General features: G+C 40.6%; 3 protein-coding genes across 4 annotated transcripts in view; all 3 read left to right on the top strand.

The window, feature by feature from the left end:
* LOC147903744 (uncharacterized) overlaps positions 1 to 8,509 on the top strand; it is a 10,181-nt gene extending 1,672 nt beyond the window's left edge. For both annotated transcript variants that reach the window (XM_087372875.1, XM_087372874.1), the window contains exons 2-3: positions 1,986 to 2,199; positions 7,363 to 8,509. In XM_087372875.1, coding sequence (XP_087229001.1) covers positions 1,994 to 2,199; positions 7,363 to 7,456 — 300 coding nt within the window. In that variant the 5' untranslated portion in view covers positions 1,986 to 1,993 and the 3' untranslated portion in view covers positions 7,457 to 8,509. The remainder of the gene's footprint in view (positions 1 to 1,985; positions 2,200 to 7,362) is intronic.
* A 10,921-nt stretch (positions 8,510 to 19,430) lies between these two features.
* LOC147903743 (pentatricopeptide repeat-containing protein At5g27110-like) lies at positions 19,431 to 24,312 on the top strand. Its single transcript, XM_087401020.1, has 2 exons — positions 19,431 to 23,398; positions 23,440 to 24,312. The coding sequence occupies exons 1-2, from the start codon at positions 20,332 to 20,334 to the stop codon at positions 23,466 to 23,468; spliced, it is 3,096 nt and encodes a 1,031-aa protein (XP_087257146.1). The 5' UTR covers positions 19,431 to 20,331; the 3' UTR covers positions 23,469 to 24,312.
* Positions 24,313 to 57,165: 32,853 nt separating this feature from the next.
* Positions 57,166 to 58,684, top strand: LOC147903742 (expansin-A4-like). The gene is made up of 3 exons (XM_087401011.1): positions 57,166 to 57,455; positions 57,635 to 57,953; positions 58,067 to 58,684. The coding sequence occupies exons 1-3, from the start codon at positions 57,269 to 57,271 to the stop codon at positions 58,368 to 58,370; spliced, it is 810 nt and encodes a 269-aa protein (XP_087257137.1). The 5' UTR covers positions 57,166 to 57,268; the 3' UTR covers positions 58,371 to 58,684.
* Positions 58,685 to 72,089: the final 13,405 nt, after the last annotated feature.

The raw sequence follows: 72,089 nt of genomic DNA, 5'->3' as shown, positions 1-72,089 counted from the left end.
TAGGTGAGAAAAATAGCACTGGTATGGGACACTACAGATACTATTATGTGGAGGCTGATTGGAGAAATGAGGGAGGAAGGCCTCCTTTTAGGCCCACCCCTGATGACCTGAGTCCGGTTGGCCTGCTGGAGGAACGCTGCTGGGTCTGTGGACCCTCTGATCTGCCTGGAGCAGTTTCTGCCACGTGGCAATCAGGTGCTGCTATACCGCTGTTTGCAGGCCCTGCCTGCTATTGTGATGATGTGGCAGCTCCATATGGCTGCGAGCCTATGTGGATCCCTGGGCGGGTTGTGCTTGCTGTCTGCTGGGTGTAGGGCTGATGTGGCAGCCCCGCAGGTCTGTTGCCGCTGCTGGACACCTACAGCGATGTGGCTGATGGCCATGGGTTGAGAGATTGCGTGACATGGCTGAAGGGCTGAGGGGTAGAGGAGAGGGCAAGGCAAAGAGGAGAGGACTGGAAAGGGGAAGTCTTGGCAAAATGTGTTGAAATGATACAAAGACACTGACAAAACGTATAGATCACTTGTCTTACGTCTCATGTATTTTGAATGTACCGAGCTGAAATGTATGCAGCCAAGTTTGAACTGGGTATGACGACAAAAGTATTTAATAGGATTGGTGGTCATGATCTCAGTAGGCCTGTCAAAAATCCATCACAGACTTTTATTAAAGCTTAGTGTTTTTTAAAAGGATGAGAGTGGGAAAATGCCTTTTATCAAGCAGGGGGCTTTGACAAGTCCAATGCTTACATGTTTTGCCCCTTTGTTGGCCTTAGAGCTGGGCCTTTGAGCACCTGGGCCTTCGTCACACTATTGCAGAACAGCGGTTGTTTAGATCTTACCAGAGTGCCAGAAAAAATTAGATCATACCCTCTGCCAGCAAAATACTTTGGGTAAATAATTGTGAGCAATGTGCGTGGAGAAGGTCACTACATGAGGATGCTGGGCTCTTAGCAGGCTCACCATTCACCCAAACGGGGTGTGTAGCTGGGACCAAAGTAGGCATGGGTGATGGAAGAAGCTCAGGGTCCAAGCTATTCAATGTTTCTTGAGCCTTATGATGATAGAAATAAGTAACATTGTTCCAGGGAGGCTTGTGATCCCATCCTCACTCAAGTCCTGATAGCTTGACTCAGGCTGCAAGAAGGTAGGTCAAGGCTGCAGAGGATGGATGAACACAAGGTGGACACTGGAGGGTGGCTCTGAAGTGCCTAACGACATTCAATGTAAGAACCAAGGATTGGGGTCAATATTGAAAAGATGTAGAGAGATTGTGCAAGGTTCTTGACTTAAGCTTGAGCACTCTTGAGTGTTCAGGTCAGAATCAACAAGACCTGTTATTTTAACTAGCGCTGGTTCTTAAATCTTGTCAATTGGCAGTGGGAAGGTATGGGCATAGTAGACGGTGGCGGGAAGAGACCTTGGAGCAAGCGACAAAGTCGATAATGATGAGCATGTGATAAAGAAGTCTGGGTCATTACATGTCATTCACATGATAGTTGAGATGGTAAGTTAGCATATTTATAAATCCATAAGATATGGTATGATATGCTTAGAATTCTGTACAACTTAAGTTGGGAGAGGATCTGTTATTGCTGTATCTAAAGCTTCCTTTTAAATTTACCATTTAATGCAAAACACAATTAAAAATCAATGTATGACTCCAAAGGAGTGAACCCGTACGAGAATATGGGGTAGAATGCCAAATTGCGGAATCGATTGTTGATGATGTGAAGACCCATTTGCATGGATGATGATATGTATTTGCACAAGGGATTTTTTTAACTAGTCGCACTCAACAATTGCTGTATTGCTACCTTTGTGCTCTTACATTTTTTTAAAATAATTCTTCTCATCTATATCCACTAAAATTTGGACGTGCATAGCATGATATATAGGTCAGCATTCCTACTTGGTGTGTAGTGTCTATTGTTAACTTTACTCTCATAATTCTATTTCTGGGATGTATTACTCTCAATATTGCAGGTAGAAAAATGGAGGCAAGACCAGACTTAGCTGGATTGTTCAGGCTGCCAACTCTTGCCCCTCGTGGTCGTTCAGCACCACACATGCTCTTTTGGGGCACCTTTTTAATTGTCACAGGAGTTGTATCATTCTTTGCGTTCTTTTATGCAGCTGTCTTCTCAAAGCTCATACCATCTTCAAGAATTCCTTTGCTCACAGCAATTGAAAATGATTGGTTAGTATACATCTACTTACTTTTGATACGATGTGTGTGTGTGTGTGAGAGAGAGAGAGAGAGAGAGAGAGATTACTGTCTTCAAAAGGCCTTGCAGCTCTATGAGACAAAAGTACAATCCTCATACAAGCTACAGTGGGCTGAGGCAAAGGGCTCAGTGCTTGAACTCCAAAGTCAAAACTCAAAACTAGTACACAAAGCTAGCACTCAAAATTCTACTCAAAATACATAGCCAGGTGCCATGTTGGCGCTTTTGTGAGCTAGGAAGATGTCTAGTATTTGTGTCTATCGGGTCGTCACTCGTTGTGGCGGGGGGTGTTGTCTCCGTGATCTCTATTCCGGTGGGCCATATCAAGAATGACGCCTCAGCTCAGACGGTCCTCTCTGATAAGGACTGGGATGGGTTGAACCTCCATCGTGTGTGCTCTAGTCAGCCTCTGCATCGTGCATGGTCTCTGCGTCTTTGGCTCCACCACTCTGTGTCATCTCTTCCCATTTATCCATGCTGCCCTCATGTCAGCTATCTCCTCCTCTACTCCACTAAGCCCCGGGGCTGACTCGAATGAGTAGAAGTATGGGACATGTCGCCGATCTCAGTCTATCTCAGTCTCCTGTGGCCCTGTGACTTGCTGTTTGATCTGTCGCAATAGGGACTTTGTGTCACTGCATTCCCAACAAATAGAGACCACCGCAGACCTGGTCATGAAAGTGGATCGGTTGAGAGAGTAGCCTAAACTAATGATGATTACATTCCATTACATCTCTTTAATGGGAATGTCCTTCCTCTGCGTCAAACCAAGAGCTTGTCAGTGATTCTCAAAAAGCTCTTTGCCAAGTGGTTTGGTAAAGATATCTGCAACATTCTCTTTACTGTCACAATGCTACAGTGTGATATTGCTAAGTAACACTCTTTCTCTGATGAAGTGCTCTCTGACATCAATATGCTTTGTCTTGGAGTGATATAATAGATTCTTGGCGAATGCTTGGGCCGATTGATGAGGATGCAACTGCAAGCTCAAGACCTTGGCTAAGATCTTGTATGCGGTGTCAAGAAGGGTGATCGGCCTACATTGGCAAATATCAGATTGTCTCCTCCCTTCGGGATCAAGCAAATCCAACCTTAGCTCAGAGAATGAGGGAGTGAGCCAGAGTCGAAAATCTCCTAACAAGCTTGCCTCAACGGGGTGACAATAACCTCCCAAAAACTCCGAAAGAAGACATGAGTCAGACTGTCCTCCCCAGGGCACTTCTCGGCAGGGAGAGCCTTGGGGGCCTTCCATAGCTCCTCATTCGTGAATGGTGTCTCTAGCTGTCTGCTCACGCTCATTGAGACCACTAATGGAACCTGGTCCTAGATTGCCTCCCTGGCTATAAGAGAACTGAGGGGGTCTCCATCTTTGATTGTAACAACTGTCAGTAGAAGTTCGTGGTCATCTCAAGGATCTCCTGTGGGATCGAGTGCATCTGTCCATGCTCATCCCGCAGTCTTTGGAGCTGGGTCCTTGTTGATCGAGGCCCTGCGGCCTAAAAGAATTTCCTTGTCATCCTATCCCCTTGTGTCACGATCTGTGACGCATTCCTTTCTCTATATCTAGACTTATGGATGGTTTGATGAATGGACACTTGTGGAAGAGTATGCCCTTTCGACGGGACACTTCCTATGAGGCACAACCCTTCACAAGAGACATTCTATTGAAGAGACATTCCTATTGTAATGTACCCTCTCATCAAGGATCACACCCTTCACAAGGGGTACACACCTCTTCATGCACATACACTTTGAAGTACACACCTTTTCATGTGTGACTCTTCACTCTCTATAGAAGAGAGGCCCAATTGTATGGATGACACGACAGCTACACTACAGACACTCGAGCAATACAATTCTTCCTTGTTCTCTGCTATTTCAGTCTCCTTTCTGTTCCTTAGCACATTTCTAAATATAGTAAATCTAGGATTTCTTACAGTGGTATCAGAGCAAATTTCGCTCTTGGTTGTAGGAAATGCCCCCCACCTTCTAGCGCCTATCTGATACATTTCTTTCCACTAGAAGGATATCCGTGCACATTGTGCATGGAAGAGATGGAGAGAATGAGCGTAAAAATTTTTAGCGCCAACCCTGCCTAAAGTCATCAATGGCCTCTCCATCTCCCACACATCACGAGTTGATGTGAATGGACACGACAAAGATCGTGTCTTTTCATGTGCTTGGGCTGTCCCAAAACCAAGGGACGCACCTTTTCCACCATCGGACACACCTTTTGATGAAGAGTCTTGACTCCTCACCCAAGGGACACACCCCATCGTGGCAAAAAGGACACACCTATTCATGTGGGGACACCCCTTTTAAAAATAGGGACACACCCCTTCATGAAAAGGTGCACCTATTCCAAGGGTCACACCCCTTCGAATAGGCACACCTTTTGGAACCAAGCACCTTATATAAAAGGGTACCTAGAGGGGTTAAAAAGGAAAACCCAGCCCCAAACCTTAGGTCTACCCTAGATTACCCAAGGGTCAAATAAACCCACCCTTTAAATTTTTTGGGCAACCACCCAACGTAGGCAGCACAAACGAAAAGACAAAAGGGACGATCCATTTCAACGCCCGTACAGATTTTCGTCAAACAGGTTGGCCTGCCTCCGCAGCCCCTGCCCTCGCCATTTCGCTGCCCTGCTCCCTCGCCATATGCAGCCCCTAGCCTTGCCAGTTTTCGGCCCTGGTTCCCTGCCAGCCTGCAGCGCTAGATCAGCGTCAGCCTGCCATATGTGCCGCAAATCAGCCTTGGAAGCTGCAGCCTGGTTTCGCCAGCCTCCATCGTGATCCAGCCTGCAGCCTTTGACCCCTTTTATCGCGATCCAGCCTGCAGCCTGTTTCGCCATTGACAGCCTGCCCTCCCCCCTTGTTTCGCCACCTTATCTGCCAGTTCAGCAGCGGTTCAGCCCTCCTATCGTGATGAAGACAGCCTGTTAAATGCGCCCTGTTCCTGTTTTCCAATCTGGTCCAGATCTGCTCCTCGCAACCCACTGCAACAAGGACCTCCGGACAGAAATCTGCAGGCCTTTTCTACACAACAAATTGGCAGATTACATCAATGCTAGGTGGATTCTTTCCATTCTACTTTTAAGGATTCTCTTGTCATTATCCAATTACAGCAAATGAAAGACGCTCCCTTAAAGCATATAAACCCCTGGTAATTCACCCGGCCTTTCAAGGACACCTCAGGCATCATCTACCACACAATATCGTGTTCAGATTGCACAACCAGCCCATTTCGGAGCTTTGGCATCGTGGGTCTTCTGTGTCACGTGCCCTCCTAGTGATTTGGACCACATCCTATACCTTCTGCGTGAGGCACCTCAGTTACATTACTTCCTCAGCACAGTCCAGGTTGTGTTCCACGAGACACGAAGATACCCAGAACCCGATATTCCTCAAGAGTTTGCTGTCCATCTTTGGAGAGAATTTTACCCCTTACCTTCGGCATCTCCAGGGTACTCTCCACCTCCTTCAGCTCCCAGATATCCTCCTATACAGGTTGTACCTTCCCCAAGACAGTATTTACACTCTGAAGGCACTGCTTCTCTTGGATATCCTCCACTTCCGACAGCAGCTCCTTATCCCTTCTCAGATCTGTGGACTCTGCAACCTACTCCTGTACTCTCACGAGTGGTAACACCCATTTCGGCATCACCAGTGTTACCTCAGACAGGACCTCCTTTACTTGATTTCCACGGGTGGTTCCATCCTGCCTCGCCTGCCCCCTCCAACATGAGCAACCTCAGGGAGCAGCCCGAATCTTCTTCCAGGAATGGTACAAACTAGAGCGCAGGTTCGTGCTTTTCTCACGGGGACCTCAGATATGTCGCAACGCTCGCGTGCAGCCTCTCCGGAGATAAGCGACTCAAGTCCAAAAAAGACCCCTGAAGTCAACTTACAAGGCGAAGCACTGCTTCAACTTCAAATTTCCCAGCTTCAGGACAGCATCTCTGACTTGGTCCAGAAAGTCAAACAACTCCAAGATTCTCGTAGTACCACACATACAGAGGATGACGTGACGCAACCAGACGACTATGCGGATTCATTCCCACCTGAGGTAGAAAACACTGAACTACGTGCCCTCTACCATTTACTCCAAGCTTCCAAAACTAAAAGACTTGACATCAAACTTCTGGAAGCCTACACTGGTCAACGCAATCGCCGAACAGTTGACCAATGGCTCGCAAAATTGCGCATGTACTTTGATACTGTTGACCTCTGCATGTGATTGAATCAAGGAGGTCACATTTGGGAATGTCTCAGTTTTGAATGGGTTTGCCACAATGATTGCAACAAATTTGTGTCCCAACTTCCAGGATTTCTATGGGCCTTTCAGCCTTTGGTTGCCAAAGGTGTAGGTAATCCTGTTGTAGTGTGGTTTTGGCCACTGCTTCAATATGTGTCTGAGACTTTTCTTTGTGTCAAAGTCTCCAGCCAGAGTATCTATAGCTTTTGGCCATTTTTCTTATGTTTCTGTTTACACTGTTGATTTTTTCCAACGATTTCAAGGTCATACCAACAGACGGGCGTTCTTCACTTGGTTTGTATTTCTTTCCAAAAATGTGCAGCTCCCTGTTGTAATGTACACATACCAGCAGGACCTTCTTCTTCAGACAGGAGTAAGGCATGGTGATGTTGCAAATCTGAAAGCAGTCTGAGAAGGTGTAAAATAACATGGCTGGGAAAGGGAGCATACAGACATTAGGAGATCTAATTATCAACAAAGGATCAGCATGAAAATCTTGAACGTTGAGGCAAGGCACAATGAAAGAAGAAAACGGGACTGATTTTAGCAGTTCATGCGAGTTGACAGGATTGGAAGTTGAAGTCATTTTTACAGTAATTGAGGCCTTGTGATTGTGCATCCTGGAGATATCTAAACAGTGCATCAATCTACTAATTTAGAAATTGCAAAACCTAGGAAGATTGCACATTACAATAGGTTAGAAACTTGAGATGACATTGCTCTGAGCAGATTGATGTTATATGCAAAAATCTCATACTGAGTCGATGGATGTGTTGGTTGTCCATTTTCCCTTTTCCTTGCATCACGCATGTATGAGAGAGAGAGAGAGAGAGAGAGAGAGAGAGAGAGAGAGAGCTCATTTTCCAGGATCCTTGCAGGTACTATTGTTTATTGGTTCCTTTAACTGGTCCGGTCATCATTATTGCAGTTTATTTTCACTGGCTTAGCATGAAGCTCTTCAAGCATGCATAGTGCATGTATATAGCTTCATAGAATGCATTGTGATTCAAATTAATCTTCTGTCAATGGAACAGACAACTTATAATTTCATTGCATTTATATTCTCAGTGCTGCGATAGAGAGAATGTGGTGAAAGTGTATCATTACCCATTTCAGCATCACTGAGTTGCAATCCCCCCCCCCCAAAAAAAAATAAAATAAAATAATAAATAATAAAATTTGCCCACGCTTGCACATACATGCGTGAATGCTACCAAGAGCCAGTTCTCATCATAATCTTATGGCCCTCGGGGATCTCCTAACAAATAGCTTTCCCACTGTTCTGGTGTTCGATTTCGTGATTTTGGTAACAATCTTGGCACTTATCTTCTTTAATGATTCACATGACATAGTTATTCAGGGATATTGTAGGAAAACATTGTGGATGTCTGGTCTTCAAGATGCATATTAATGATGCGTTGGAAAGAGTATTGGGACAGGCAGAAGCTTCCTCAATTCCATTGGTAGACGTTTGTCAAAGCAGTGTCTTGCATGAGACCTCCAGAAGTTTCTTATTGCAGCTTTGCAGGGATTAGTCAGAGGGCGTAAGTTCGAAGCATTTGTCTTGAAGAAGTTTCTGAAATCAGAGGGTGTACGATCAGGGAAAATTTGTGAACCCTTGTTCATTGTTGCTGGGACAAGGATAGATGTCAATTCAGTTTTGATCCTTAGAAGCCTTGCAAACACTTGTTTGTTGTTGCTTGAAGAATGAGTCTTAAGTCATTTGAAGCAAGCAAGGAGGCCACATTGCATAAGTGGAATAAGAGCTCCAGCTGTGGAAGGCAAATAGAAGCTCCAACTGTTAAATGTAAGTTTTGTCCAGGCTCCAGCCCATGAGCATGATTTTATGTAGGATTCAGACGTGGACATGAAGATGGATGAGGAAAAGGTTGGCATCTAACATCTGATATATTTTTTGCAAGAACTTGAGATAGCTTTGCCACTTGGCATTTGTACTCCATCCAAAATGTTCCACAAGAATATGTTTCTAGTTGTACACACTAAAATGCCAAAATAGAACTGGCAGAATTTTAAAAACTAATATCAAATCATCTCTAGGTGCTGTGCAATTGATTCTTAGCTAGCACACGTGTCCACAATAATAATGAGCCATTGTTTGGAGTGGCCATAATGCTTTAATGGGTATCCCCATTTGAGTGCCCACTCTTGAGCCATTGACCAACTTAATTGAGATTGAGGCCTTCTATGGTTGCTTTTACAACTCTTGCATGACCAAGCTTTGGGATGAGTACATCTATTACTTGGTGGTGTTTGAAGGTCAAGTGTGCAATAGTTGGAATTTCTTACCTATCATGTATGGAACTGGCACGTGGTAAAGCTAGGCAATTGGATTGAATAGGAATGCAAAGAGAGGGAGAGTCAAAGTTGAAAGGGGATTTGTACAGTTTTGAGGGGATTTCAAGAGCTTACATACAAAGGTAGGCTCAAAGTAAGATATTTAATTGGTAGAAAAAGCAAGACTTAGAAACTCCTCAAAGTTTTTACATCGAATGAATTTTAAATTTTAAATTAGCTTAATTTTAATAAGACTCAAATTTATGCACAGACTGACTTCGAATTTGTAAATTTTTGTAATTAATCAAGCTAAACCGAACGTCATACATTTCAAGACTGTTAAAGTGTAAAGCTTTGATTGAAGAACATGGGTTTCTTGTAGTTTTTTAAAACATAGCAGTTTTGAGTAGCTCATTAATACACACCATGGGATCTTAACGGCACAACAAGGCTATTCCATGCAAAATATGATGCCAATGCATGAAACAAGGTTATAGTTCTTGGATCAAGTTATGTTTTAGGTTCAACCTTTTATTAATGTCTTCGTAACATATAATGTTAAGGTGTTTCACACTAGTTTGGTAACTCAACAAGACATAAAAGTGTCATTTTTAGGGTTCTAAATTCATTTTTTAATGGTTTGAACCTCTATCAAATGTAAATACATTTCAAGACATACATTGTTGACTTGTTCAAGAACATGGAAAAAATACTTCTATAAATTGAATAAATATATGTATGTCGTTATTGACCATAGTGTACTCAAAGTTATATACCTATAAAACCTACATTTTAGAATCATAGCCAAAGTTTAAACCTTGAACTTTTGTTTTACATGATATAATATAACATTAATTCATGAGTAACCATTTTTGGACCATTAGATTAGGGTTAAAAAGCTCATAATCAGATTCAAAGGAGCTTATGCATTGTCCAAACTTTCCATATCTCATCAAATGCTCTTATATTACTATTAAAGTGTGGGAATATGTCTTATATAACCCATCTTATCATGTATAACCTTGCATGACTTGGAACTTCTCTTGAGGAGTATATTACCTTTGCCTTTACCCTACGTTACTTTCTAGGTAAACTTATGATAATTGATCGTTTTGATAGACCCCAAAAAAGATGATAAAACCCTCACATTTAGCCAATTTAAGGACTTGAAAAAACTAACATTGCCTTTGATATAAAAATAGCTTTTCTTATCCATATATGGGAGCTTTAAAATAAGAATACCTATCTTGAGAAAAATTTCTTTGATTACAAGTCATTTTTAGTTAGTTTTGACAACAAAAATAAGAGAATATTAATTAAAGCCTAAATTTTGGACTGTGTTATTTAGATAAGATTGTTTTGACCATATACCAATGATTATAATTTTATAGATCTAAAAATTATGCCTTTTGACCTTGTGAGGCTCACTTTTACAAGACTTGAAGCTGGTTTTAAGTGCTATCATGACCACCAATAATTTCGGGTGCAAATTTTTAATAAATTTTAATCCTAGGATACATAATTATACCATATAATGTTTTTTGGATAAAATGTTGGATCATAAGAAAGGACATGGTGAAGATAGGATATGAAAATTCACTACATATAGCTCGTGAAAATTCTTCAAACATGGACACCAAGCAGGACATTTTTATGTTTTAGGACAACTTTATGTCCTGTTACCAATCTAGTGTTAAAGTTCTAGATACTTTAGAATACTTATCTTGTTAGGATCTTCAATTTGAAAACCATGATTGCATTCAACTGGAAGTGTTGCTAGTGAAGTTTCTAACATCTCAAGCTCGACCTTAAAAAGCACTTTCGTGAGACAATAAAAGAGCTTATGAATGATCACTATATCTCTATCTCTTGATCTTCACAAGATAGTTTTCAGTTATACATTGAGGTCACCTCAAGCTACGAGTGTCTTTTCTCATTGGACTAGAGAAATTTGGAATCATCCTTTGATTTCTTGGAAAGACATAAATATAAATACAAAACCTTCAATTATGTGGGCATTGGTAGAAATCTTCCAAAACATAGAAAGTTACGCATCCTTAGTAGCCCTTGTTGCATGTCTACTCCTTTTCTAAGGGGGCTTTTCTTAAAAAGGCACAAAACTTTTACTAAAATTTTCCAAGGATTGATGTCTATTGAATGCCCCAGAGAAAGGACTTTCAAACTTTTGTATTCAAGTATAGGAGTCTTTAGGAGTCCAAGGTCCCTAATCACATTGGAAATCAATAGTTTTGGATCTAGCTACAATCAAGCTTTTGTATTCAAGTATAGGAGTCTTTAGGAGTCCAAGGTCCCTAATCACATTGGAAATCAATAGTTTTGGATCTAGCTACTTTTGTACTCAAGTACAGGAGTCTTTAGAAGTCCAAGGTCCCTAATCAAGGGTTGGCAAGAATTGACACTCTGACAGAGATTGACGGTCTGACACTTGACAGGATCTTCCAACTGGCATAATTAATAAACAAAATCTTGGCCAAAATAGAGGTCAACCCTAACCCAACGCACACCGGGTTAGTAAGCCAATGAATACATTGCACTAATAGGCGAGCAAACCCGTTGCATTAATAACACAACGCACACTGCATTAGCCTCAACCCAACATACACTAGGTTAGCAAAGTCAATGTTGGGTTACAAAATTCAATGCTACATTAATAACCCAATGCAAATTGCATTAATAATGTAGCGTACATTGCATTTACTTTGACCACGTTGGGTTACCTTTGACCATGCTACATTTGTCCTGAAAATTAAAGGTTGGATAGCTTGGGCTGCTGTCCCTTTGACCTGCGAAATCAACTTAGAATTGGGGGTCTAAACTGCACTGATGATCAACACATGCACTTAAGATCAAGAAGAGTCCTAAAAGCTTGAGCCTGAGGATAGTGCCTCAAATACCCTGTCAACCTACACACCTAGCTTTGCATCCTTAGGGTCAACAAACTTAAAAGACAATTCTTACGGTGTGCACGAACCACCGTAAGGTGACATATCTAGCTTGAAAGACTCCAACAGCCTGAATGGAGACATGGGAGAACCCTCCAAATTTAGAGCCTCAGTGGCTCCAAACTCTAGCACTAATGATCCCCAATCTCCTACCGCATCTACAACAACTAGATTAAGGGAAACCTTTTCCAATTTTATGGGTAGACTTGGACTGTTCTGTGCCAACATGGACTTAGGTAGCACAGAATGTGTGTAGAGTAGCGACAAAGCTCCGCTTGTACTTGCATAACGGTAGGAATAATCCCTCTTAGGAATCCAACTCTTGCATGTTCTACATGCAAGTTCTACATACGATTCCTACATGCAAGTCCTACATGCAACATGCAACTCCTACATGCATGTTCTACATGCAACTCCTACATGTAACATGCAACTCGTACATGCAACTTGCAACTCCTACATGCAACGTCTATATGCAAGTTCTACATGTAGAGAGAGAATGTCTTACAATTCCTAGATGCAGAGAGAGAAGCTCTCCAACTTGTATAAATATCCCATAATGGAATGAAGCCCACACTCTTTCGGGCATTGTGTTGAGTTCTACTTTAGTATTCCAAGCAATTGTCTCCAAGTGTCCATGCTTCCTTGCACTCCACGTCCAAAAGCATGTCCTAACCTTGCAACTCCTCCTCCCCTCTCCCCCAATGGTAAATGCTTAATGCAACAAAGTCAACAATAACGCAACATAGTCAACAATAATGCAACGGTAGATTTTTAACCCGTCGTGTGTTGGGTTAGTAAATCAACACGTTTGCTGTGTTATAGTGCAGGGTATTCGACTGTGTTAAGGTTAATGCATTGCATCTCTCCTAGATTTTGGTGTCAATAAAACTTTCGGAGACTTTCGAGTCCTTGGAGCATTTGTGCAATGTTTGGAGTGCTTGGGGACTACTTTCCTAACTACTCTACCTACTAAATGACATGAAACCATTAAAAAATAGTAAGAAATGATAATTTTTAATGGAAAAATGGAGTATTTTGCAAAAAGTAACACTTTTCTCCTTTTAACCACTTTAAAAATCACTCCTAGCATCATTTCTTAGTGTTTTTGTAGGTATTTTCTATCACACATCCTTAGCAATGACCTTAGCTACCTTTCTACAAACTTTGAACACTAAAAAACACCAAAATTAGTTCAAAATCACTCCAAAGGACTTTCAACACTTCTCTTTCACTCACATCTTCCGATTCAGCATTGGGCAATGGGTGGGTAACAAGGGAAGCAAATGCAATGCAAAAGCGCACCTAGAACTCCCTGGTAATGGCACAAAAAATGTGTAGTCTGGCAGTGACTCATGAGTCATGCGGATCTTGAAGGAATGCCGATGGAGTACTCCTCCAAGCTACTTTGGGTTGAGAGCAATGCATGCAAATTCCATCCACAAGTGTCACTCTAACAGCTCCCGACTTGTTGCGATCATGAATCCATCTTGAATCCATAAGGAGTAGAAGAGGGAATGGAGAGGGGAGTGGAGAATGGAGAGGGGGAGTAGAAGAATGGGAAGAGAAGAACATGGCATTCATGAAATGCACTATGAGGGAACAAGAGACAACTCCAAAGAGGAGGAGGAGAGCTTGTATTCCAATGTGTACAACCAACAAGTAAAGACCAAAGTCAACCATTTGTGCTTTTATACAGAAGGGAGGGCCAACCTGCTTCCCTTTTTACCACTCTCTTTCCTTATCCTTTACAATCAACTTGGGCCTATTTGGCTCCAAGGCACAATCCTAGCTCTACAAACTTGCCACTATATATTAAATGACATTTCCAACTAATGTAGTTAACAGAGGTAATGCATCAAATGGATGGTACAAGTTTGGACAAGGAAGAGTTTATTTATGTCTCAAGGAGCCGAAAAACAAATAAGTTTACACCTCCAATCTAAGCATAGAGAATAGCTATGTGGAATTGAATAGAAAAGGTTACCAAATTTATGTTTTGAGTGAAAGAAACTATCCCATGTCTAGATTTTGTGCTAGAAAGATCAAATCATCACGTTTCAATATCTGCTCAAAGTTTCCAAAATAATGATAAAAGGCACTCATTTGATGAATTTTTTTGGCATCAAAATGAGATATTCCCAAAGTACCAACATCCAAGATTGTTTCTCGGTATTAGTGGGTCCTTTTTCAATTGAAAGGAATCTATGGGGTCCCCTTTTACTTTTATGGGGAGAATGAGAGATGTGTTATTTCATGTGCTAACCACCAAGCTAGTTTAGGATAATCACTTTCAGTCCAAGCCAGCCTAGTTTAGAAATTAACTGGTATATGATTCGAACTAGAGCCAAAAATCAAACTTAAGTAATATTGAACTATTAGGAAACATAGCAATTTCAACCACCGAGCTGGTCATCAATCAAACAAATTTCTATTTCTATATTGCTATTCAACTACACTAGTTTATGTGACGATTACATAACTAATGTTTGACCTGAACCGGCATGGTGATATATTGCATGATGTTCCAATCATTGGGCTAGTTTAGGATAATCACATCAAGTCCAAGCCATCCCAATTTAGAAATTAAACAATTAAACTATTCCAAAACTCAATCATAGATAACAACTAAGGTAGTTTAGGCAACCACTGACCTGTATTGTATCAACCATGTGTATGATGTGCTCATCCCAGTGCTTGCATCCCAATCGCTTTTTGCAAATGTCATTATTTTGAGAAACTCTCATATTCTCATGCCAGAACATTGTCACTCGATTAATAACTTCCGCACTTAGGCTGTCTCTTCTTTTTTGGCTTCTTTTTGAAGCCCATAAACTTCTTAAATCGGTCTCATCCTGCATTGCTTTAGCTCTGCGTCCAATTGTTGGAGCCATGTTGGTCCTTCTAATTGACAACACCTTTGACATTGTGTGCCTAAGCCATTTCTCCTTTATTTCAGAGAATACCAACATAGTTAATGTCGCCCTCTTTGTAGCTAGTTGATTTAAGCTTTGCACCACTTTTACTTTCTATAGGCCAACTGTCAGGTTAGAGAGCATATTCTCTTGGGCGTGCATCTCCTAAGGTGTTGGTAGGGTTGCCACTCTAAGATTTTAGGGTGCATGATAAAGCTTATGAAGATTCAAGACTAGTATTCATGTGAACGGCCTGATGTTATTGCTCCCACTAATTGTGAGACCACAACTCGTGTTCTTTGCTTTGATGGCAATGATCGGATGCATGCATCTGCAACCGCTACTTGCTGTTGCTACTCTGCAAGGAGTCTTCTGTCTTCTCATTGTTTCTCCCTTTGCAAAAATTGCAAAGTGTTTACCATTGTCATTTGATACCATTCCATTTATTTCCTCGCTCCGCAATTTGTTCCTTGTGTCTTGACCACCTTTTTCAGCTTTCCTATCTCACAATGTCTATCTACTTCTCTTGCAAGCCATGGCAAGCTGCATCTTGCCCATTGATACCATGGATAAGATTAAGTAGTGATTGCCACTAGAATATAGACTAGCCAGCTTATGAGGTGAGTAAAGAATAGAAGAAGACTTACTGCTGTGTGATGCATGCATCTAAGTTATTTCCACCACCTTGAGATGCCATCTCAAGTATCTAACCTTATTGGATTGACATGACCATTGTAGTCTAGGAGATAAAAAATGTTGGTTCACCATAGGTGCCTCTTCACAACAAGTATAGATTGCATTGCTACTTTTTGTTATAGTTAAAATACCTATAGGTTCAACTTTACCGACTCGCAATGTTGTTGGATATTTCCTCCATGAATAAGAATACTTCTCTCTTGAATGCATCTCACAACTTTGAAATAAAGATTGCTCACCCTTGTACCAAACCACAAGTTCATAAACCTTAGATCCCGCTAGATGGACATCGTGACTACATGCAAAAGTCTAGTTCATGTCAACATTGGACTGATATAATCTTATTGACCAAGATTCTATTTACAATCTCTCCTAGTTAGGTTGTTTGTGCTTTTGGTACTAGGCCTTTTTAAAAAGCAAGTGGAATAGTGAATTAACAAAAGTGAATTTGACATGCAAATATCTTTCTTCTCATGAGTAAAGTTGCTATTCACACTAGAAAGATGCTATGCGACCACGAATTCACATACCAATTAGGCTTGTCAAGTTTGAGACCTTCACAAGGCAATTTACACCAGAGGTTCTTGGAGATGTATGGACAAGGTGGAACAAATACTTCTACAGAGTGCAAAGAAGTCTTCAAATCTCTAATGACAAACTGGTGTGAACCCAGAAACCAACTTTTTTACTTGTTATCTTGTGAATTTGATGTTTTCCCATATGGGTTTCACCAATTTTATATCTTACTAGTGCTCTTAGCGTAACTCAATGCAACTCTCGAAAAGGTTGTAGGAGGACTTGCAAGTCCTTCCTTAGGAATAAAGGCAATAGTGTTACCTCTACCTACTTTTACTACCGATTGTAGATGTAAATTGCAAAATGAGAGAATGTCCTAATTGTTGTATGTGGAGCCTGATCTTTTTTCAAAGATTATTTTTGGCCCTAGGCATGCTTATACCCATTCTATGAAGGGGGGTAGGGGGGGGCAATGGCCTCCCTTGGACATCATCGGGGGGTTCCAAGGGGGGCGTGGTGCTTACATAGTAGGAGAGCAGTGCATTTATTGCTTGTATCTAGTATCTTTTCACTTGCGGGATAAGAAAAATGCAAGATTGGATGTTTCTCCATGGACGTAACCCACATTGGGTGAACACGTATATTGGTGTCTCTTTGTCTCTTCATTCTGTGCGCTTTTTGTATTGTGTATTTTATGCATTTCGATTCTTGCATTGTTGCTTGGTTATTGCATTGCTTCTTCTAACAATCAGTATCAAAGCATTTGTTTGAGCAACGTCTATTGAATCATTAGGAAGGAGGTTCCTGGTTTGAGTGGGAGCAATGGCAAAAGAAGGCAAGTTAAAAATTGAAAAGTTCAATGGCAAGAACTACTAGCCTTGGAAGATGCAGATTGAGGCTTATCTATACCAGAGGGACCTTTTCTTGCCGTTAGGTGGGATTGCAAAGAAGCCTGCGAGTATGTTAGCCAAAGACAAGGAGGTTCTTGATGTAAAGGCACTAGGAATTATACGACTGTGTTTGGGAGCGTCAGTGGGTGGCTTTCAATGTTCTTGAACAAAAGACAGCAAAGGACTTAATGAGCACACTTGATACATTGTACAAAAAACCATAAGCTTCTAACAAGGTATTTCTTATGAAGTGTTTATTTAATCTGAAGATATTAGAACGTGGGTTGATAGCTAATCATTTGAATCAGTTCAGTACAAATACAAGCCAATTAAGGTCTGTAGGAGTAAAATTTGATGAGGGGGTTCGAGCTCTCTTAACTTTGTGCTCATTGCCAGAAAGTTGGGATAGCTTGGTCATGGCTATGAGTAACTCTGTTTTTGGGTCAAACACTTTAGAGTTTGATGATGTTGTTGATGTCCTCCTTAGCAAGGAAATGTGACAGAAAAGCATAGGTGAAACATCATGTAATGCTTTGACTCTTGAGAATAGGGGAAGACATAGAGAGAGGAAAGAGCCCAAGACATCCCAACAAGTCAAGATTTTGAAGCATATCCAAATCCAAAGGTAACCTGAAGTACTAGCATTGTGGGAAGAAAGGACACCTGAAGAAAGACTGTCAGTCATGAAACTTCAAATCTCATGTTCTCAACTAAGTCAAAGATTATTACTTGGCTACCATCATAAATAAGGTTGAAGGAATAAAGGTTAAAAGACATTTGACAGCACGCTAGTTTCACTCTTGTACAAGAGAAGGTCCTATTGAATTCCAAATATGAGCAATTTTAGAATGGAGCCCATACGGGACACAAGGCCAAATGATTACCCTAATCACATGGACAAGTATGTCATTGATGAAATGCAACAACTAGAGACAATAATAGAAGGTCCCAACCTTGGAGTTGATCCATATGCATCCATGCCAATGTTCTTATGCAAATGTGACCTTGAAGAATTCTTTTAGTTTTTCAAGGAAAAATGGGTACAAATACATCAACGCAAGAGAAAGGTTATTGGAATTTTTTCTCTCAAGCTCTAAGAGGGGAGCTAGTCCATTGGTTCCTCAACATGGATGAGGGGACTTAGAGTTCATGGCCCATGGTCTAATGTTACATTGTGATATAATTTCCATTATTGAATTGAGCCTAAATCAAAGTATGCCAGTAAGTACTTCTCATAGCCATGAAGGTCCAAACATATTGAAAGAGGAACTTGCAATGCCAAGACTAAGCAAGGACAAAGTGAGTGAATATCTCAAGAGGCTACAAAATCTTATTATGGGTGAAGAATTTGACACTAATGGAACAATGATCCATTAAATGTGTTGCCAAGTTTTGTATGAAGATTTAAAGAGCAATTTGGAACATTACAATTGCAAAAATAGTGGAGGATGTATGCAATATTGCAATGATGATCGAAGAAGTAGTTGAAACGCATCGGGGAAAGTTCGAGGTAGAATTGCAAAGTCAAATTTCCAAAAACACAAGTAACACTACTAGGCTCCAATGCACTTTTGATAGCTCCTAAACAATCTCTAGATGTATCAGTATAAAGTAGAGAATCAAGTATCAATACCCTATCCAATTGTGACATGTATTGTGACAAAATATGGCAAATAGGTAACCTAAGGGCAAGAGGAAAAGGAAGAGATAGAAAGTAACCAACAAAAAGATTTGGTCAATTAGAGCCACACGATGACACCAAACGGGGCCTATCAAGAGATATAAAAATCTTTTCAATTGGGGACACAAATTATTGCACCTACGAAAATATTTCCAAATAAGTTTGTGGCGGTACCCCTTAAAAACTCCCTCCACTACATGAAAATGTAATGCAAAGGTGTTCCCCAGTCGCATAAAATATATTTAATTAATACACTTCACAGTTCTTAAGAGATATAAAAACCTCTAAGCTGAAAATTTTAACGGTCTTTACTGACAATTTTCACGTTTTAAGCAAAATTTATAAATGAAGTGACTTGAAATTTTTAGGTTTTAAAGCCTCCTAATTTCAAATTTAAAGGTTAATTTTTAAAATTTGCCATTCAAGTGACATTAAACCTCAGTCTTTTGTAAACACTCTTTCCCATGTCAAGAGAATTCTAATTGTGATTGGGCTTGGGCAGCTAGAATAACAAGTACTTTTCAGCACTCTTGCACCAAGGCTAGGAATTCTAAGACTGGGTTCACACCACCCAACGGCCATCCTCCAAAAAATGGTGTGAAGGGTTGTCATCCTAGTTGGCCTAATAAGACAGATGGGTTGGACACTGACATAAAAGATTTGTGTTGGTCCATGGAGGATGCTTGCTCCATGGCCAACTCCTCCAATTGCTACATGATTGGCCCATTCCATCTCCTCCGGCCACCACACCAATCACACATTGGTGACATAAAGTAGCAACCTGATGACCGCCAGCAGCAGCTGGTGTGAACCACCACACGCAGCGGCCATCCTCCAATTCTATTTCCTTCTCCAATGGGCGGGAGGGTGGTCTGAACCCAAGGCTAAGAGTGGGCGGGAGGGTTGTCTGAACCCAGGGATAAGAGAGAGCAAGAGTATAATTGACGAATTTTTCCTTTTAATAGTACACCATATATGGGGTCACCAAGATAGAATCGTGAGCTGATGCCAAGGACCCGTTTTAACCGCTTGGTTTAAACCCTCTGGCAGTTGGATGGAAGTTGTTCTTGATCAGCAAAACATGAGACCGTTGGATACATTCTTATCAGTTTTCGAATGGTATTGCGAAAGTGGCACAAGGTGCTTATGCCTGCTACACTACGAACGTTCTAGGGAAGTCACCTAAATAATGAGGATTTCCTTGATCAAAACAAGAATGGGACCGATCGATACATTTTTCTCAGTGTACGAGTACAAATTGAGATGGCCCTTGGAAGGTTTTGGCGGTCGGCTGGAGCCACCGAATTTGTTGCAAGGGTCGATCGACGTAACGCGGTGGGTATTTTACACCATTTCTTTGGGCATATTCTTGGATCTTTACACAAATCTATTGACCAACATAGTGCTCAGTGCAAATTTTTTGACCTATGGGAATAAATTGGTCAAAGCTAAGAGGTTTGCGAAGGATGCTAAGATAAAGGAGCATCCAACACGGACTTCAACCCAAGTCGAAGAATAATGACCGTATCCATAAAGGAAAGGAGATTGAAAACAAATCAAAATACTTCACTTCACTAAAACGTGCTAGAACTGCATGATGCTGCATGCATAAACGTCTATACTTCTAGAAAGTGGGGGAATACCTCTCATAGTCAATGTGACAAGTGATTTATATACTAGTATTGTTTCTGCTGTTGCTTAATCTGGCAACGATAACTGCATAATGGCAATTATTAATAGTCGAACCGCCTTGGAGTACAACGTGCCACTCGATAAGACTCATCATTGGGGACACAACTTGTTAAAAGCCATATCTTTCCTTCCTGCCAATCTTCAATTTGTTTGTCTGCAAAGCATGACTGTAACGTTCTACCTGCATTGAGAGAAGTTTATGGATCCTTTGCACAAAACGTGCAAGGAGGGACACATGCTCAATGTGCTGCATGCCATGGATCAAATGGTCAAACAAGGAAGGCAAATTTCCATGGGCAGCTTGATTTGTATTCTGCAGGGATGCATCAGAAATAAGGACCTTGTAGCAGGTAGGCGAGTGTATTCCATGATCATTGAAAAGAAATTACAGTTGGACACAAAGCTGGGATGCCAACTCATCCGCATGTTCGCAAGTTGTGGAAGCTTGATTGAAGCACAGCAAGCTTTTAGCAGTTTGCACAAACAAAACGTGTACACATGGACTATGATCATTTCTGCGTATGTGCAGCATGGCCAATGTAAGCAGGCTTTGTTGCTTTATAAGCAAATGCAAATGTCTTCTCTCAAACCAAGCTCGTACACTTATGTCGCAGTCCTGAAAGCATGTGCTGATACAGCAGCTTTGCCTCATGGTAGGCTGATTCATGCTGAGATTATAAAAAAAGAGCTTCAGACAGACCTTCATGTTGGAAACACTTTAGTGGACATGTATGCAAAATGTGGCAGCCTAGAGTGCGCTTGCAATATATTTGACAATTTGCTGTTACAAGATGTAGTGTCATGGAATGCGATGATCTCAGGATATGCCAATCATGGCCATGGTTGGGAAGCCCTACAACTATTTCAAAAAATGCAACAGCATGACACAGAACCAAATGAGATCACATTTGTATGCGTACTGAAAGCATGTGCTAGCGTGCATGCTCTAAATCAGGGCAGAACGATCCATGTTCACATCAGTAAAAGAGGGCTATTGGAGTCAAATTTGTTTGTTGGAAACAGTCTGGTTGACATGTATGCCAAATGTGGTAGCCTAATAGATGCACGCAACGTGTTCAACATGTTACAAGAGAGGAACATGGTATCATGGTGCTCAATGATTGCAGCATATGTAGAACACGGGCATGGTGAAAAAGCACTTCAACTGTTTCAAAAAATGGAGGAGGGTGGTACAGAGCCAAATAAGGTCACATATGTTCGCATCCTTAAAGCATGCTCCAGCACAGCAGCCCTAGATGAGGGCAAGCTCATCCATGCTGACATAATGAAACGAGGGCTCCAGTCAGATCCTTATATTGGAAGCACCCTAATTGACATGTATGCTAAATGTGGCAGTCTAGAGGGGGCATGCAAGGTCTTCGATGATTTGCCTATACGAGTTACTGTGTCATGGAATGCAATCATTGCAGGATATGCAGGGCATGGGCAAGGGGAGAAAGCTTTTGAGCTATATGAAAAAATGCAACAGGAGGGAAAAGAGCCAAATGAGATCACATTTGTTTGTGTTCTCAAGGCATGTGCCAGCATAGGAGCACTGGGTTGGGGCAAGTTGGTCCATGCTGACATCAAGGAGAAAGGGTTTGAGTCAATCCTATCTGTTGGAAACACCCTGGTTGATATGTATGCCAAATGCAACAGCGTAAACGACGCACATGATGCCTTTGACAAGTTGCTGCAGCGGGATGTGGTTTCTTGGAATTCATTGATTGCAGGATATGTCCAAAGTGGGCATGGGAAAGACGCTCTCCAGCTCTGTAACAAGATGCAACAGGATGGGATAGAGCCTGACAAGGTAACATTTTTGTGCATTCTCAAAGCATGTGTCAGTGCAGTATCCTTAGTTCAGGGAAAAATTATCCATGCTAAGATTATTCAACAAGAACTTGAGTCAGATTTATCAGTTGGAACTGCTCTTATTGACATGTATGCCAAATGTAACAGCCTCAAAGATGCACACAAGGTATTTGACAGGTTGCCAGTTCGAAATTTGGTGTCATGGTGTGTGCTAATCGGAGGATATGGTGACTATGGGCTTGGTCAGGAGGCCCTCCAGCTCTTCTCTGAAATGGAACAGGAGGGCATTGAGCCTGACAAGGTTACATTTGTCTGCATTGTCAAAGCTTGTGCCAGTATAGCAGCCCTATATCGTGGCCGGCTAATCCATGCTGACATTGTTAAACGAGGGCTTGAGTTGGATACAATTGTTGGAAGCACACTAATTGACTTGTATATTAAGTGCAGCGGCCTAGAAGATGCATGCGTGATTTTTGATAGGCTCCTGGTACGAAATGTTGTGACATGGTCCACGATGATTACAGGTTATATTGAAAATGGACAGGCTCAAAAAGCCATCCAATTGTTTGAAACTATGCAGCAGGAAGGCATGGAGCCAAATGAGATCACCTTTGGGTGCATCCTAAATGCTTGCGCTGGCATGGCATGTCTTGAGCAGGGTAAGCAAATCCACACTATTATTGTGGAAAGTGGGCCAGAGCAGGATCTGTTTATTGAAAATTCCCTTATTGACATGTATGCCAAATGTGGCAGTCTTGAGGATGCATGTCAGGTGTTTGAGAGGTTGCCAGTACGAGATGTAGTATCTTGGAACTCATTGATTGCAGGATATGCCAACCACGGGAACTGCAAGAGAGCAGAGCAATACTTTGAGAGCATGCGAGGACAAGGAGTTGCGCCAAATCATGTGACATTTGTAAGTCTTCTCACGGCATGTAGCCATGCAGGGCTTGTACAGGAGGGCCAGCATTACTTCAGGGTGATGAATGAAGATTATGGACTTACACCAGACATCCAGCATTATATCTGTGTGATGGACCTGCTTGGTCGTGCAGCTCGTTTAGATGAGGCGGAGGACTTGGTTCTGAAGATGCCACTTCCCCCCGACTCTACAGCATGGATGGCTTTGTTAGGTTCTTGTGCTAAATTTGGTGATTCCAAACTAGGAAGACGAGCGTTTGATTTCCTTGTTAAGTCTGATTGGAGCAGAGTTGCTGGTTATGTGCTGATGTCAAACATTTATGCAGCTGATCACATGTGGGACAATGCACAGAAAGAGCACCTGATGAGAATGTGCGAGGTGCACAAACCACATTCGAGCTGGAATACATCCAACAAGAAAGGTAAACAAATGGCTTCCAGTAAATTGTCTCGCAAAGGGTTAATGATAGAGGAATGGAGGGAATGGCTGTCAGGAGTGCTAGGACACCCCAATCCTGGAGGGAATGGCTGTCAGGAGTGCTAGGACACCCCAATCCTGCGTGCCAAGCAGCAGTACTTGGAATACCTGCCAATGCTTGATGTATTCTGGTGGAGGAAGAAAAGTAAACGAGCCTGCTTAGTTCAACAACCTAAAGTTTGACTATCCTGAGATGTTCAATTCATTGGATACCATCTTGGCCAGAGGCTACTTAGTTCAGCAACCTAGATTTTTCCTATCCTCGGAATGCCACTTCATTGAATACCATCTTCGCCAAGGGCCTGCTAGTTCAACAACCTAAAATTTTGTCTATCTTCAAATGTTCACTTCAGCAAATAGCATCTTGGCCAAAGGAGATTTTGAATAGCATGAATAATTTGGAATGAGAGATTTGCAGGTATTTCTTGCCTTTCTAGAACGTTGGCCTACACTTTGATACATGAGTAAGCTCCTGTCTGCCTTGAACTTTGGATGTGAGCTCGTTCTGGGTCCAGTTTCTGTTCGTTATTACAATAATGGGGACATGGTCTTCATACTGCACTGCTCACTGAGCAAGTTTTTTAAAATGTTCATGATGGACACTGCACAGCTAATTGTTGCCGAACATGGGCTTATGGTGGGGATACCCTGTATGACAGCATCTCCAAGTTTCGGTCGTTTCTGAAGGACTCTATTGTCATATTGCAAGGATCCCATTTCCACAGGGGAGCTTTGTAGATTGCCCTCACTGTCCAGAGGCATGAATTTATGGGAGCATTTGTTAAGCTCTTGTAAATCTATCACCAAAACTGTAAGAATGTATGGGTAGTAGTAGCCTCCTGGGTCCACCTACTAATACTTATGGTTGAAAGGTGAAGCCCATGTATGAATGAAGGATAAGGGGAAAATAAGCAATAGGATTAGGACTACGGCACGGTGATGTGAATATTTCACAGTTGTATGGAAAAGAGGGGAACAGTTGCATGTACATGCCTTTTGTCATTGAAACAAGGCATTCCCCTGGCTTTTTGAAGATAGCCCATGTGTTAGGAGTTTACTCATAGTCTTCAGTTTATGTTCACCCAGACGTCCACAGTTCCCTCTCCACGTTCACAATTTGCTGTGATGTGTACATTTGGTAATGATTATGCCATGCTCACACTCTATGCCGTTAAAATTATTCCTGCATGTTCCCTAACCTTTCCAACAGACCTGCATAGCCAAAAATCCACACCTTGGATACCTACTCTCACCATACTCTTCATTCCTAATCCTCAAGATTTAGCGAGATTCCTGAAGTAATATTTCCTTACAATAATTGCTGCAACCAACAACACATCCCATGCCATCAGGTCAGCACCTTTCTCTTCTTGCACCAGTATAGCTTTACGGTTGAACTCCAATGCTGATAACCGAGCAACAATGCGAGAAGAGGAATGCGTGAAATACACAATACAGAAAGCACAGAATGAAGAGACAAAGAGACACCGATATACGTGGTTCACCCAGTATGGGCTACGTCCACAGAGAAACAAGCAAGCGAAAAGATACAAGCAGTATATATATTGCCCAAGAGACTCCGCGGGTCTTTAGAAACCCAGTATAGCTGCTTATGCTTGGGCATTGATAATAACATAAGTGTTGCTTTGCTTGCTAAATATGTGTTCCTTTTGTTTTTCTTAAAAGTTTTTGTTTACCTCTTTTTTCTTCTCTTTCATATTCTCTTTTATTTTCTGTGTAGATTTTTTATCTTTAAAATTTGTATGATTGGACTTATTCTAGTCTTACAAAGGTATATACATATTGCTCTCCTGCTATGTGAGCCACACCCTTATCTTACAATTTTTGATCACACAACTCATAAGCAACTTGTGCACCAATTTTCATGTATTTTTGGCTTCAGGAGCGTCGTTCTTGAACCCTCGCCAAGAGGGACTGCATGTCGTTAGTCCCCCTTGGAATCCCCCGGCGACGTCTTAAGAGGGGGCGTTGCCCGTTCCTACCTCCCTTCATAGAATGGGCATAAGCACGTATGGGTCCAGAGCACGGCAAAAAACAATCTCTGAAAAAAGATCAAGCTCCACATACAATAATCTCCCACTTGGAGACTGATCATAGTAACTCCACTGTCACTACACTCACTAAAATTCTTTGGATCTGGTTGTCCCTCATATTGTTCCTCATTCTTGAAGACCAATTGAAATCGAGCAAGAGCTCAACTTCTTCCGGGTTATCACCTTAGTTAACATATCTGCAAGATTCTAGCTAGTGTGTATCTTTTCCAACTTCAACTACCCATCCTCCAAAACAGATTGGATGAAATGATATTTGAGCTGTATATGTTTGGTTCTTGAATAGAAGGCTGAATTCTTTGCGAGATGAATAGAACTCTGGCTATCACTATACAAGATGCAATTTTCTTGCTTCTTCCCAAGCTCCGCTGCAACCAAATCATCTCTTTAGTAGTCTCTGTAACTGCAACATATTTTGCTTCTATTGTAGACAGTGCAACAACCTTTTGCAACTTTGAAACCCAGCTTACTACTACTGTTCCACCTACAGTGAAAACATACACAGTAGTACTCCTTCCTTTATCACCTACCATATTTGAATCAACATATCCTTGTAAAGAAATGTTTGAACCTCTAAAACCCTCCATCTTCTTCCTTCACCCTGTAAACCCTTTTATTTTGCAATGCTATTTTTCCCATAATCCCAAGTTTGGTTTTGTAGAGCAAAGAGTCCATTTCCTCTTCCATGTCTCGCTCCCACTCCTTTTTGGATTCTACTTGCATTGCTTCTTCATGCAATTCTGGTTCACCATAATCAGTTAATAAAACATAATTGAAAGAAGGAGAAAGTTGCTCAGGTGGTCTACTTATCCTCGTAGACCTTCTAAGTGCACCTGGAGAAATTTGAAGTTCATGCTGCTTTTGCTACTACACATTCTCATTTTCTGCAACCTATGGAATTTCATCTCCTGTGATTTCATCAAGGGTTGTGTTGTGTATTCTGTGTATGCATTTTCTTTCTTCCTTTTCTGCAAATGATCTTTATACATAATAATATCATTGAATACAACATCTTTGCTCCTAATGATTTTGTTACTTTGATAATCCCACAAATGGTAGCCAAACTCACTACCTCCATATCCAATAAAGATGCACTTCTTGGATTTTGCCCCAAGCTTTGTTCTCAATTGCTTATTAACATGGACAAATGCTTCACAACCAAATGTCCATGCCTCTTCTAGAATGCCACCATCTAAGGAACTTGAAGGTGGCCTATTTATCAAGTAAACAGTTGTATTCACTGCTTTAGCCCAAAGTTGTAAAGTCCCTGCATGCCTTCCTCAAATTTCTTGCAAATGTGATTGTGTAGCCTTCATCATCCAATTATCCTGCTGAAATTAAGTTTCTTTTAAAATCAAGAACATGGTTTACCTCCTTCGGCAACCATTGGTTTCCATTCTGTAACTTTATCAACACCTTGCCCTTTCCAACAACCTTCATCGCTTCATCATCACCTAAATGAATAACTCCAAAATCACTTTGAACATAGTCTTGAAAATATTTCCTATGAGGTGTAGCATGAAATAAAGCCCTTGAGTCCACTACCCATGTATCAGTGATAGTATCCAATGAAATAATTAAGGAATCTTGCAACACACTACCTACTACATTTGCTTCCTACATATTCTCTTATTGTCCATCTCCTTCCTTTTTCTTTCATGACCAACAAGACACTCCCATGCTTCGAATTATTTCAGTTGGGAACAGCTTGCAACTAATTCCTCCTCAATCTATTGAAGTTATAGACCTGCGAGAGCTATGAGAGACAAGACCTTGAGCTATTTCTCTCCGTCCCTATCCTTTTTTGTGCCGAGACCTTGAGCTTGCTAGAGCTATGAGGGACGAGACCTGCAGCAGCTGTGAGAGAGGCTAGAGTCGTGAGAGATGAGAGGTACGAGAGCTATCACGTTCCAATGAGAAGTGAGTAGGCAGTTACAACTGAAGGACTGGTTTCATCATGTTTTACAAGTGTCAGTCCAACTGGACATTTGAAACATGCAAGGTATCCAATCTGTTACATTATGTAAATCCCACCTCTAAGCACTCTCGCAAATGTGCTAAGAGAGTGCTTATTTAGCACATGCTTTTAAGCCCAAAGTTCATACTACCCAAACATGAATACACCCAAAAGACCCTAATCAAGTCCATAATATTGAGACATTAATGAAGAGTGAAATAACCAATAGTGTGAAGATTTAAATTTATGTGATTCCTGGAGTCATCTATGGGGGTTGTACCTAGGAGATTTTGTCATACTGCTCAAGACTTTCATGAGTTTTATGGCCTCAGCATTACTAGAGTAAAAACCCCCGAAGGTTAATAGATGTGGACCTTCTTGAATGGGAGTGGCTCACTGTTTCAATGAGCCAAGAAAGGCTTATAGAATAAAGTCCAAAAGCATTCGTGACCCCAACCTTCTACAAGAAGCTAATGATTTGTATTTTTTGGTCTACAACATTGAGCAACAGGGCAAGCTTCAACGTAAAATCGATCGATTTCAAAAAAAGCTGAGTCTTTCTACTAACCCCTTCGAAGCCACAGTAGTGGTTGAAGATATGCGAGGTTCCCCCAAGATCAAGAAGTTTCCATCATCGACCAAGTTCTCAAGTGCTTGTGGCACATTGTCTGTAACATACACAATGGACAAGGTGGAAAACTCTCATAAAATGTTGCATGCTGTGAAGTTGAGACTTGACAAGGTAAGCCTAGATGTTGACATGGCCATCAATGTACTAGACAAGTCTAAGAAGGACATGTTAACACGAAAGAATTCGATGCTGTGTGTATGTTTGCATGTTGACATCCATACCACCAGTTTTGCTTTGCAATCTTGTATTTAGAAGAATCACATTATAGGTCGGTTGGCTGCTCAGGAAAAATCCTCGCTATAGTAAAATCTATGGTATTGGGGTCATCAACTGGTATGTATGCCTCACTCCTTGTTTTACTCTGTTGTTAAGAATTATACAATAAGCTTTCACAGCTGACTTTGCATGTCTGCTTTGGGACTGCATTTGTCACTGCATGACCACTTTGTTGCTTTGACTCTGCCTGAGACTGCTATAGCACCGCTTTCTACCTACATTGTGGCATGCCATTGCATTGTGCCTACTTTGTATGTGCTTTGTGACTCACCAGTGTGTGGAATGTGACTACTTTGTCAATGCTTGGGCACTTCTACTTTTTCAATGCTTTAGTACTGCTTTCATTTGTGACTGCTTTGTTTGTACTTTGCATGTGCTTTGGCACTGCATGCTTTGTCAATGCTTGATCATGACGACTCTACATGAGACTGATATAGCACTACTTTCCACCTACTTTGTGACATGCCATTGCATTGTTCGTGCTTTATATGTGCTCTATGATTCCCTAGTGTGTGGAATGTGACTGCTTTGTTTGTTCTTTGCATGTGCTTTGGCACTGCTTTGTCAATGATTTGTCAATGCTTTGGCACTGTTTGTGAATGCTTTAGCACTACTTTCTTTTTGTGACTGCTTTGCTTGTGCTTTAGATGTGCTTTCACACTACTTTGTTAAATCTTTGTCAATGCTTCGGCACTACATTCACAATGCTTTGGCACTTCATGCACAATGCTTTAGCATTACTTTGTCAATGCTTTGGCACTTCATGCACAATGCTTTGGCACTGCATTCACATGCTTTTGGCACTTTTTGTGTTTGCTTTGTTTGTGCTTTACATGTGCTTTGAAAGCTCTCTAGATGTGCTTTGTAATTTCTTTGGGAGTGCTTTGCATGTGTTTTGGCAGTGCTTTGTGACTACATTGTTATTGCATGGTTCTATATTTGACTACTTTATCACTTCTTTCTACTTGCTTTGTGATATGCCCCTGCATTGTGATTGCTTTACCTACTTTATTTATGCTTTATGACTCATTTTCATGTGCTTTGTGTCTGGTCTCTCATCTGTGTTTTTTGTAGATGCTTAAATATCCATTTGAAAATTTACATGTTTCTTTAGATGTAGTCTTTGTCTCGATAATTCGTAGGCTAGGTCATCTGACAAGCCTAGAAGACATGGACCTATGCACACATTTATTGCTTAACCTTCACCTCCAGGTAGCACACAACATGAGAAGAATGACAAACTAAGCCCATGGTGTGGGCTCCTTGGATCAAATGCAATCATCCATGATAATTTACAGGTGGGGTCATTAGACAAGCTTGGAAGACATGCACCTGCACATATGTTTAGTGATGGACCTGCAACTGTGTTGGATAGCACACCACAAGACGAGACCATCAAGCTAAGCCTAGGGCCTACACTCCAACCTACAGAAGAGAAAGTAATTCACGTGGAAGATGAAGCAAAGATGGTCCAGAGGGGTAGATTGTTGGATACTGGTGGTTAAAGGGACGTTCAAAGAACCGTCATACATAGAACATTAAAGAGGAGGCGAGTGCATCAAGTGCACAACTGCCTAACACCAGGGGGAAAAGGCTTGAAACCCCAAGTGACATTGAAAGGTTGCGAACCCTGTAGCAAAGCAAGAGGTAAGTATGGCATCTACCCATGGGCCACGAGCTTGCAAGAGACTGTAACCTGTACATTAGAAGTGTGGGTTGTACCCTTATGTAATGAATGGCATATTACAAAAATTTTGGTTTTACCCTCATGTAAGAAGTTGTGATAGCCAACCCACTATATTTTGGAATCTCTAATTGCCATGTATGTTCTCCATGTTCTGTTTGAACTTCTTGAGAGAGTGCCTTGTACTGGCATATGCATTAAAAATATTTGATCAGCATAGGCTTGCATCTTTGAAAATTTTATGTTGTATCTTTTAAAAATATTTGATCCTTATGAACAAGAACATAATCATGTCTTGGTTTGTTTAGGTGACAAATTTACACTAATCACATATGTAAAAGGTCCTTTATAACTTCGGCATAATATGAGTGCTGCACAAGCCTATGGTTCTTCTCTAGATCAAAGAAGGAGGGCGCACATGGTTTATGAAGCGAAGCTCACAGTAGATTCTCATAGTGGTGATATTTCCATACCACTCTTGAAGAGTAGTTATGCACTACCTCCCCCTCCACTTGACTACTACTACATCCCCGAGATCAAGAACGTGGACTGTTGCACTCTTATTCTTGACATGAATGGTGTGTTGGTTCATCCACACAATCATAAAAAAGAGTTCTAGCCACAATGGCATGTTTATGCACGGTAGGTACGAGACTTCAGCACAAGACCTGATCTCGATGTCACATTTCTTGTTCTAGAGGATGCAAAGTGTTTTTTGCATTGGGCAACTCGATGGTTTGATATGTATATATTGAGATCACAATGTATGCACAACCTAAGAAGGCATTTTGAACTATGCTTTCTTGGCTTGGAGTCTCTTATCTTAGGGTGGATGGATCATGCATATTGTGACCCTGTACATTTCACCCTTTTGGATGGGAAGCCTATGTTTTGTATTTCTAGGTGAAATACCCTTTGTACGATGAGTCATGTATGTACTTATTGATGATAGCTTTTACAAGTGTACATGAAATATGTCTGGGGCATTCAACATACTTCCAAATATGACAATAGTACTTGCACACATGCACTGCAATTTTTTTATTAGACACTTGGCACCATGGTTATGGCAGTGGTTACTATCATAGGATCGTTCGACTGTAGTTTTCTCATGGAGCCTATTTTGGGGCTTGGTCAGACTAGGAAAGCCTGCAAGTCACATAAATTCTTGTTGTACATCCAGAATGGGTGCAAGTTGACGAGATGGTTGATCTTGAGAGGCCCTGGACATATGTCAGACCCCAAAACCTTGGCAGGGTGTAGTACCTTGGCACTAAATGTATTGTCATGTATGAATTGTTAACTAAATGATGCTATCTGTGTACTTTGAGAATCGATTTAGAAAGTAGTCTCAAAGCATGCTCAAAGCAGTTGATCATGACTCCAAACAATAAAAAAGCAATCTGAAAACATTCTCAATGCAGTTCATTATGGATCCAATCAGCCACAAAGTAGTTTATCATGGCTCCAGCCACAAAGCATTTTCAAATGAGCCTCAAAGAGTCTCAAATCAGTTTATCATGGTTCCAACCACAAAGCATTCTCAAAGAAATCTCAAACAACCTCAATTTATCATGGCTCGAGCCACAAAGCATTTTGAAAGCACTCTCAGACAATCCCAAAAGTAGGTTTAGTTGGTCTTTGGGGGAGTCTATGTGGCCCCCAACTTGGGGGGGTCCACATGACCCTGAGTAGTTCCAAAGCAGTGAAAAAACATCAAGAATTAGTAGCATTATTGCATGTGATCTTCATTATGGCCCCTAGTACCCACACATCATTTTCAAAGCAGTCAAAAAAGACATTTGTAAAAACAACGGCTTCCTCCCCCATAGAATCGAAAAAATTATTCATGACTACATTGCCTCAAACTCCTTTCCACATCTTAAACTAAATTTGCACACACTTCTTTCCCTTTTCAGGTAAACAATAGGTCATCATACTCGATGATGACCTACTGCCTCACCTTGCGTGATGTACTCTACTGGGCAAAGGTGGCTACACACACACACACACTTCCTATCCCTTTCCCCCTTTACTTTCACTTTTCCCTATTTCCCCTTCCCCCCCCCCCCCCAACCTCCTCTCCCCTTCTTCATTTAACATTTTCCTAATATTTCACCTAATTTTTTTAACCTCCTTTTCCTAACTACATTTTATTCTAACTCTCTAGAATGGAGGCTCTCTTTGTCTCTTGTATGACACCACTCTTGCCAAAATAGCCATTTCCCCACTTTTATTTAATGCTCCATCCCACTTTTATTTAATGGTCCATCTACCACCACACACACACACACATACCTCTTTCACCTCTTTTCTCTAGTCTGTTTCACTCATCTACCTAGAGTACAAGATCAAAATCATATTTTTCTAGTACACATGTCATCGATCCATTGACTCAATCTACTCTACCAATCACATAATTTCTCTTAGTATTCTATGGCACCACATTTCTCAACACCCCCAAGCGACTTTACACTTAAACTTATAATGACATTCCAAAAGGCAGGACCTTAGTGGTATCCCTACCTTATTTTAGGATGCATACAAGGTTCGCACCTACTAAATCAAGTCTATTATGCATAACATTGATTTTAGGTAGTCTTTTATGATTGTCTCATGGAATGTAAGAGGATGTTGCAGCAAGTCTAAACAGATAGGTTGTGTGTCCACCATTCAGAAAGTGAAACCAAGTATTGTTCTTCTACAAGAGATGAAGTGTGGCTATGAAGATTACTGGTGGTTTGCATTCAAACAAATGGGATATCAGGTGTTCATGGTGAATGCGTGGTCCAGGGCAAAGGTGGCTCAACAGTGCCAACCCTAAAGTCTTTGATTCCTCATGAGGTTTGTAGAGATAAGGGTGGTTTGTTCATCGGAATAGTGGTCTCCTTGGAAGGTTTTGAGTTTAGGGTGGCTAGTGTGTATGCCCCTCATTCATCCCAAGAGAGAGGAATTGCTGGTGTTCCTTGAGTGCTTGTGTTGAGGAGGCTCCGTGGATTCTAAGTGGGGATTGGAATTGCATTGAGAATTTAGGTGATAGATCGCATGGGGGAGCCCCTGATTATTGGCGCTAAACGTGACTCATGGGAGGAGTTTTGCATGGATAGAGGAGTAATTGAGGCAAAGGAATTAGATCCAGAGGGGTTCTTTGAGTTCACTTGGAATAACCAAAAAAGGGGGGGTGAATTTAGAGTAGGCAAAGTAGATCAGTTCTATTGAAGGATGGAGGATGTGGGGCCCTCTCAATGGGGGTTGTGTAGCAATTACTACTCTCATGTCCTAATTGGTTTGGTGCTTCTTAGTGCCAGGTATGGTTGCAAGATCCAAAGACAACCCATTCAAATTTAACAAGAAGATGCTTAATTCCAAGCCATTCAACCGCTCCATTAGGAAATGTGGGTGGGAAACGACCTCAGAGATAAGTGATCCGTGCTTATGGTGGGATGGAGTGATCAAGAAGATGGTCCTAGTCACAAAGGAGGTTGATGTGAACTTTTGGGTGGATCATAAGGGGCAGATTTAGTCGGCTATGATGGCATATGTAGCCTTGAGAGCCACCATTGCAGAGGCTTCAAAGGATCCTATCCTTGTATCTTTATTGGTGGAGCCGATTTTGGCTATGCAAGAGAGTGAGATTCTTGGAGTCGAGCAGGCTCGAATCAAGAGCCGGCAAATATGGTTGGCAGTTGGTGACTGCTCATTAAAGACATTCTTCTTGTCAATAAAGAAAAACCATCAGAGAGATCTAACAGACTGGTTTAGGATGCCCAAGGTACCATCTCTACAGGGTTCTGGCATATAGATGCATTTCATAACGAGTTGAGTGTGATTGTGTGAGAGCAGGATAAAGAGTGGCAGCCAAATCTAGCCAGGGTTCTTGATGGCATTTCACCAAGGGTGTCATACTATCAAAGATCCCTACTAGCTAAATCTTTTAGCAAGGAGGAGATGGAAAACGCCTTAAATGCACTAGCAAATGATAAAGCCCCAAATCCAAATGGACTTAATGCCAATTTTTTAAGAGATTTTTGGGATGTGTTGGGACATGATCTAGTCAACATGGCTAATGATGCAGTTAAGAAAGGAACCCTCTCCAAAGATGTAAACTTAGGCCTGATGAAACTATTCCCAAAAAAGCAGAGTAGGATCAAGGTTGGTGATGACTGGAGGCCCATAACCACGCTTAACACCTCCTATGAAATCATTGCAAAGTCCCTCGCAATCCGAATCAGAGAACTTTGTAGCTCCATTGTGGACATGGAACAGAATGGCTTTATGAACAGAATGTCTTTGTGAGAGCCAAATTTTTTTGAAAATGTGCTGAAAGTGGTGCTGACCTTGGACCATGCTTGTACCATAGGGCAACGAATATTAATGTTTGGCCTAGATCTTGATAAGGCATACAATAGGGTCATATAGGACTATATATTAACAGTTTTGGAATGCTTGGGGCTTGGTCCAGAATTCCTCAACAAAGTCAAGTGTCTGTTTGGCAATGCGGCTGCAGTGTTGTGCCTTAACAGTGGCACAGTAGTAGGAAGATTCAAACTAAAGAGTTCTATCCAACAAGGGTGCCCATTGGCACCCTTGTTTCTCACACTATGCACAATCCCATTTATTCACATGCTCAAAAAGAAGCTGGCATCAAGAGAAATCAAGAGGGCACTTCTACTATCGGGCAATCAATTCTTTACCCAGCTGTTTGTGGACAATGCAATCTCTGTTGTCCACGAAGATGTTGATATTATCAAGAATCTATTCAAGGTCACTGAATGCTTTTGCAAGGCCTCTGGCTGAAAATGCAATCCCTTGTGTAGAGGTCAACGAGATAAACCCCCCCCCTCGAGCTTGGGTCCAAGATTTGGGTGTCGATATAATTCTGCTTGGGGAAATTGTGAGGTACCTCAAAGCCCCCATGGGATTAGGTGTCACACTACTCCAGAAGCTTGAGTGGTTCAAAGGTAAGTTGAAGGCAAAGTTGAGGGCCTGGCATGGGCTAAGTCTAGGCTAGAATGCTCGTGGACTAGTCATACTGCACATTCTCTCAGCATCCATCACATATGTCACCTCAATCTGGCATTTTAAGAAAACACATTGGTAAGAAATGGAGGCTCTCTTTAGAGGTTTCCTATGGGCAGAAGAAGCAAGAAAAAGAAGGATGCACTATATTCCTTGGGATCTATTGAAAACGCCAAAGCTAAAAGGGGGGATTGGCATGTCAGACATGAGACTCAAAAACATTGTCCTTGATGGCAAGTGGTTCTCACACATGTTCACCAAGCAATCTCATGGATTGAAATCACTAAAAATTTCATTATGAATGGGAAAGCTAAGGGGGTGGGAAAGTGGTGTGGACCAGGGTGATGCGAGAGGTTGATTTCGCAATTTCCTTGCAGGGTGAGTGGCTCAGACCTAGCTGCTTGGCTGCGGGTTTGGTCTAGGCATGGAAAGAGTGTATAAAGCTGCTCACTTGGAAAGGAAAAAATGGCCTATGGGGTGATGGGAGCCTCCTTGAATCCATTCAGTGGAGTATGGAACCTGGTAGGAAGGGAGAGGCCTTCGATCTTCACAACATTGTCAAGGCAAGGAACCTTTACAAGAAAGGAGTTTGACTTGGAGGGACATCTAGAATGAGAACAAGGCGGTTCGAAATCCATGGAAGAAATTTGGAGGGAGGTTGTTATTTTGGAGGGGGAAGTAGGTGTTTGAAAGGATTCCTGAAGCCTAGCTGACAAACTATATTTCGGCTAAGGATGGGGGAAGGAGACACAATTGTGTTTGGGTAGGATGCCTTTATGGAAACTGTCAGCCATGCTAATCTATAGGTGGCTCCTTGCGGTCAAAGGGGTTGCTGCAAGGCTTGATAAGATTTTCGCGTCTAAGGCGTAGCACTCCATGGTGGAAGGGAAGGCTAAGGGATTTCTAGAGAGGTTGTGTGGTTGGGAATACAAATTTTTTATTGTGGAAGATCATTAATACTTAAGTGGATTCTGATGAAGAGCAAGCTAGTGAGGAGAATTGAGATGAATCTAGGATATTTTTTGTGTAGGAAAGGGATGCAAGACATCATGCACCTATGCTAGAAGTGTCTCATGGTATGTGAGGCATGGAGCAACCTCGAATCAGTAGACAAACGGTCTAGCCTCATGAGCCGCTTCACAATTGGCAGGAATTGGAGAGCCCCTTTACTAGGGGATGCCTCGAACTTACCCTCCACACTACGGCAAGTTGGCCCTACCTCAAGGCCGCAGTCCTTTTAGGTGTTTGGGAGTTTAGGAATAAAGTAGTCTTTAAACATAAAGTGCAATTTGGATTTAGGGTGCCCACACTCCTTGCCATGGTTCAGTATTTATTGCAGGTCTACGCGAAGGCCTAGACCATGTGGTGAGTCATGCAGTCTTGTCTGTGGAAGAAAATTTCCTAATAGGCTAAGTCCATTTCTAGCTACTTCAGCGCTGGGCCCTAGGTTTAGCCCCTAGTCATGGAGAAATTTTGTATCAGGTCTTTTTTCTTTTGGGATGACCATCCCTTTAATCAAATCGGCATTTTAACCCCAATAAAAAAATAGCCAAGGCACATAGTGACCCATTGCTTCCCAACAATGAGGCCTTTTTTCCCAAGCTCAACCAAAATCTTGCCTCCTTATATCTCTTAATGAAATCCATGCAAGATTGTTGGAAATACCCATGTCAATGGATGTGTTGCATGGAAAGAAAACACATGCTTGAGGGTGATATTAGCATAACCCAATATTTACCCAAAGAAGTAAGGGTTAAATTTCATGACATTGTGAATAGAATTATTATAAATTCCGCTAGTTTGGTGCATATTACCTATGATCCAGGCAATTCCTTGGACAAGAGAAAGCCTACCAACAAAATGAAGCATTCTAAAAAATAAAGCATTTTGTCAAAACCTAAGTGGCCAAATTTCCTTAAAGCTAAGGTGTTTTCCTCCTACATAGCCATTCTTCTCTTTTATATAAGATTCTAATAAGAGAGTGCAATTGAATAATAACTAGTAAAGGTAGGAGTTAAGAGAAGGTAGGGAGACACTGAGGAGTAGGAGGAGAGGCTATAGGAATCTGATAACGATTACAATGTGTAGTATGGAGAGGTTGAAGGGCACATGAATGTTAAGAGAGGCTTGATGTCAGAGGGCCAGTCCATGTAGCTCCTAACCTATGAGTTCACTACTACTAGCACTCCCAATAGGGTAAGCAAGGCATCCCCATGCTTATCCCTTCGATGCCTCCTGGTTTAATGATTCCCTCTTGGAATCCAAGATTGGGAGCTTACTAGCAACCCCTAACCAAGAGGTACACCTCTCAAGCATTTTAATAGCCAACATTGAAGGCTAGCCGTGGATCAAGCTTTAAATGGCTACCTAGATTGCTCATTGTTAACATTGCTATAGCAAAGATAGGTGACTCAAGTGAGAGAATCTCTAAAGTTATGCAGCAATTGTTTAGCCCCATGCTAATGCTAGGTCTGATAAGGATCCACCCCATTAATGTTTTTAGTGTTACCAAGGATCAACCCCATCAAAATTGCTAGCACTCAATGGAGAGGTCCTCTTACAATGTGCAAATCTCTAGATGAGAGCCATTGGATCAAGATTTTGATTGGTTTCCTAGAGTACTCATTGTTGACATTTTAGCAGCAACAACTAGATCACTCAGGTGACTCAATTGAAGAGTTGTACAGCCCCATGATATGCCTAGTGCTACTAAGGATCCACTCTACGTATGCTATTGTGCTAACCAAGGATTCACCAAATCAATGTTGTTAGCACTCATGTGGAGAGGTCCTCCTACAATGCTCAAACTCCATAGATAAGAGCAGTTGGATCATTTTACAATTAAGAAAGCATAATGTGGATAAAAGAAAAGATAGATTCATTAAAAAACCTTTATAAGCTACTTCAATAATAAACACATGTTGTCTAATATGAAAGGCTTAGTGCATGATATCTTGATAAAACACTCTAAATTTTTTTTTTTTTAAAGGGAAGGTAAAAGATTATCTTAAGGGTGTGAGCTTGAGAGTTTTATAGCCACTTCTTTGTCCATCATACACATTCATGTAAGCAATTGGCTATGTTTGATGCAACTATTTACAATTTGGTCTAGCGCTTGAACCATCTAAACAAAAGCTTATAGAGGCATCCTATCTTTGGGAGTGCCATATCTTAGTGTATATGGATGATCAGGAGTTGCAATTGGGGTTGAAGGTAGAGACGCTTATTGTATAAATTGTGCAAAAGAATAATCCTTCTTTGTGCATCGTACACATTCATGTTAGCTAAGTACATTTTCGGTTTGGCTATGTTCAATGCAATGTTTTATGAAACAAAATTCTTGAAATTTTTACATAGGATTTATGTATTCTTGAATTTTTATACTATTCTTGTCAATAGAATATAGACCATACCATGATTTCACCCAAATTCATTTTTTGGTATTAAATCTAGATTATTGTTGGGGCATCCTCGTTACAAATAAGGAATTATGACCATAAGGGCAAAGATTGAGGCAATTGCAAGAATGCTCAAGCCAATTAATATATATCAACTATGCTCCTTTATTAGCTCTCTAAGCCATCGGACATTCAGAAGGTGGTGAGATTAGCCATGATCTTGTAGGCCATCTATACTCACATAGGCTACATTCATTCCTTCCTATTTTCATTCGCTATCTTTGTGAGAATAGATGTCAACACCTTGTTTGTGGATTGTAGTCTACCCATTGCATCACAAGTAATATGTTGTTACCACTTGGTGCATTATCATGAAGTATTGCACTAGGATATTGAACACTTGGTCCATGAAATGGGTTCCTTGGTCATTGAAGACCTTGATTGGGCACCTGTACCTACAAATGATACAATCATATATGAATTTGGTTGTGCTCCAAGATGAGTTTTCCATTAGCATTTTGGCTTCCACCCGTTTAGTTTGTGCACTATGCTACTTCCTTGAAGGCCCTATAAATTCTAGTCCCCATATATAAAATGCCTACCAAGGCAAGCTCTATTGTAGTGTCATGTGCTCTTGAAGAAAAGGTCTTCTTGCTCTCAACATATATTGCATATGATGCAAAGCTGGTAAGCATATTGAAAATGGGTACTCCCCCATAGTTCATCTTTCAAGATGTGTCTACTATCACATTTGCACCAAAGTGGCAGCTTTAGTGTGCTCTATCAAGACTATTGCTCACTTTATCATTCTCAAGGAATTCTTTTAGGGAATGTGGCTGTGGATTAGAAATAAAGTTGTTCATCATACTTGGACTTGGAAACATCTGCTAGAATGCACATCAAGTAGCTTGGTGGTGCCTCCTTAGTTCTCTTTAGGTGTTGATAACCAAGACACATAATCTACCCCTACATGGAACTTTTTAGACTTATGAATGCTTTGAAAGTTGAAATCCTATAAAGAAGCATCTAAATGCATGAGGCATTCATGATGAGAGTTTTATGATAAGATGTAACAAATCTTGGTGGCCAACATATAAAATAATTGGGTTTCCAAGAATGTAGTATTATAGGTATATACCATCCCTAGAGCTCCATGCTTTGTAGTGTTGCAATTGCACTCTATGGCATGTCATCATCTAGCTTGTAAGATATACCTTGCGCAACCAAGTTGTCTATTTGGATGAACTTAGATGATACTGATTCCATAACCAAAGGCATCCTACATGGGATTTTCCAAAATTATGCATGCTTTGAAAGTTGAACTCCTATAAAAGAAGCATCTAAATGCACGAGGCATACTTGATGATAGCTTTATGATAATATGTAACAAATCTTGGTGGCCAACATAGAAAATAATTGGGTTTCCAAGAAAGTAGTATTATAAGTATACTCCATCCCTAGACTCCATGCTTTGTAGTGTTGTAATCACACTCTCGTGGCATCATCTAGCTTGTAAAATATACTAGGGGTAATCAAGTTGCCTATTTAGCTGAGCTCAAATGACACCAATTCCATAACCAAAAGGCATCAACATGAACGTGGAAAATCGCATCACACCTTGGTTTTTGGCAGATGGATGTCATTGTTGCTCATTCTTCTAACTCCTTAAAGATTGTTGTGTGATATTCATCCAAGTGGAACCTCACTTTGTTCTTGTTAAGTTCATGCAAGAAGGTAGCAACTTAGGCAAAATCCTTAATAATAATGTGATGAAATTTTTTGAAGCTAATGAACAAGAAGAGCTATGTAAGGCTGCTTGGCTTAAGCATTCTTTTTATAGCTTCAATTTAAGTGTTCTCAATCATGACCTCATCTCAGAATACTACCCTTATAATACATGATTGATATTTTAAATAAAATGAACATTTTTCCAGATTAATGGATATTCCTACTTCTTGTCATTTTTTGAAAACTTTCTTGAGGCAAGGCAAGTGGTTATCTTCATGGTGTATGCAAAAAATGAAGGTGTCCACCATGAATCTTTGAAATGTTGATAGAACATTCCATATCCAAATGGCATGAATTTGCATGCATCTGCTCCCAAATCAGTTGTAAATGTTGTTTTCTCTTTGTCCTCCTTGCTGATGGATATTTGAGCATAGGTGCTATAGCCATCCATAAATGAGTAAAGTTTGTAACTTCAGGAAGCGTCTAAGGTAGGGGTCTAATAGGGTTTGAGAATTGACTTTACAATATTTGACACACTTATGGCTTATTATCTTCCTAGAAACCAATGATTGAGAATGACCACTCACTTTTGTTGATTGCCTAGATGAACCTCAATTTATTGGTAGGTTAGGTTTGGCCTTCACTTGCTTGGCATAGTTTCAGTTCATCCTATAAGCATTATTGGCATATTAGCTTTATGTCAAGGAATAGGGGGAGTTTGTGCTGAAAGATTGTAGGGATTTTTGTAATTCCATGCAAACAAGTCCTTGGCTCTTTGATGTCCTACAATTGAGAATGGGTCAATGCTTGACTAATCTTGACTGTTCAAGATGTACCTTTGTTTCCAAGTTAAGTTCTTGTACAAGCTCAAGGACTAACATGTCAATAATGAGTCTTTGATGGTGTTTATGGTTTCTATGATCTCCTAATCACCTTCTTTGTCCTCCATAAAGTGGTCAAGTTAAAGTGTCTATTGCTAGGAAATTTGCTTGGATTTTTGCATTTGTTTGAGCTTTAGCACCACTAAGAAGAGGTTGATCTCTTTGAAAAGATGTTCATCTCCATCAATAAGTCCCCACATCTTGAGGAAATTGATCATCCACCTCTAGATCTTGTGGTTGGTAGCCTCTTAGCACACTTAGCTTGGGTTGATGTATCTACACAATAATGTCTTCAGTTCTAATCATCATCTTCTTTGTGCCCTAGTCTTGCAAGGATTTAGCTCTCTTAACTCAGGGGATTATGAGTAGAAATGGATAAGAATTCTCCTCCATAGAAATTATGACCAAGCTAACCATGTGATGACCACGTCTAAGAGCATTCCTTGGGATATGGGCTTTTTGTTTGCCATTTGCATTTGAAAAGGAGATGCCTTAAAGTTCTTCCCCTTTAGCTTCTTCACAAGACTTTAAGATGATGTTGACACCAAGCCCAATGACACCTTGAACATTATGAGTTTTTATCTTTATTGTGATGACATGCATTGCCTCATCCACCATGGGTGTCTCAATGATTGGGTTGGCAGCCATTGAATCCATGCTTGTGTCATGTGGCCCTCATTTTTAAAGTTGGCTCATGAGAAACTCATGATAATATGGAGCTAGCATAGTAGTTTCTTGATGCTAATGTTGATATTCAAATCATGAGAGGTCTCCCATGCTCAAGTTTCTTTGTCTTTGCTTGTCTCTTCACCTTTCTTTGGACCTACATCTTAGCTCGACTCCTATTACTGCTTTCTTGGAATAGAGGATGGGTTGTGCATCGTTCTCTTCATAATTTCTTAGTTGTTAGGCTAGGTTGTCTTTTGAGTCCCGCTTAGGTTGCTAGCTCTAGGTTCTTCCTTGGATGCTCTTGGCATCTTCCAAGGTTGCATCTCAACTTTTCTTGCGGCATCTCAGTAACTTGGCCCTTACCCTTGAGCTCCAAGGAACATTTCACCATTATTTTATTGTTCTTTCCAATCAAAATCCTTATCTTAGGCTATCCATGTTTGAGTCAAATACTACAATACTTGGTGTGACAATAAAATTCTATGTGTCCACCTCGGATGCAGTAATGCACCACTTCTCATTGGCTCTATGTCTACAACCACAAACTCATCGCTCTAATAGAGCTTTGCTACCAAGTCCTCTTTCTTGATTTTTTGGGACAAGCTCACTTCTTCTTCATCACTCTCCTCCAATCTTCTTGTTGGCATTTATGTTGGTCATGTTCCTTTTCTCTATGGAGATCCCTTGATTAAGTAACTCAACGTAGGTCCTAGGTGGTGGATCTAGAATTTCCATGGAACTGAGGTCCATTACCATTCTGTGAGTAGCCAATTCACATTGCTTTGTTGAAAGGCTACTCAAATTCGTTCACACAAGCTCATATGTGAAGTCTTGGATCGACTCATTTCTCTTGTGAAAGAGAACATCCAATGCCATTTGTTAATGTTGAGGAATAACAAAAATGTCAAAGTTGAGGCATTGAGTGTTTCTTCAAAATTTCAAAAATATGCTCATGCAACATGAGGATATCATACTTATGAACTCCCAAAGGATCTAGTACCTCATGGAGAGATTGAGGAGGAGGTAAAATTCATTTCTAAGAGTACTTTGCCAAATAAGACAAGATATAGAGATTCTCCATTAGGGCATGATGAGATAAAAAGGAAAGTATAAGCATTACTTCTCATGTATTCATGTCCAATATCGCTTGCTCTAAGGACAACATGTGGAAAATGTGTGTGGGTAGCAAAGCTAAAAATAAGATCTCTACTAAGTGCAAATATTCCTCACCTTGAATAACTGACACTTGGATTTATAATATCCAAGGAAGGGTTGTAAATGGACTTGGTGAAGGTTGGGGCTACATTTACATGGTTCATACCCCACATATTGATGGCTACTAGGTATGGAAAATTTGTGAGGGACTTCTGAGAGATAGTTGCCCCATTGATGAGCATAATGAAGGAGGAAACTGGATTTAATTGGAGTCCTTAAGTAGCCTATACTTTCAAAAAAGAAAGGGATGATAAGGAATTAGTTTTTGGTTTTTCCAAACTTCTCGAAGACCTTTCATGTTGATTGTGATGCATTAGGTGCATAATTGGGGCAGAAAATTATGAAAAAGCGAGCGAGCAAAAAAAAGTGAGCGAGACAAAATAATGAAATATTTAAAATTCCCATATTTGAGTAGCAATTTTTTTTTCAAAATTCCATATGTTTCCTCAATGCTAAAAGGTTAAATATGCATATAACTTTAAAGCCATTAATGCTAGTTTCACATCCCCTATAAGAGAGTTGCGATGTTTCATTGCCAAGCCATCATTAGTATCAAAGAAAAACCCCACTGCAATCAAGCTCTCTCTTTCCACCATAGTAATTGTAATCATCAATGCAACCTTCCAGAGAAGTGGGGCATTTCCAAGGATTCCATGAATGGATTAGTCTGCATTCCATGCATATGTAAATGCTTAGCTTTTTTAACTCTATTCACTCTTGGAATAAAACCCATGTTTCTTTGTTATTGAAAAACATCCCTCCCTAATTATTCACTCTTACATTCCACTAATCCAACTAGTGCAACAAATTAATGACAAATTCATATGAAATTTTATTAAATGGTGCAAAAAGGAATGATAACCATCTAAATCATGCCTTGCCATTTGATTTGATATGTAACATGGCCCCATTTGAACATGTAAATCAAAAGATATGGGGATGTGAAAATGTCATCTTATGGGCCAAAACCCTGTTTTGGCTCAAAAAGGACATTTTCACATCCCTATATCTTTGCAAGTTGTCAAAATTTGGTTGTTTTGGCCCAAAAGATGAGTTTTTGACATTCCTACATCTTTTGATTGTCAAATCCAAATGGCGTAACGTTACATTTCAAATCAAATGACAAGGCATGATTTAGATGGATATCATTCCTTTTTGCACCATCTTAAAAAACTAGGTGCATCAAAACATGAATTTTATGAAATTTTGGCCGATTTGTTGCACCAAATTTAAAGCAAGGTTTCCCATAATAGGGAGGAAGAAGACATTGTCTATTTTGGCAAAAAAAAAGAGCCAAAATTTAACATCCTCTACTATTTATTTGTGTTCAAGTAGTCACTCTTCATAAACCATAAATCATGTGTGAGAAAGCTTGTGTAAAAAATTATCCCTATTCTTGCATTTTACATGTTCTCATGTAATTGGTTAAACCCCTATATGTGTTTACATTTTCAATCTTCAAATTGTGACACCCCTTCATAAATCTACATATATTAATTACGTTAAGTTGCTATTTTATAAATCCCTTCATGCACATAAATGGCATGTAAGTCCCCCTATGAAAGTAATACCCCTCAGTGCACTAAAGTACTATGTTACATGTTTATGAGTGACCCCCACGGGTATTTGCAAACCCATATGGGGCCACGTTAAAATAGTCCTTAACTTTGGACTACTCGATTTCAAGAAATGTGACACATAACCCCCATTTTGAATACTTTCTACTTCAAGTAATTATTTTATGGGACACTTAGATTCTTCTTTACTTTCTTGATTTTCCTACCGCTTCAACAAACTCTCGCTTGCCTTTTTGGTCTCACTTGCTCTATTAACTACCTAACTGGGGTTGGCTTTTACAAGAAGCAAGACCTATTGCACATTAGAGTGAGAATTTTAATGAAACCAAGCAAAGGTATTGCACATATATTCAAATTTTACATGCAACTTATGTTGGAATTATACTAGTGTCATGAAAGTTATGATCAAAAGTTACATGCAACTTATGTAAGCATTATATTAGTGGCAACATTGTTTGCTGACTGAAGAGTTTGTGGTGCACACAAATCATCAAGAACTCAAGTACTAGCAAATCCAAGAAAAGATATAGCCAAGGCATGCAAAGTGAATAATCTTTTTGTAGGTATACGCTTTTATGGTCAAGCACAAACCTAGAGTTGCAAAAACAAAGGGGTGCATGCTACCTCGTTGCATCATCATCTTCAAAGGGACCCCAGTTCGAGAAAACTACCCCAACCAAATGCTATCCCTCCCACCAAGACTCAAGGATGACTAGGTCAATCTCTCTCATCCACTGCCCTCCTCCTCGCAGATGTGCTACGGCACCAAGCCTCACCTCTACCTCCATGGGTAATCTGCTCCACCTGCCAAAAGACTCGATCGGACCAGTGTCCCACTGTGCCCAACCAATGTGCATTTGCTGTCCGAGCATATGCCCCTCTTGATCCTAGATCTCTGGGTGCCACATAAGGGGTTGACACTCAAACTCCTCTCTGCATTTGGGTGGAGCACAAACGAGACCCCTTGCTAGTCTCTGCCAGATCCTATGAATGCTCCTCATCAAGGGGGAATGCTTCCCGTAAGGGGGGCCTCTGAGAAGATCCACTTGTGTGAGGACTGCCAATGTCCTCCAGTACATGGGGTGTTCTTGAGAAGCTCTCGCTATTGTAAGAGGAGCTTCCAAGGCTTTGCACCTGGGATGAGGCTGCAAACAACTAGCTTGCCCAAGGCTCTGCTCTGCATCTCCAGATCTATGATACCCGAGCCTCCCAGTGCATGCAGCATGATCACCGTCTGCCAAGCAACCCAGGTTCTAATATTCCATGTGTCGTCCAATCCTGCCAACCGTCGGAGCTACCCAATTCATCATCTGTGAAAGCATCAGCAGGAGGTGATATACTAGGCCTGGCAAGAAAGGCCTAGTTTGCCACTAAGGTGTACCCTGCTAGGGAGACTAGTAGAGAAGTTTGTGTCGAACACTCTCAAGGACCGGGGCAATCTGCTGCTCTGCTATAATGTCAATACCAACTTGGCAACCATGGTATCTCACTGTCTGGTCCCACGGTATCCATCTGAAGCCAAAGTCACTCCCCCACTCATGAATCTCCTATGTCTCCTCATAGCCCATGAAAAAACCTATAGACTTTGTCCAGTTGATCTATGCACCCGAGGCCTCATAGTAGATAGCCAAGGTTCCCTTGACTCTCTCCAAACTCATTGTGGTGCCCTCAACATACAAGGTCGTGTCATCTGCAAACTCAGAGTCAAGCAATTCCTCTGATTGGGAGCCTCAAACCTGTGAGGCCCACCACCTGTGATCTCAAGTAGTAGCCCAAAGCCTCTGCCACCACGAACAAGAAAAGGAAGGGAGTGAGTGGGCAGCTTTGGTAGACCGAGCAAGTGGGTAGCCTTGGTGGACTGAGCGAGAGAGAGGAAACGCCTCGCCCGTGTGTCCTCCAATAAGCATCTGACTATAGCTCCCTGCATAAAGCGCAAAAACTCCTTTGACCCATCTATTTAAGAAATCCAATCTCCGCATAGTGCCCTCCAAGAAGGACCACTCCACTTTGTCGTAGGCCTTCTCAAAATCCCAGAGAAGGATGGCTAATGGTTGTGACTCCTCCTTGGACCAATCCATTGCCTCCCAAAATGTGAAGATGTTGTCCAAGATACTGTGCTCCTGGACGAACCCCATTTTTGTATCGTGGATGATGTTAGTAAGATGGGGCCATAATCGCAAGATCAAGACCTTGGTGAGGATCTTGTAAGCGTTATCAAGTAGAGTGATCGGTATCCACTGCTGGATGTCTGACCTATCTCCCCCTTTCAAGATCAAACAAATCCACCCCCTGCAGCTCAAGGACTGAGGGAGGGAGCCCATGTTGAAATTCTCTTGACATACTAGTCAAAAAGGGGTGGAGATAATCTCCCAAAAGTTCCAAAATAAGGCCAAAGTCAAGACATCCTCTCCAGGGCACTTTTGGGTCAGGAGAGCCTTGAGGGATTCCCAAAGCTCCTCGTCTATGAAAGGCTCCTCTAGCCTGCTGCATAAATCCTACGAGACTACTGTCAGAACATGATCCCAAACTACCTTTCAGGCCTTAATACCAACTAGAGTCATCCTCTCTATTTGAAAGAGCTGGTTGTAAAAACTTGTGGTCAGGTCTAATATCTCATGCAGGTTAGTGTGCATGATGCCATGTGGATCCCAGAGATGCTACAATTGTGTGCTTATCGATCGGGGCCTAGTGGTCTGGAAGAACTACTTCGTCATCCTATCCCCCTGCTGCACCCATCAAGCCTGAGAAGAGCAATAGGAGACTCAGCCCGCCAAATTTCCGTGTCCTGAAGCTCAAGGCAAGTGCTCTCGAACCTGTAGCTAAGCCACTCAAAACCTGGGTCCTGCTCCCTGAGCCTCTCTATGGAGGTGAGGGTTCTCCTCAAAGCCTGCTCACGCTCTGAAAGTGTCCTCCTCCATCGAAGGGTGTGAGCTTGTAACTCCTCATTGCTCCTCTGGATTGCATCAACCACCCACGAGGCCCAGCCCAGTGTCATCTCTGACTGCTCCCAAATCCCTACCATGACCTACTGGATCTCCTCGTCCTATAGGACGTCCTCTAAAATGTAGACCCCCTTCTAAGGGAGACCTCGATGGGGCTGATCTAAGTGAAGTACTACAGGAGAGTGTTCCGACATCATGGTACCTGCCAAAATCCTGGTAGAGTCGCCTCTGTGCACTGCCCAATCCCCAACATAGAAACGGTATAGAAGGAAGGAGAGGGCAAGAGATCAGAGAGGAGGTGAGGGAGGGGAGCCAGTGGGGGAGAGGAGGAGGAAGGCAAAAGAGGCAGAGGTGGCGAGGGGCAAAGGTGGAGGTGACGGGAGGCAAAGGCGGTGGGAGACGGAGGTGATGGGAGGTGAAGGGACAGGAGCAGAGTGGGCGGGTCTGGCAGGGGTGCAGCTAGCAGATGGGGGAGGCAACAGAGGCAGAGTATAGTGGGGAGGGTGAGGGGGCTACAGAGTAGGTAGAAGGGGTGGACGGGGCGAGGCAGTGGGGCAGCCAGGGGGGGCACGGCGGTGGCTCAGTAATAGCTCACACTTTTTGGTCTTCTTTTCTTGAGAAACCTATAAAGGGCTTGTCCCAAATAGTTGGTGACAACTTTCTAGGATGGATTCTTAGTCAAGGGGAATATTTTATGCATTTAGAGAGACTAGATCATTTCAATATCATCACCTAAAAGGAATGGTAGAATATTTTGTAAGAGATAAGACCTTGTATATTGTTTAAGGCAAGTTTTTGGCCCAGAATGGCTACTCAAAATAGTTGTTTGTGGAGAGGTGCATTCAATGCTAGATCCAATGCTAGACTATATCAGCACCTAACTATGTCATTAAAGTTGTAGGAAGATGTGCATAGATTTCATGTTGGCATCACAAAGGACATGAGGGATAATGATAGCATCAGGTTTGTCATGGATAGGGTTCAACAAGATGGCCCATTCATTGCATGTAAGGAGATTGTTAATGCTAAAAAGGGTACTTAACTATTTTTGAGAAAAGTGGTGAGATGCTCAAGATACCATAGTGTATTACAAGAAATCATCCCAAGTATTGGATAGCTATCTGGTACATGTAGAGTTTACATACACTAGTATTCATAATTTAGGTTTATCACCATTCTATATGGTGTATGGGACAAACCACAAGTACAATATGGGCATACATGGTGAGATGTGCAAAGTAGAGTGCAACTCAATACCCATTCATAGAAGGCATGCTAGGAATCCAAATGGGAGTACAATAAGTTGAACAAAAGAAAAGTAAAACATGTAGGATCTTGAATCAGCCCCAATGCCTATTTGGTACAAGTAGAGTTTGCATACAATAGTAGTTAGAATACGTTTATAGGGTTATCACCGTTCTATAGTAGTTTGCATACAATTGTAGTTAGAATAGGTTTATAGGGCTATCACCGTTCTATATAGTGTATGGGGAAAACCCCAAGTACCCTATGGGATGAGATGTGATAAGTAGAGTGCAATTATTAACCAATTCATAGAAGGCTTGATAGATATCCCAAAGGGGAGTACAATAAGTTGAAGAGAAGAAAATTGGATCGTGTGGCATCCTAAATTAGCCCTGATACCTACGAGGCAGAGCTACCGATAGGATAAAAAATTATTTCCCTATAGTATAGTTTTTAAATAATCATGGGGAGAATGAACTAGATAATGACTTGCAATGTGGTGAATCAGAAGAATAAGAGAACCAACACAGTGATTCTTTGACAAAGATGAATAGCACTTGATGTCAATAAACAAGCTTGAAGAGGGTCAAGACCTAGAGTTTATTTAGGATGAACAAATTGTGGAGATGAGGAGGAAAGACCACATAACGTAATTAGTCAAGTGGATAGATAAAGACATTAGTGATGGCACATAGATGTCCAAGGGGAGCTCAAGGATAATATGGGAGAAATGTCAAAGGAGTAAAAAAGAAGTTATGCAAAAGAAACATCAAAGGAGAAAGGAAGAAGCTAGGCTAAAAGAAATCGGCTAGCTTATTTGTAGTAGTCCATCCCCAATAAAGACCTAATAATATTTCAAACAAGGAGATTTTGATGCAGGAGCATAAATGTTCAAACAAGATCCATGGGGTGTTATTGTAAAGTAGAGTTCAATGAAGCCACTAACCTCAACGAAGAGGCAAAGACATGTAGCATCAACAATTATGACATAGGGTAAAAAGGGGGAATTAGTGGGGATTAACTCCAGGTTTAAGATTCATTTTGGAAAATGTTAAGATGCAATCCCAGATAAGATTTAGGATTTCTTGGGCTATAAAAAGTCTTTTGCATGCAAGTTGACGTGTTTGGTTTTAGTTGGTTGGTTATAGCCATTGTGTCTAAACTGGTTGAAAAGCCCCATATTTATACAATTTTAAACAAAATTTAAGATACAATATTGGTTAAGCTTTAGGATTTTTTGGGCTGCAAAAAAACTTTGTGTGTGGGTTGCTATCTCTAGTTTAAGTTGGTTGGTTACAATCGTGGTGGTGATGGGTGTGGCTAGTTTTGACCATTGTAGCTAATTTAGGATTGCCCTTCGGGTTGATGTGTCTGGTTTACATTGGCTAGTTTCAACCATCGCAGTGGTGGGTGTGGCTAAACCATCATGGTTAAGCTTTAGGATTGCCCTTAATTTAAAATATACTTCTTGTATGTTGATGTGTCTGGTTTCTCAATTGGCTAGTTATAACATCTGCAATGGTTTTGAAGATTGTAGTGATTGAAATGGGCCACTACACTTACACTATAATCTTAGCAATTGTGGTTGTACATGCACGAGTTGATGTGGCCATGGCCATGGTCCAACAAGCTCAATAGTTGGCATGGCCATATTTCCTCCATGAAGAATCCTGTCCATGGCTTAAAAGATGAATAAGCAATGCCACATGCAGGAAATGTCGAATGCCATAGTTGCACAATAGATCTGATGACGCTTACAAGATTGCTACAATAAATATGGTGAGAAATAGAAATTTTGTTGTGGTTAGAATTGGGGTCATCTATTTCACACCAGGAAAAAAACCCTGCAAGCATGTGCGCTAGTCAATTTCATCATGTCTCACCCATCAAGTTTGTAATTTGCCCACCCGTACATGTTGTGGCACAGCACAAAAGTGGTTCCGTGATTGGCTACACCTAATCATGCATTGACCCTATGCTTAAGAGAAATTCACCTCTCGTAATTGCCAAACAGACCCCCTTAATCTAGCTAGCATGTAAAACCTACTTCTTCAATCAACCATTGCCTTTTCCACTATATTAGTCCAAGGAGATTCAATTGAAACATTTAGAATGTATTTAGTTGAAGAATCCTTAATGTACACATAAGTTTTCTTCAAATTTTGGAATAGTCCTTTTGGGTAGACTTTAATTTCACATGCACATCCATTCTTCAAATATCTTTTTGTCCAAAATATTTTCCTAGGGCAAGAAAAACATGTATCTTGTGATGCTTTTTCCTTTCAGTATAAATCACATCCAATTATGGTGTGCAAAATTTATAGGTATGATGGAAAAAAATATTGTAGAAACATCACATGGAAGGGATAAGTTTCAAATCAATAACTCAAAATGTATCTTAAGTGTCACAATACATGCCGCAAAGGGTATCTAAACGTTAAAAACACAAAGATCGTATCATGGATCTCATTTTGAATTGATAAAATATTGCAATCACATGCAAAGATTAGAATGAAGCAATTCGATAAGCTCTACATCAAGACTCAGAGGACATTCAGACACTATTGCAACATTCCATTGGATACATTTGAAAAGCTTTTATCATTGCTTCCAAGACTCATGCTAAACACACTTAAAGTAGACTTGAGTGTAACAGTATATACTAAAATGTTTTACTATGACAAATAGGATTTTGAAAGAAGGAGGTTATGCAAGATAGAGAATGATGTCACAACCTCATTACATGTCCAACGAAGAAGATACATTTTGTAAAAGGAAGTACTTGAACAAAGAATGAATCTTTAAGGAAAGCCCCCACTGAGGCAAGTTAATGAGACTTCCCTCTCAATCCCAAATGTTGTCCTATAGAGCCAAAAGAGTAACCTTGATGTCATGCATGCCCACTGTAGATTATGTAGAGACATAGGTACCCTTCATGATCTGGCAAGGTTGGCTTACAATCTTCTTGTAAACTTCATTCCCCAACCCTCCCATTTCATAGTTGAACCTTCATTAGCATTCGATATTAATCATTGACAAATATCTAGCTCTCTCTCTCTCTCTCTCTCTCTCTCTCTCTCTCTCTCTCTCTCTCTCTCTCTTTCCCTCTCTTGCTCCCCCTCTCTCTCTCTCTCTCTCTCTCTCTCTCATCATGTCTCTTTCTTTTCCCTTCCATGAAGCATGAGGTGTGCCACATCACAATAATTCTCCCTATCTCTTTTTATAGGATTTGGTTGTCGGAATCTTGATCTTTGATTATGAAAAAGGCTTCTTAGTCAACAAACACCATTGTCCCACCTAGCAACAATCGAGTTTTAAAAATGTTCCCTTGAATTCTCCTTGAGTATTTGAAATCCTACCTTGAATTCTCAATTATTGACTAGCATAGAAGCCCTTGCATCCTTTGAATGCTCCACGCCCCCCTTTCGTCATGCTCCACATCATGTGTTCCCATTGCAAATTAAATGCATCATTATGTTCCCATCCCAAATTGAGCCCAAATTAAATACAACAAACTAGTAGCATTGGAACTTGATGAGTAATTATAACTAAGTAAACAATGGCATTAGACATGGTTTTTCATTTCCCATTCATAAAAAAGATCCCTTCATAGATCAATGTTACATCCATTAGAAAATATAACACATTCTTATATGATATAAAAAAAGAAGATGTTATTTTATTCTTTTAATATTAGAGATTTCTAATATGTTTGCACATGCATTAAGAGAAAGAGCTTCTATGTTTGCACGTGCATTAAGAGAAATAGTTTGAACTTTAAAGGAAGCACCCCAAAATTCAGTAGTTATACCCATAAAATCCATTTATGAATTTGCATGAGTAACCGGCCAAAAATATATATGATGAAACTTTTAAATAATTCTTTTTAATAAATACACAAAGCATGCAAATATTTTGGTAGCATTTCTTTGAAAGTTTATGTAACAAGGAGAGACACAAAGAGGACATAAAGAAAGAGACAAAAATTGGTGGCTCCTTCTTTTTCTAATATAAGGAGAAAGTAATTTATTAAAATCTTAAGTTTTCGAAAGACAAGATCTCCAAAAAGGTAATGAATCTTTGATGATCACATTTGGAAGTGTTCATAAATGAATGCTTATATGTTGATAGACCATGATTCATGTGCCCTTTTAGAATTTAATGAAGGAAAATGAAATACATCAAAAGATATATTTCATGGCAAGCCATCATTTATGTCTCCATTTATAAAGGTATCTTATGTACAGTCCAAAGGACCAAAAAAGATCTCTCAAGATGAAAGTTGAGACCAATGGAGACAAGTATTGGATGTGCTGATAAGACATGCACATGTGTGTAAAATTTTTATAGTAAGATGAGGTTTCTATAATCTTTTAAATATTGGTGGTTGCATCATGCATATATCATGTAGTTGCACCGCAACTACATCGTGTTGTGTGACATCTCCTATGAAGATAATTTCCTATTATAGGTCTAAAGTAAGGTACAAACGGCAATAATTTGGTCATGAAAGGACTATTGATTTGAAGAAAAGGAATTGATGAATCACAAGGCTTTACCTTATTAAAATCACAAGAATGGAGGAGATAAGTCACCTCAAGATATGTCTCTATTTCAAAATTTGAATATAAACTATAAATTTCCCTATTGTCACTTGCTCTTTTTTAGAAGAATAGCATGAATTGCTCCAGCTTTTTGGTTTCATGTCTATCTAGTGGTAAGAATGTGGATGTGGATGTGGATGTAGATGTGCATGTGACTACTGTGAGTGTGAGTGTGGGCATGGACATGTGAAAGTATGTGAGATTAATTTTTCTTAACCCTTGATTATACTAAGTAATCATAATTGATGATAACAAGATAGTGGAGTTCAATAAATGAGGTCAAGATCATCTCTAGGGAATTTGGGAAAAAAATATGAGTTATTGATGGAATATATCAATATGTACCAAAGATCCTCTTTCCAAATGAGCCCAAGGAAATTATACACATAAGAAGTAAGGTTCTCTATTAGCAATGGAAGCTAACTACAATGACTATTTAAATAGCTTTGTAAGTCCCCATGTGCACATCATTTGTACCAAAAACAAATGGGCCTCTAGATTGGGAAAGTAATAAAAAGAAATAGTTGAATAGGTTTTGGAGATTTTGAACATTTATTTAAAAGCCTTGTTGATTTTGAAGAGGCTTTTGAGAAATTTACAAATCCTTATTGGTGTGCCTTTTAATCTACGTAAAGTGTAGTATTTGACAACCTTGAAAAATAAAAGAGGCTTTCATCCCAAGGCTTACATAAATTCCTTGCTAAAGAAAATCATACACCATGAACATTCCTCTCACCTTCCTATATAGTCTAGCTTCTATGTAAGCATTTTTCTTGGCCACTCATTGCTTTTGTATATAGTATTATACTAAAATAAAGAAAACTACGAAATTGGTTTAAATTGGTAGTCCTTTTAAAATCAAAACTTGTACCTACTCAAGACCAAACATGGAAAAGCTCAAGCTCTTCAAACCTAAAGTGTGACTAGTATTTTTTAAATATTTAACAAGGTTATGTGTGCACATAAGTTTTGTGTAATGTCAAGTGGAAAGACATGACTTTGTAGGATGTACAATCTAGATAATAGCAACACAATCACTACCCATTTGTGCGCTTTTTACATATTATCCATTGTTTAAATGCCTTATTAGATTTACTATTTTTAAATCCCTTATTATATAAGATTTACTATTTTTTAAATGCCTTTTTTAAGAAGATCCAAAAAAGTCTTTTTGCTTTTTACAAGCTTGCACTTATCTCACCAATCAACGATGAGTTAGTGCCCAAACCATTCATGCTATCTTGTTAGTCGTGAGATGAGAGGTGTTGAAAACATTATTTTGTCTATTTTATAAGAAATCCAATCTATTGAAAATGATGTACCAATGTTATCAAAACACTTGGGTTAACGTTGGCAAATGGAAAAGTTTTTTATTTTCTACTTGGCAAATTGATATTGAGACACATCACAATCTCAAAACTATTTGCCATCCCATTTATATATCCTGCTACAAAAAACATGCAAATTTAATAAATATATATTGCTTTAAGATTCCCAAATATCATGTTTATGACATTTTAAAATGAAACTTTGAGGTAGGATAAGATACAGATAGGAAGCTTTCTTAAAAAGCATCATTTTGTCGACTATCCTTTAAAGAGACGAAATTAGTCATTAGATGAAAGGTGCCACTCTTAATTGTGGAACCACCCTATATTCTAGGCTAGATTTTTTGAACTTGTTGAAAAAATTGATGAGTAATGAATTTTTAAGACTATCTAATTTAATAAAGTGGTATAATCAATAGAGTCCTAACTAGGGGGATACTTGAAAAGCCTTGAAAAGTGAATGTGGAGGGAGGGTGGGGCTAGTGGTGGTAACTACGAAGAAAGGATAACTAAAGTTGGAAGTAACTAGTAATTTGGCCAAAAAAGATGGACATGCCAAATTGGGAGATTAATGGACTTAGCACTCATCCATTATAAGAGGTAGTTCCCACGACATGTGAGGCAATATGTTGCAGAATCTAGCATACACAAGCACATGCATGTGGATGCCCCACTTTCTTTTAAACGAGTACCTAGAGCCAAACCCATCGTCAAGGAAAGGAATGGGTCCTATAGTGACCAAATGTAACCAAACCCCAGGGTATTCACTATGTAAAACCCCTTACATCAAGTGTGTTCAACAAAAGGGGGATTTGAGGACCCCTTATGTATACCCCTTATGTATAAGGGGTTTTGAGGACCCCTTATATATACCCCTTATGTATGGATATTATTTGTAACTCCATAAGAAAATAAGACCCATTTTGTTAAAGTCATTCTAATAGCAGCTTGAGAAACCCCAAATTAGAGCATATTCCCACATTAACAATGGCATGCAAAACTCTTAAGCCATTTAAGTCTCAACACGCGTCAACGTAATTGCTAGACTTCTATCGGGGAAAAATGGAGACCTTGAGAAAACCAAGTCATTGATTGGTGATATCCATGCTTCATTGATGTCTAGGGACGCTTCTACAAGTTTATTCCATTGTGTCTAGTCCGAGTGTTGCTCTTGTTTACTGGCTTATGGCTTTGGTCGGTTTGCGACATTGTAACTACCAAACTTGCTTAGATTTTTTTTTTGATCCTTTGACACACATGCATACATGGGCAATTACAAGAGGCGCACCGGCTATGGCCTATGGTGATAATAAGTTTCTTTCTCCGATCGAAATCGTATGCGGGTGGGCAAATGTCCAAATCCTTTGAGGACCGGCCGCGCTACTCCCTAATTGATATCCACATGGGTCTACTAATTGTTCAGAACTTAAAACACAAGATTGAAGAAACTAAATAGAAGATTAGGTAGGAGGATAACTTTTGATATTCACGTGGGTCTACTAATTGTTACACAAGATTGAAGAAAACTAAATAGAAGAGGACAACTTTTGTAGTAGTATAACTTTGCATGTTTATCGAACTTCGGAAGATCTTCAGCGACGGTGAATCTCTCACAGTCGAATTGCCAACTTTAGAGAGTGATTTCGGTGGAGAATATATATATATATATTCTCACGACACAACATGATTTAGTGATTAAAGTTATCACACGGCCAGGCGTAGAGATTTGCTTGATAAGTTATGATACGGCCACGGTCAAAGATGTGCATGAAGCGAACAGCAGCTGTGCATGCACAGGTTGAGCTCCAGTTGCCGCTTTCAATCCACGTTTGCGACATCGGGATGCTTTTGATTTATGCTGCCTACGACTGCCTGCTGTTGAACTGCTTGATGTTGAATTTATCCATCGCTAGACCGCAGAGAATTTTTGTATTGTTCCATACATTTTGCTTTTGGTGATGCTGAAACGCGAGAAAATGGAACGGCTGAATACATTTTTGCTGGTGGAAATCGGGAGCTGCTGCAGATGAGTGGGAGGTTCAATGAGTATGATTCGCTTCAGGGAATCGAACTTTTCAATCCGGCAGGGGGTAGATGCGACGATATATCGTCACTGATCATCACGTGGTGCTGCGTCGATATCGTCGAGAATGCGTGATTAGGGAAAGAAAATCGGCAGAAGAAGTATGCGACGACAGAGAAGTGGAGCGTGCGGATGATCCTCAGTGGTCGCCGAATGATCGGAGAGTGGCCGACCACCCACGAGCAGCAGCCTCAGCCCACTATCATGTTTGAAGTTTGAAGTTTGAACGCGCTCAGGCTATTCATGATGGCCCAGAATCGTTGGTGGTTGACAGTTGCAAGCGATCAATCGAACTCGATAAATAGCTGCTTCCCCAATCCGATCTTCCAAACCAGGCGCTGCATGCAATCAATCACTCAGCAGTATCGAGCTTGCGAGCTTAAAATCTTCGTGAGCAAGTTATCCATTTCCCTGAGTTGCTGGTGGTATGCAACATTGCCCTCAGCAGCACAAGCGATATTTCTTGCATTTACCTACGAAAATTCCTCCATTGCCGCGTGACACTCGGCCATCTTCTAGTGACAAAAAGTAAGATCAGCTCCTTACTTCAACTAAAGTCCGATAAGGTCGTTACTACTTATTCTGTACTCACGCTTCTCATCTCCAAAGACCAATGTTGATCATGCCTAGCCATTTCCCGCCACAATTGCCTTCCTCGATGGCCACTTCGACATCTGCACAATGTCTTCTCTTTGCTGCAATCCTCCTCTCGCTCGTCAACGCCATTCTGGCGCAATATTCCGGCTGGTCCCTAGCTTCTGCAACATTCTATGGAGGCGGGGACGCTTCTGGCACCATGGGTAATATTTCTTATCTTACCCAGGGCACCGTGAGCTATGGTTTGCTTGCTGGTTGTATTTGGCGAATCACGTCTTCGTTTGTACCCGTTGTTCCCTACGTACTGTCCGGCAAAGATCTTCAATCAATTTACACTGATTGCATCTTTTCCCACGTTGCAATGACAATATAACTCTTGCAGGTGGCGCATGCGGTTACGGCAATCTCTACAGCCAAGGTTATGGTACAAACACAGCAGCTCTGAGCACCACATTGTTTAACAGTGGTCTCACTTGCGGTGCGTGCTTTGAGCTCAAATGCGTGAAGGATCCCAAGTGGTGCAATCCGGGGAACCCATCTGTCATTCTGACGGCAACGAACTTCTGTCCTCCGAATTACGGGCTTTCCAACGACAACGGGGGCTGGTGCAATCCGCCGCGCCAGCACTTCGACATGTCGGAGCCAGCGTTCCTGAGACTAGCTCAATTCAGAGCCGGCATAGTGCCGGTGATGTACAGGAGGTAAGAGCATGAGAATGTTCAGTATCCGACAAGAAATTTCAAGCCACTTAAGGATGGATATGCAACCGAATTATGGATTTTGGATGTGATGAAGCTTGCGTTGATCGACGCAGGGTACCTTGCCAGAAGAATGGAGGCGTGCATTTCACAGTGAATGGACACAGATATTTTAATCTGGTGCTGGTAACTAACGTGGGAGGTAGCGGCGACGTCCATGCGGTATCGATCAAGGGCTCGGGGACTGGATGGATCGCCATGACTCGGAACTGGGGACAGAATTGGCAGTGCGGCACTCAGCTTGTCGGGCAAAGCCTCTCCTTTCTTATCACCAGCGGGGACGGAAGAACTCTTACCTCGTTCGACGTCGCTCCCCCCAACTGGCAGTTCGGCCAGACATTCAGCGGTCGTCAATTCTGAGTCGTTCTTCTCTACTCTTCACGCCCATCTTCGTCATCGAGTTGTTTTAACTTCTTATCTTCTTCAATTCTCAGACTTTTCTCGATCCATCTTCAATCTCACGATCATCTGTATCTAGCTCACCTCCATCTCAAGGCAATGCGAGATCTCCTACCGTTTAAAGCCACGGTTTCTCCTTCTGATTCTTGGGCTGTCCATCCACCGTCTCTCGTTCTGATTCGTGGACTTTCCAACATGTGGTGGTTGTTTGTCGCTGTTCATGGGTTTTGCACACTTGGTCGGTTCGAAGGGCAGCATAATAGGCGACCGCCTGGCGGCAATGATCGGGCAGCCGGTGTAGAAACAACTTTCAACTTGTATTAGCAAGAAGCTTTCCAATAGTTGATCACTTCATCAATCTCTAGTTCCAATTCGCAGTCACAATTGGCATGAAAGGCATGAGTGCTTTGTAAATTGGTTTATAAATCTTTTCTTTTTTCTTTTCGAATGCGATTATCCGTGTTGTTATATATTAAAAGAAAGTATGAAAGGACAATTGAAAGTTCCAAAAATGGCAAGGGGACATGTGGTTGAAGATTAGGATATTTATTTTTTAGTAGATGATAGGTCCTCCCTATTCAACAAGGTAGCGCAATGCAAGTGCTACAATCCCCTTTAATATAAAGTAGCTCGAGTAAAAGATTAAATAGTTAAAAGGAAGTGAATGCACATGAGGTCCAAGGAGATGAGTTCCTACGACCCCAAGCTCAATGCTAAAGGCCTTTTAGCTTGAAATATTAGGTAGCTACATGGGAGCTAGATGAGGATAGGAAACTAAGGGAGATGATATAAAAATTTGAGAAATCTGAAGGTAAAGAGTCCTAGAAGCTTGGAGTGTAGCTTTTTGCGGGATGACATATTGCAAAAAAACTAGATCTCTAACGTTTAATTTCTGCCCACCATCTGGTATTAAAATAGGTGCCTAGATTCTTGAGGCAATTTTCATGTGAGCTCTCGTGGAAATCCTAAAAGTGTAGAAAATGATTGATGGACAAAGCATCCCACTCAAGTGGGAACATACTCAAAGAGGAAATGGCGCCCCTTGTCATACTTTTAAAGACCCCCTATCATAAACTCAAGTACATTGTGGCATGACCAATAATTATGAAACTTTAACCCTCTTTAACCCAAAGAAATGTCACTTTATAGGGATAATAATTCATTAATTATTGGAAAGGGATTAACATGGAGGGGATTTTGAAAGGCAAGGAGAGGGATAAAGAGGAGAGTGATTAACGTGGACATCCCTTTCCCCTCTCTCTTTGAGGGGAGGGTCCCTCTAATTTATAATGGTAGGCATTTACTTCCCTTTTATTCCAATATTTTAACAACATCTCTATGTAGGCAGAGGTACAACACTTCAATGAGTAGAAGATCTCTTAAATCCTAATCTCCCCTTTTCAAAATAATGGAGAAATCCAAATCCCCCCTTTTATAAAATTCTGAAGCCAATCCCTTGCCATTGGTTTGATTGGGTTATTGAAAAAAAAAGGCCTCTCCATTTGCCTCTCCTTAAGCTAACTTACATTTATGAAATAATTTGCTGGGACTAAGGGCCATAAGGATATATTAACTTGGTGTGTAGATGAGTAAACTAATAAAGTGATGGAATTGTTGTAAAAGGGCTATCTTAGAAGATATTCCACATCATTTTCCTTGAGGAGTGTTTTTGTTATTGCACCCAAATGTTTCTTTCGAGATTTATGAAATGTAAAGAAAGAGGCAAGGCCATAGCTATGCAAGAATTACAAGAAATCCAATAAAGTGAGTGATTTATATCCTAATGGGACAAAAAGGAAAAACATACTTCGATGGTAAATCTTCCAAGGAGACTCTTATACCGATGGAAAGAAAGATAGGACTATTTATTTATATTTGCAAAATACTAAAAAGGCTTCTGAGAACTCCAATAAACTAGCGATGCACACATGAAGATGCTCGATTGAAACCCATTCATATCATGGGTTTTTTTCTCGTGTATAGGAAGCTAGCTTAGCTTGCGCCTTTGACAATAATGCTATTTGAGAAGTTGCTATCTCGAGCTTGTAAGTGGTCTCCCAAAGGGCCAAATAGAACCACTTACTTTGATCAACATTGACCATGAGAACATGTATAAACATTTACCAATCATCCACACACTCAAGTGGCACAAAATTCAAAAAATGCATCCATTGAATCAAGAGGAAGCATACAATTGATTGATTATAAAAGGAGAATCAGACAATGTTGCTTTTTACAATATTGACAACAAGCGATGTATGTCTTACAATAAGACAAAGCAACTATAGATGCGCAAAATAGTGAGCGCGTTTATAGGCACTACTAGAATAGCAAAAATACGGGCATGTCTAATAGCGCATCTATTACCGAGTCTGTACTGTGCATTAGACGCGAATTTAGATGCAAAACAAAGAATATAGAAAGTGAGATTTTGGTGAAGGCTGATAAATGTACATCACTACTTTCCAAGCATTGCCCATGATTACCGAAGCACATAATTTTAATAAAAATATCAATGCTTTTTGGCAAACCCACATATACAAAAATTAAGTGAGGTGAGGAGAATGAGACAATATGTAAAATAATTTTGCCAATATCAATGATGGGCTAGGGTTCAATCTCATCCTCAATGAGATCAACCCTTGCCAAGCTATCTACTTCAAAATCCAAACCAGTGTTGAGATCTACAAATACATTCAGCCCACTACTACTTATGCTACTCATGTGCTCATCGAAATCAACATCACCAATGGTAGGCTCGTCCTCACGGGTAATGGCCTTAATATCTGTATCTTCTATCTCATGATCATCCTCTCTCTCGTATCATGGTCATCATCACCTTCATGGCCATGATCATCCTCCATACGCTCCATATTAGTAAATGTACTATACATCACTTTGGAACGTGGCATAATAGGTATGACATGCCACCACCTATTATTATCCACCATTGGTTGATAGACAACCTAATTCAAACACAAATACAATCATGTTATTTTCCTTGCATCGAAGGTATCAAATATTTAAAAGTGAGTATTTTTATATGTGTGTACAATACCTGTTCACATTGTTGCGGTAGTACTAGTGTGTCCTTCTTACTTTGCCAAAAATTTGTAGAATCAATAGTTACAAAGCCACTTGTATGGCATTTGATTGTTGCATTAGGGTCTCTTTCCACCACGTCCTTAAACCAATTTACATCCAAAACATACACAAAGAAGCGTCGAAAGTCAAGCTTAATAATATCTTGGATTATGCTACAATAATCATCCATGGCTCCATTGGCTCCCTCAAAACTAGCAATGACGCCGTAGTCTTGTGTGTTTCTCTTATCATCAATCCGTTGTGTTCGAAAATTCTTGCCCTCGCACCATATAGCATTGAACATAGTACACTACACCAAGACAAAATCAATTAAATAAGCAATCTAAATTGTTGAAAGCTCCTAACTTATGCATCATAACATTCTATATACTGACCTTGCTCATGCATCCCCTAGCATACTCCCATTCTTCCATTGTGATATGCATCCCCTCGTCTCTCTCTCCTCTCTCCATTTCATCAAGTAGCCAATCCACATGAATATCCTTTGGAAGTGCTCTTAGATGCTGAGGGTATGGCACATAAGATCTCCACAAGATCTGTGCTGTGTACGAAAGATGGCCTTTCTCCTTGTCTTCTTGCCTTTGCATCCTCGTATCTTGTCATCGATCTTTTCATCACATCACTATTAAGCATGCAATAAAGGTTGATATTATTAAGCAACTTCGTGTCTATTACTTTGCTCCGTCCTTTCCCTTGAGGCACAATAGAGGTCATCCTTAGGTCTTCATCATCTCTCCATAGTCGTGGCAGAGAGGTATCCACATCAACAAGAAACTCAGAAATATATACAAGTGAATCTTGTACCAACCAACCCTCGGCATGCTACCTTCCGGCCTTGCATTTTGTCTCACGAAAACTTTCAAGGTCTTCATGAAGCGCTCGAGGAAGAACAACGATTGTGCATGTACAGTACCGCATATAGCAATCTCATCCACCAAATGCACTATGAGATGTAGTTGGCTTGTGAAATAGAACGTGGAAATGTCTCCTCCACTAAAAAAACCACCTCCGCTGACATAACTCGAGCATTCTCAAGCATGGTGGGATCTATTTCCTTTGAGCTCACATACCTAGAAAGGAAAAAGTACACCATATTAGCAATATGAAAACCTTGCATGGAGCATTGATACACTTCACATTTTGTATCCTATAAAATGTGAACCTGACAAGCTCGCCCATCTTGTAAATACAATCCTTAATTTCACGTCCTTTGATGCACTATGAGAAATGCTAGTAGGTAGTATGAACTGAACACATGAGGAATGGTTGATTAGTTGCTTCTAATTCACTCAAAAATTTGAAAGGAAAAAGATATTATGCACATAAAATACTTACTTGGAGCATCTTGTGCCAATCATGAGATTTCAAGCCATATAATTGCTTTACACCTCTTGTCTTGCTCTTTGTAAAGGCCCCCTTCAAACACCTCATGCATCCAGTGGGAGTACGAATTGTAGTGATAGCTCATTTTACTACCACCATCTCTAGCTTTGATAACGTCCACGAGGTAAAAAGACACGCCCATTTGGCCTTTCTTGTGGCCAAGCTTCGCGCATCCTCCTTGTGGTGCGTAGATCCTCCCTTATGCTTACAGAATCTCGTGTCCCATTCAAATGTTCCCAAATGGTAAATGCCACATTCTTGAAGATATGCATGGGATCAAGCAGGTGATTGATCTTCAGGTGGGACCAATATGGTAGTCGATAAAAGATGGAGTATCTAAACAAAAGCTGGTATTTAGCGTGCAATCTTTATTTCCATTCAATATAGCACATAATAGTTACAAACCCTTACCTGCTCATGCCAAGTGGTGGAGTCATCGTGGAACCCTCCCAAATTCTCATCCAATCTCCTGCAGTGAGTGACTGTGGGGGGACTTCATTCCAAGGGGCGACATATCTAGGATGATCATGTGGAAGAAATTGATGGTGATTCTCATAGATGACCTTATTCAATGCGACTGCCTGTGAGGCAACTAGCAAAGGACCACAAACAGGACATGCATGGTAACCCGATGTAGTGAGACCTGAACACTCGCCATAGCCTGGGAAGTCATGCATCGTCCACATCAAGACTGCTTTGTAGTTGAAGTCTCATGATGAGGGAGGCCTGCTCACATCATGCACTTCGATACCTCTCCAAAGTATCTCTAGCTCATCAATCAAAGGCTCCAAATAAACATCATGATTTTTTACTTTCTGTTTCCGTGGAATTAGAAGGGATAACATAATATGTCCTTTCTTAATCGCCATAGAGGGTGGAAGATAATAATTCACCAATATCACTGGCCATACATTGTAAGAGGTGCTTTTGAGACCAAATGCGTTCACACCGTCCATGCCAAGTCTCAAGTTCCTAGGTTCTTCCTTGAAGCTTGGCCATGAGGTAATGGTGGAGGGCTACTATCACCATCACTCCATGCATCCGTAACGGTCCCTCCTGAAGATCCCACCTCATATCACCGAGGCTTCACCTCCTCACAACGAGCATAGGGCAACATATGTGGGTGTGGCATTGCATCCTGTATCAAATTAAAAAAGGATCATATATCAAACACATGAACACCCATAGGTATCTCAATCAACCTTAACTCTTTAACACTTACCATGTTTATGGTCACATCCCATTCTCCATACTTTGAGATGTGATTGAGTGTAATTTTGCGTGCACGATACATGTTTCCTCGACATCAATCACACATACATTTTATTTTTTGCTCCAACCACATTTCACGATGGTGGATACAGAGGGATTCATCCTCATTGGAGCTACTTGTTGAAGATGAAGACATCCTATAGATAAACAACCCAAAAAATGTGTTCTTGCATGAGTTGTAAATGTCAAAACACTGTGTAGCATCTAAAAGCGCATCTAACACCGCATCTGTACTATGGAACGTGTCTATAGGCACGTCTAAAACACAGTGTAGATGTGTTGATAGGCATTTCTTTAGATGCGTGTTTAGATGCGTAGATTGTGAGTTGATTTTTGAACCTACTTTTAGCACGCTTGCTTTCTTTCACATACTTTTAGTGTCACGTAGCTTGCTTTCCTATTAATAGACATAGCTCTAGGCATCCACACTTATCTCCAAGCACCCACACTCATCTCCAGGCTTACACAGTCATCCCCAAGCATACAAGAGAAGAGGGTGAACAAGGAAGAGAAGAAAGAGAAGCAGCTCTGAAGAAGGACAAGAAGCTTCAATGCCTCTCTGTAAGGTAAGTCTCTTGGCGGTTGGTCTTCTTTGGAAGTTGCTCTCTTTGGATTCATCCTTTATCATATGCAGAGAAGGGATGTTTTTGGTACTAGTGTTGTTCTTTTTGGGGTCGGGCGCATGTTCTTTTTAGTTTCTTTCAAAAAGGCATCTGTCGAAGCACGTCTATAGACACGTCAAACAATGCATCTAATTTTTAGAAAAACAAACAACCGCGCCTATAGACACGCTATTAGACACGTCTTTTCTTGTGTGTTCTTCCCTTTTCCCTTCCCCTTCCTCTTCCCCTTCCCCTTCCTTTTCCTTTTCTTTGCCTTCCCCTTCCCCTTCCAAGAAAGGGATTGCATGAATGATGGAAATAAGTGATTGCATGAATGATGGAAATAAGTGATTGCATGAATGATGGAAAGGGATTGCATGAATGAAGAAAGGGATTGCATGAATGATGGAAAGGGATTGCATGAATGAATAAAGGGATTGCATTTGTGAGGAAATAAGGGATTGCATGAATGATGGAAATAAGTGATTGCATGAGGACGGGTCCAAGAAATAGGAAAATTGGACTGAAGCATGAGGGCGGGATAAAGAAAGAGGGCATGCATGATGGAGCATTCTTCTTTCCTCTTTTTTCCTCTCTTTTTCTCTCTTTTCTCCTCTCTTTTTTTCTCTTATCTCCTCTCTTTTTTCTCCTCTCTTTTCCTCTCTTTTCTCATCTCTTTCCTTCTCTCTTTTTCTCTCTTTTATCCTCACTTTTTCTCTCTTTTTCCTTCTCTTTTTTCTTCTCTCTTTTCTTCTCTCTTTTCGTCTCTTTTCCTCTCTTTTCTCCTCTCTTTCTCTCTCTTATCTCCTCTCTTTTTCTCTCTTTTTCTCCTCTCTTTTCTCCTCACTTTCCTTCTCTCTTTTTCTCTCTTTTTCCTTCTATCTTTTATCCTCTCTTTTCGTCTCTTTTCCTCTCTTTTCTCCTCTCTTTTTCTCGCTTATCTTCTCTCTATAAATGCTTGCTCAATGTTAGGCTGTCACTCTATTATTTCTTTTGCATGATGGAAAGAGGGCATGCTCGATGGTAATCTTCTTCTTTGCTTTTCTTCAATTCATCATGTGGCCAAGAAGCTCTTCAGCCTCACCTGATCTTTGGGATGCCATCTTTCGGAAGTTATATAACATTTTAGGGCACCCTCCCACTGCTGGGGAGTTATACATATACATGACGGGTACTCTAAACACCCCCCAAGAGTCGGCAGTATAGACTCCAAACCAGCCCAATCCCACACCAGCTGAGATTACCCCAGTGGAGTTGAAACAGCCCACAGAGCCAAGCCCCTTCTCCCCCCCTGCAGCCAGGAGACCCTTTTGCCTCGCAGAGTTGCCGACATACTCCCGTGTAATCAAGAGTCGCTTCTCTAGCTACAAGTGTCCAACATACTCCCATGCAGTTGAGAGTCGCTTCTCCAGCTATGAGTGGCCACTGGCCAATGTACTAGCTCGACATGATAGGGTAGCAGGCATAGTAGCAAGGAGAGCGGTGGGGGATGCATGGCATAGTGCTTTGGGGGGGGTAATGGTGGGGGCAGGGATGATTCAAATGATGCAGACGTGCCAAAGGGTGATGGTACAATCTTCTATGACATCACTCAGACAGGAGGCATCTTGATGGATAAATGAGGGAAGGACATCATGGCCTTCATGCGCTCTGTAATTGCTAACAACTACAAAGATTGCTTTATTCACTACAAAGACTAGCCAGAAAAGTTGGCTAGTGAGATGGGCTCGCTGCTGTTTGCTCTAGGTATCCCAATCCCCCCAATGTTCAATTTACAGATAAATGAGACAAGTCAAACTTGATTGTTATGATACTTGCCAATAAAAGATCTTCGCTTATTAAGAGGTAGGCACTAGCCGAGATTGCCAGGAGAGAGGGAGGTCAACCACCAAGGGGCTAGCCCCACACTGCCTACAAGCGTGAGTGGAAGAAAGCAATGAAGGCAACGAAGGTGAAGCCCAGTCTACAGCACGTGGAGGCACGAAGGTTCCAAATGGAGCAATATGGAAACATGCATTTTGGAGCAGGGATGTGTTGAATCATGAGAGGCCCAATTTGTAAGTATCAATCTCAAATTATATTGTGTTTATGTGGTTTATTAGGAGGTTGTTTCTTTGTACTAACCCCTCTGTAAATTGTGTCATCTTGCAGTTTGATATCGTGGGCACGTACCCTACTCCTGTCAAGACAGCCTACCACCGCCACCATCACAGAGAAGATACATGGAGGCACTTCTATGATGATGAGTTGATTACTAAGGAGCAGTATATCCGAGCTACTGGAGCACCCCCCCAGGTATTTGAAAGTAATTAATTAATGTCAATATTTTAAATAAAGATTTGATTTTTCATACATCAATACATGTTGTCCCTTGTTTACAGGGCCCTAGGGCTGATCTTAGGAGGAAGAAGATGAGGAAGAAGGGAGCGAAGAAGCGATCGAGGATGTGGAGAACTTAGATTAGTCATAAAAGTAGTGCTAGCTACTCTTTTTTGTACTTGAAACCATTGGGTTGGCTTCGTGCCTCTCTTGTATATATACTCCTCTTATTTTTTGTACTTGAAGCCACAGGACGTGGCTTGGCTTCATGCTATATGTACATACAATCACTTTTTGGGCTATGAATTTATATACAGTCCTTTTATTTTTTTGGCTTTGAATTTCCTTGTGCAACGTTCTATCAATGAATGCCTTGTGAACTAAACATTTTGGAGTTGTAATGTTTTATTCGGAATTGTAATCATCGGCTATAGACGTTCTTGGAATCGTGCTAATTAAAATGTGGTTGACTGTAAGAATTGAATTGCACAATGTGGAAATGGTATTCTTGTAACCACATAGCATACACAACATACACAGCATTCTGTTCAACCACACAAAAGTCTACTTTTATTTTAAAAAAAGATTTTGTAGAGCGTCTATAAGCGCATCTATGTGAGCATCTTTTTGTTTTCTATAGAGCATCTATAGGCATGTCTGTCTATTATATAGATGCGCCTATAGATGCGGGTCTATAGATGCACAAATAGACACGCTCGTAAGTTTTTTTAAAGTTAAGGAAACGCATCTATGTGCACATCTATGGGTGCTTTGTGTTGTTTGGCTCTATTAAATAACTGAGTAAAGAAACCAACTGGAGAGTGCACACGCGTGTGCATGCATGTGCGTGCATGAATGCATGCATGTGTGTGTGTGCATGTGCATGTGCATGTGCATGTGTGAATGAATATGCATGTGTGTGTGTGCGTGTGCGTGTGTGTGTGTGTGTGTGTAGGAGAATCAGGGAATTGGACAAGAGCTCAACTACTTCCCCCCATCAACAATGAGCCATGAGATATAATGTTGATGTACGAGAGGTAGCTGAGCATCACAATGCAATAATCATGGCAAAATACTTTGCCTCATAAAACTAGGCAAGATCATAGCAAAAGACCACCATCTTTACATCAACAATCTCCAAACTAAACTTCATGCATGATATGCAACTAGCCATGTGTTAGCTACCTTATCAACTTACCTAACTCAACCCTCCCTTTAATAGGGGCTTGATAAGTCATATCCCCCCTATCACATGCTGTACAAACATTTATGATCTAGCCAAACACTTCATCAGGGCAAAATATAATGTTGTGCATAATCGTGACGCCTTAATCTCTTGGTGGGGGTAATTGAGTTCTTGTGAATCCAAGATGCTAGACACTTTGTGATGCTGCCTCCAGAACCATCATAGTTTGTGGAACTACGGATTGGATTGGAGGCTCTAGCACATGTGTGGAAACAACTTTCGAGTGTGGAGGAAAATTGATTGAGTACTTTGAGGGTGCAACTCACATGACCCTTTGATTTATCGATAGGCAACAATGCAACTTTGCTTTAGAGACACATAAGTAATGCTCAAGTAATGTAGCTTTGGATCATGGAGAGGAAAGACATGCAGCTTTGGTTCAAGGATAAGGAGGACACGTACCTTTAGTTGATGGGTGAACAAATGGGATAGGACCTTCTTATAGGAACAAATGGATGATGTGACAAATTGAAGGAAAAGGACAATCTGAGTGCACACGATGCATAGATGATAGAAGAAGAGGAAGGATGGTCTAAAGCTACCATGGTACAACCCCTTAATAGCAAACCATGGCATCGAACACAAAAGGCTAATACTTCAAGAGCAACACTTCCAAGTATTGGGAAAAGATGTCCCTCTAAAAGGAAAGAAAAAAGATGGCCAAAGGGCAAGAAGAAGAGAAAGATCAAGAATTGGAAAAAGAGCAACGTCAATTCACATTAATGAAAAACGTGAATCTTTGCCTTAATGACAGCAGACACAGAGGATGATCATGGACATATTTGGGGATAAAAGCATTATCCTATGAGTGCCATTGATGTGGGGAAGGCACACAGTTTCACTAATTGCAAAAATATCTACATATCATATGCCACACAAATATTCAAGGCTTTGGTAGATACAAAGAAACTTATGCATGGTATCCTATGTAGTGATAATATGTCCAATGACATATTCTTTGAATAAAGGTAGCTATGTGGATGCATTGATGTTGATAGGACCTGGAGATTTTAAGGTCTCATCCACTAAATTCTTTGGGCAATGTATTTTCAACAGATCTAAGAAGAAATTGTACACAAGAAGATGCCAAAAGGGACTTAAAAGTTGCAAGGAGAGGTTTTCTTGCTACATTGCAAATTCGATAAAAAATTAATTACTTCAAATACCTTCTATAGAATACCTCAATTCTACTTCTGATGCTACAAATATATGTATACTTAAGCATAACCCAAATATCTGATCGAGTCTAAAAGATTGAATCATGATATTTTTGTAATGCCTAAGGTAACCTCAACATCAGAGATATTATTGAAAGTGAGGTGTCTATGGAAAACATTTGGTGCTCCAGTAGCAAATTTAAAGAGAAATGCTACCAAAGAAGATGATTAAAAAATCATAGATTTCAATACTTGCCTAAGACATGTGTACTAAGGGCATAACAAGAAAGATCAAAAGTGATTACAAGTTTCAAGGTAGTGGAGGACAGGTAAAGCCTTTGCAAGTATGGTCATTAAAGTATTGTTCTATTCTCTTCTTACTTCAAGAATGATGCAACCCAAGGCTCCTCATTCTCCTCAAAATCTTTCTTAGATATCACTAGGAAAATAATATTTTCCTTTTGTACCAAAAACCAAGCTTTCCCACCCATGTGATCTAAAGTCCACTCAAAGAAGTCCTTTGCAGCATACACTTTACGATTGTCATTCAAGGCAACATTAGAGACAAATTCTCTAAGCTCAAGATCTATGGAATGCTCCAAAATATATAATAAAGATTCTACATAGATATAATTAAATGACTCAAATATAGATAATGCACCCATACGATTTTTTAAATTAGAACCTTATGTTATTTATAAATAATTTAATAAATTAAGATAATATAAAAATTCTATCTCAACTAAATAAATATGCCCAAAAGAATAGATAGTGTCCATCACAGCAGGGGTGGCCCTTTTCTGGGAAAAACCTCCTAGCAAAATGTTCTCTTTGTTCTCAAGTTTTTTTTCTTCACGACGTTCTTCTCATATGACATTCTCCATTTTGACATTCTCTTTGTCCTATTCCTTCCTCATTCCATCCATGGCCTCCACTCTAGTGATTCCTCTCTCCTCCTCTCTTCCATTTACACACATTTCATTAATTTTGAACTCGAATGTCTATATTTGGACTAATCCCAAGAATCCTTCCCAAATGGAAAGTTTACTTTTTGAAACGATCCCTTCCAAATCAAAAGTTTTTTTTGTGGCACTATCCTTTCCACATAAAAAGTCTATTTACTCACATAATCCTTTTGCACTAAAAATGGAAAAAATAGGAAATGTATGTATGTGCCCATGCATGAAATTAACTTACCATAAGAATTCTCTAAAATCTTCAAGATATCATAACGCTATTAAGATAAACACCTTTTTGAGAGTTTCTAAACTCTAAAATCTAGAAGATATGGCATCACAAGACTTTGCACATGCATGCATGTCACAAACATGTCTTTGGTTCATTAATGGAAGGCCAATGGTACATATGACGGGATGGGTGCACTGCACTTGCCCACATGGCATATTGATGGAAGGCCATTGGTACATATGGCGGGACGAGTGCGTTGCACTTGCCCACATGGCACGAACATGCCCACGAGGCTTTTAGTTCATATATAAGGAGTTGATTCCAAGTTAAGGGATTTAACATCCCCTGGACTAACTATGAATCATAGATGTACTATCAAAGTCCAGAGGATTGTCGCTGGAAAATCGCCCCTGTCCAAGAATTTATAGTTCATATGAAGCTTAAAAGTCTATTTTTAATATTTTCAAGTCTGCTATGGAGGAAAATTATAAGATATCTACAGTGCCATTGCCAACACCTTGGCCTGTAAGGCTTGCATGTCAAGAAACAAACCAATGTGATAGAGAAAATTTTGGAGGATATCATTTTGTAAGTGGCACAATGACTTGGAAGAGTAAGAAGAAATATGGCATCCAAATGTTTGAGATGAATGCTTTCAATAATGTTTACGTGCAAATTCTATGGGATGAGAGAACAAGGTACTAAGAGAAATTCCCTCTTCACATTCAACTTTACTTCTTCTCATTTCCATATGTGTATGATATTTCTCTTTCATTATATGGCAAGCTAGTATAAAAATGGATAAAGCTCACTTGGTGAAAGAGCACAAGCTAGAGAGGGTGAGCATTTGTATTATGAATGACACCTTGCATTTTGCTCAAGGGGATGAGGAAGCTGCGAAGGGTTTCTCAATCCAATTTGAGAAGGACATATGGTGGCTTGCAACATTTGAGACCCCAAATCAGTGCCACGAGACATTGAAGTGGGTTTTGGAGAGAGCTGACATCCCATCAATTATTCAAAGACAAGAGGCACGGAAAACATTGATAGTGGATGGGCATGGAACATTTCAAGTTGAATGGCATCTAGCTAGTGATTTGAAGACCCTCAAGTGCTTGTATGGTTGTGATACAAGTGCAGATGCAAAATGGACGTGTTGGTATTGCACCCACTCTCAGAAGATCCAAATGGGAAGCCTACAGTGGAAAAATGGCATCCTTTCTCACAACCAAAGTGCAGCCCCTCATCATCACCAAAAGGATCCTACATGGGACCCCATTTTGCCAATTCCATGGGATCGGGTACACATGTGTACTTTGCATGCTCAACTTCGCATACTTGACAAGTTACTGTATCTCCACCTAGTTCATGCTTGGAATTTGAGGCTGCAACAAGTCTCTACACAATG

Source organism: Dipteris shenzhenensis, chromosome 3 (assembly GCF_047967505.1).
Source record: "Dipteris shenzhenensis isolate YYH24624 ecotype China chromosome 3, Dip_SZ_1.0, whole genome shotgun sequence".
Taxonomy (NCBI): Eukaryota; Viridiplantae; Streptophyta; class Polypodiopsida; order Gleicheniales; family Dipteridaceae; genus Dipteris; species Dipteris shenzhenensis.
This window is presented reverse-complemented; position numbering and strand designations above follow the sequence as displayed.

Coding starts and splice junctions, on each gene's coding strand:
- LOC147903743 (XM_087401020.1), top strand. CDS start 20,332: ATGGATCCTTTGCACAAAACGTGCAAGGAGGGACACATGCTCAATGTG. Junction 23,399..23,439: donor CAATCCTGGAGGGAATGGCT/GTCAGGAGTGCT, acceptor CGTGCCAAGCAG/CAGTACTTGGAATACCTGCC.
- LOC147903742 (XM_087401011.1), top strand. CDS start 57,269: ATGTTGATCATGCCTAGCCATTTCCCGCCACAATTGCCTTCCTCGATG. Junction 57,456..57,634: donor GGACGCTTCTGGCACCATGG/GTAATATTTCTT, acceptor TAACTCTTGCAG/GTGGCGCATGCGGTTACGGC. Junction 57,954..58,066: donor GTGCCGGTGATGTACAGGAG/GTAAGAGCATGA, acceptor TGATCGACGCAG/GGTACCTTGCCAGAAGAATG.